This window comes from Nylanderia fulva, unplaced genomic scaffold (assembly GCF_048542155.1).
Source record: "Nylanderia fulva isolate GAGA-0341 unplaced genomic scaffold, ASM4854215v1 Scaffold98, whole genome shotgun sequence".
Taxonomy (NCBI): Eukaryota; Metazoa; Arthropoda; class Insecta; order Hymenoptera; family Formicidae; genus Nylanderia; species Nylanderia fulva.
In genome coordinates, this window is record NW_028191112.1 from 317,338 (window position 1) to 389,426 (window position 72,089).

Genomic DNA, 72,089 nt, shown 5'->3' on the forward strand with positions numbered 1-72,089 from the left:
GTTTTATAATTGCTATTTGACAACTGTTACTAATTGCGTAGTGTTAACATATTTTATTGCCGCCCATTTTTTTAACATCTATTCTATTATTTATATGTCACAATTCTTTGTCCCACATTAGTTAAAAATAGGGATTTTACCGCTTTTATTTGCGTATTTTTAATTGTTCTTTATTTTATATATATTAATTTTATGATTTTATATTGTGATCATTATCCACGTTATTATTGTATTGAAGAAGTCTGTAGTACAGTCGAAACGTTTACGGTTTTTTAATGTTTCTAAGTTTAAAATAAATAAATAATATCTGAAGATTTATTGCTTGTTTAGTTGGCCTAAATATGGCGGCTTGGAAACTCCGGTCGACGATGCTGAACCAGAGTTCAGGGTCCGACGGCGTGAATTCCGGCATCCGCATGCTCACGCGGCTCACCTCAAGGGCGGGTAAAAAATATCCTGGCGGCTGTTCAAATCTCGCCGATTGCATCCCGAGCAGATTCAACGGCATTCCGTAGAATCGCCGCTGCTCAAGCACTCGTGCTTCCGGCTCCGTCAGCGGAGCGCTCAGTTCCTCGTCCCGTGTCACCATCATTGCACACCACTGCACTCGATAATCCGCGCGATCACGTCGGGGTCACCACTTTAGTTGCCGCGGTGTGATTGTGACATCACACTTTGTGACAAAACGGACATTCGCACATCGCTATGACATCCAGAGCATATCACTGTGATATCACTGTGATATCACTGGTTTTTTGCTATGGGGGATATAACCTTTATTAGAAGCAAAACGTTTTGTGCTTTTACTTAAGGCTTCTTCAGCCGCAATATACAAACGCTATAAATATAATATGAAAATTAACTTTAACAATTTTAAGAATTTAAAATTTTATGTGGGTGTTGTTTACATAATCAAACTAAACTCACCAATTGTTTGTCCAAGTTTGAATAAATAAATTTTACAGGGTGTCAAATAATAAAAATTATTCTATATGTATACGTATCAAATTTATTCGGTGTATAATAAACACGTTTACTTGACAATAACTATTGAGTTATGAACAGAAAATAACATCAATCTTAAAGCGCCGGTATTATATGTATATCTAAGCAAACAATGACGAAAGGACAATGACAATCATGTTGTATAATTTTATTGATTAAAAATAGAATCTAATAACGGAAAGTAAGAAGAATCTAAATATTCGCTATCTTCTGTTGCATTTAGACCATTGTGTTGTTGTTTTATGTAGATAGTCTCCGAGATCAACCTTTTATAATAATTTCTGTCGTGATCTAAAATCTTGAGATTATCTCAGTCAAAATTATGATTAGTGTTAAGGAAAATGGATGATGCTCAGAGAAATCACTTGGTAGGCCTTCTTGTATCAAAAGAATATTGACTCGTTTAATCTTTAGTTTCGTGCGCCAGCGAGCTGACCCGGTACAAGACTGACTGTATAGGGGATTCTCAACGGTAGAGGCGAGAAGCATAACAAAAACATAGACGGGCACACTCGCAGCAGCGACAACTTTCATACAATGGAATATATAACTTGTATAGACTCGCTGTCGATCGCGATGAACGACCAGAGAGGAAAATACAATTGGCAGACTACGAAAGATCAATCCTCAACACTCGCGCCACTTGAGTATTCTGCCAATTCATCCCCGATCCCTAGACTTATGCGAAGAGAGCTAAACCTATCCTTTGGCAAAGCTTTTGTAAAAATATCCGCCAGTTGAAAGTTCGAAGGAATGAAGGACACAGTCAATTCATTACTTTCTACCTTTTCTCTAATGAAGTGATAACGGATGTCAATGTGCTTTGTACGCTTGTGGAATTCGGGATTTTTCACAAGGCGTATTGCACTCTGATTGTCAATGTGTATCGTAGTAGCCTGAGAACACCGACATCCGATATCACTGAGCAATTTTCTAAGCCAGACTACTTCCTTCGTCGCAGAAGCAGCCGCAACATATTCAGCCTCCGTTGTGCTGAGTGTCACAAGTCCTTGTCTCTGTGAGGACCAGGTTACAGGTCCACCTGCTAACGTAAAGACGTAGCCAGTGGTCGATCTGCGGGTTCCAATGTCGCTCGCGAAATCCGCATCCGAGTATCCTGTAAGTTTGAAAACGCCCCCGCTGTTTTTATATCTTATACCTACATTTATAGTCCCTTTTAAATATCTGATTATTCGCTTTACAGCCTCCCAGTGACTGTTATCATAACTACTTAGATATCTGCTAACCACATTTACTGCAAACGCAATGTCAGGGCGGGATACGACAGCCAAAAACATGAGTGATCCGACAGCCTCTCTAAACGGTACCTTGAGCTTGCAATCTTCTCCATTCTTTATCGGTTGCAAGTGAGAGTGTGGATCTGCCGGAATGCTCACGGTCTTGGCATCGATCATGCCGAACTTATTTATCACGCTTTCTAAATAGGCTCGCTGGTGTAAAAATATCGATTTCTCCGCTCGATTTCTTTCAATCTGCATGCCTGCGAACATGCTCGCATCTCCTAATGTGATGTCATAAGCGCCTCGCAAGGCTTGAACAACGCAATTTAAACTATCTGCCGACTTGGCCGCGACAATGCCATCGTCGACGAACAACGCCAAGTATATGTCGTGGCCTTCAACTCTGCCACGGAACACGCATTTGTCCGCTTCGCTTTCACTGAAGTTAAATTGTCTTAAGAAAGAGGAGAACTTCTTGTTCCAACACCTGGAGGCCTGTTTGAGGCCATATAACGATTTTTGCAATTTGCACACACTTTCCTTTGACGCATCTCCGACGTTGAGACCCTCCGGTATCCTCATGAAGATGTCTTCCTTTAGCTCTCCATAAAGAAACGCCGTCTTGACGTCGAACTGAATCATCTTGAGATCCTTGTATGCAATCAAGGCCAGAAGTACGCGAAGAGAGTCGTATCTCACAACGGGAGAAAATGTCTCGTTGTAGTCCAGACCGGGCTTCTGGAGGAAACCCCTCGCACACAATCGTGCTTTAAAACGACTGATGTCTCCGGAAGCCATCCGTTGGATTTTGAATACCCATTTGGAATCAATGGGTGTCCTGTCTTTTCTTGCGGGAACAAGCGTCCACGTTTCGTTCCGCTCATGGGCCTGCAATTCCTCTCTGATTGCCTCGCGCCACTTCTCAGCATTGTCTCCCGAGATAGCTTCCTGAAAAGAGGATGGTACTCTCCACTCCGCGATATTCACCTGATACCTTGACGGTGGTCTGATGGAATCACGGTTTCGCAAATGATGCGACTGTGTCTGATTCTGCTGAGTAGGTGGAGATTGCGGTCGCTCTTCGTCCGGTACGTTCTCCTGATGAGAATCCTCGGCAGCTTCTGTTTCTTGCTCACTCTTTGATTCGTCTCGTCCTGTCTCGTCGTCCTTCATACTTGAAATGCCTGGGCAGGGGACTTCTGTGTCTGGAACTTGTACTCTAGAACAAATCTCTTTTTCATTAAAAGTCACATCTCTTGCCTCTGAGACACGTTTCGTTCCAGGATCATAAAGTCTGTATCCAGCAGAGTCACTTTTGTATCCAACTAGCAGCATCTTTTTCGCTTTTGTATCCAGCTTGTCGCGCAATTGCTTTGGCACATGCACAAATGCCTCCGATCCGAAGATCCTGATGTGCGACAAGTCTGGTTTCCTGCCTGTCCAGACTTCGTATGGAGTAGACCCTTTTGTTTGACTGCATGGGACTCGATTTAGGATGTAGGTGGCTGTATGCACTGCTTCTGCCCATAAGAATGTCGGCAGCTGCCTCGCCTTCAGCATTGATCTTGCACTTTCAACGATCGTACGATTATCTCTTTCCGACTTGCCATTTTGCTGTGGCGTATACGGGATCGTACTCTCAAGGCGAATTCCTTTTGAGGCGAGATAACGTTTGAACCCAGCACTGCTGTACTCTCCGCCATTGTCCACTCGTAGAGCTTTCATTGAGTGTCCAAACTTGTTGGCGACTATTCTCTCAAAGTCCTTGAACTTATCAAACGCGTCAGATTTGTGCTTGATAAAACTCACGTGTCGATATCCGGAGGCGTCGTCCTTGAACAGCACAAAGTATCGGGCACCACCCAGCGACTGCACTGACATGGGGCCGCACACGTCGCTGTGGAACATCTCTCCTGGCTGGTACCGACCCTTCGGCGTTTCTTTGTTGAACGGTGACTTGTGTTGCTTGCCAAGCTGGCACGACTCACAGAAGAAGCTTTCGTCCTCTTCTTTATTCAACTGCACGCCTTTTACTAAGCTGTCTCTGGCCATTCTCGATATCGTCCTTCTGTTAACGTGACCCAAACGGCAGTGCCACGTTTTAAGATCACTGCACGATATGTTTGCTTCTTCGGCCTTCTTCACTTTGAAGAGCATCCGGAAAATCTCGTTCTCTTGTTTGACACCTTGCGCCACTGCATGCCCATTGAATAGAATCGTTACCTCGCTGTCCTTGAAACAAACCTCATAATTCTTTGTCGTACAGACTCCGACTGAGAAGAGATTTTTTCGGATTTTCGGAACATAGAGAACATTCTCGATCCTACCTTTCTTCCAAGTGTCATTGACGTGCTTCTCTATCAGCACGGTTCCGGTTCCGCGGATTTCACAGGTGGCATTGTCCCCTAGGGAAATCGTCTCACCGGTATTGACCTCGAAGTCTACAAGCCAGTCCCGCCTGAAGGTGATATGCCTAGACGCACCGCTGTCGGTCAGCCAGACGTCTTTGATATCGGCCTTTGAGATTCGCTTACCGACTGCAGAGTGGCTCTCTCTCCCTCGGTCGGTACCTTTTCGATCGGAAGGCCGCGATTGTCTTTCACCACGCAGAGCGGCTGTTGCTTTTCCATGGCCGGAGCTCTCGACCACAAATGCACAGTTGCCTGTTTCGGAGCTGTCCTGTTCTTCTCGTTTCTTCTTTCGGCAATTTCGCGCAAAATGTCCTTTCTTCTTACAATAAAAGCATTCCACGTTTTTCTTCTTGTTCTCGGGTCTCTGATATCCTGGGCTCTCCTTTTTCTTCTTGTTGCTAACGGCCGCCAGAGCACTTGTATCATCTTCGACTGCAAGTCGCTTTTCCTCTTTTATTAAACGCTCTTGGAGCGCCTGAATTGTTTGCATTTCAGGGCTCACACTGTCCCATGCGGTGATAAGAGCACTGTACTTCGATGGAAGACTCCCGAGAACTTTTGCCATGATGGCGACATCCGACACTGCCTCACCGACATCCCTCAGCTGCCTGGCCATGTTTTGGATTTTTGCTATGTGCGAGACCACTGAGTCATTTGAATTCATCCTGAATTCGTGAAACTTCTGTAAGAGAAGGAGTTTGTTCGACGCCGATGTGCGTTCGTGAATCGCGATCAGCTTATCCCACATTTCTTGCGCGGTAGCGGATGTGATGAGGCACTCTAACTGCGAGTACTCCATCGTGGAAGAGATCAAAAACATCGCTCTCGCATTGTCCCTCTTCCACTGTTTTATTTCAGCCGTTATAGCCGCGGCATTTGCTGCACCCTGTGCAGCATCATTAGGCTTTACTCGAATACCAGTGACCACATCGTCGATCGCGTGCGCCGCGAACACAGCAAGCATCTGAAATTTCCACATTTGGAAATTTTCACCGTTGAACTTCGTTATCTGCCTCAAGGGAATATCGTCCGACATCCTTGGTATCACTATTTTGTTAACTTGTACACAAAGAATGTTCGTGCCACGTGGTCACGATCGTTGAAAACGTTCACGTAATGGCGCCGATGCCACGTGGCGGAGATTCACTGTTCACGTGCTGTCCGCGTAACTCGTGAGAATCTAGTCGCAAATCGCGATTCTCTCTTCAAGTGATATCTGTGATGAGCTATATCGTAGCTGGGCCCATAACCTGTTAAGGAAAATGGATGATGCTCAGAGAAATCACTTGGTAGGCCTTCTTGTATCAAAAGAATATTGACTCGTTTAATCTTTAGTTTCGTGCGCCAGCGAGCTGACCCGGTACAAGACTGACTGTATAGGGGATTCTCAACGGTAGAGGCGAGAAGCATAACAAAAACATAGACGGGCACACTCGCAGCAGCGACAACTTTCATACAATGGAATATATAACTTGTATAGACTCGCTGTCGATCGCGATGAACGACCAGAGAGGAAAATACAATTGGCAGACTACGAAAGATCAATCCTCAACAATTAGTTTCCGTGATATGTTGAGACACTACCGTGTGTTTTGTCTTATGTTGTTTAATATTCATCCTGTGTTCTCTTATCCTAGTATGTAACTGTCGCTTACTCTGTCCAACATATGATGCTGAGCACTCTTTGCATTTCGATCTTATATATAACATTGTTATTATATTTTTTTGGAATGGTATCTTTATGAACCTTAATAATATTATCAAGTCTATTTAAGCATTTATATCTCGGTATTCCGAAAGGATTTGCAAATATGTTCAATTACATTTTTAATGTAAGGAATTGCTACAAATTTCGCATCTAGTTTTTTATTAAATTGGTTATCAACAGTATTACTCTAACATAATTTCGTAAACATTAATTTTTTTATCCTGACCTCAACATGCTTAAAGATAAAAGACAGAGGATATTCATTTTCCAACAAAGTGTCTATTACATAGTTCAAGTTTTTATTATGATATTGAGAATGTGACAATAATATGGCTCTATTTATCAAACTATAAATTGTGCCTATTTTATGACACAAAGGATGATTAGAAAAATACGATAAATATCTATCCGAATGTGTTTTTTTATGGAACCAATCTGTGGCAACTCTATTATTTTTATTAATCATAATCTTTAAATTATAAAAAAGGATAATAAATAAAATAAAGGTCACTAAAACGAGCAATAACAATTACGGTGTCAAATTGTTAAAATATTAAAACATTTATTAAAACTAAAAACTTAAATCAAATTAATATTAATAATAATCTACATAAACGTTTCGACTGCACGGCAGTCTTTCTCAGTATGATACATTGTTGTTAGATAACATAATACAATTTTACATTCAGTCTCGAATTCAGTTAAAACCTGTTCTATTTTCTATCGATGACTAAAACCGATTAACGCAGATTTGTATTTATTTGAATTCTCGCTTACAATATTAACATCCCTATTAAAGTTTTACAATAGTCAGTTTAGATTTTACAATTATATTAGAAAGCAGATGTAGTCACAGATTATTCTTACGTTGTCCATCATTTTATTTTTAATTTTTTTTAAAATTTGATCAGAAGTCAATAAAAGTTACCTGTTATTAAATTATTAACCATAAGTAACTATCATAACCATATAAAATATATCATAAAAAAACACAAACTTACGTATTTATTTTAGCTTTAGAAATATAATTTGTCTTGTAACAAAACACTATTATTCTTTTTATACACATGTTCTTGATGTGTTATTCTGTTCACCTCAAGTGATACTAATATAATAATAAATCAGCACAAATGATAAACCATATTATGTCACCGATAATTTTTCTAGAACATCAAAATAACAACTTTCCAATGACTCAATGTCTTTTTTTAAATTAATACTATTTATATGTTCCTTGATATGTAACATTTCCGATATTAATCTTTTTTGATAGTTACTTTCATAATCTAAAATTTTTGAATTTTTTCAATCAAAAAAATGTGAAAAGTTTAAAATATGTTCCGAAATCACTGATAGCCTTGTTATGTCCGACTTAATATCATTCCTATGCTTTTTGAGGCGGGTGCAAAGTTTTCTTTTTGTTTGTCCAATGTATGTAGCTTTACAATCTCCACAATTTATTCTATATATTACATTCGAGTTATTAAATTGTTCATTTTTATCTTTTTGAGGTTTAATGAAACTGTTCAACCTTTTTATGCACCTGTATCCTATTTTTATGTTAGATTTTTTAATTGAAGACGCAATTAGTTCCGATATTTCTTCAATATATAGAATAGCGATAAATTAATTTTTTTTATCTTCCTTTATGAGGTTGTTAATATGCGTCTTAAATGTATTTACATTTAATTTATTTATTATTAAAAATTTTATTCTACGGTTTATTTCATTAAAAATGAGGTCAAGAGAATAACCATTGTCAATTAGCATATTAATAACAAACTCTATATTTTTTCTATGGAAAATCGAATGGGATAATAATATTGCCCTGTCCACTAAATTATACTAAATAACACTTTTTTATGGCATATGGGATGATTCAAGAAAAAAGATAAAGTTCTTCCTGAAAAAGTTTTTTATGAAACCAATCAATCTGTATTATATTATTAATAACTATGACAGATATGTCCAAGAAATTTATTCTATAATTATTCTCTCATCGACGGAATTCTAAGCATTCATAATTCTGTAACCAAGATATATAAGACTATACAAATTGATAAATCTTTTTCCTGTACAAATTAAAATATTAATATTAACAAAGGAGAAAGCGTTCTAATTTCAGGTAAAAAGCAATCCATAGAGCCAATAAATAAATGTATAGTTTAAAAATTAATTGACAAGCTCGATAGTTAAAAGTATAAGATTTAATTTTTATTAGGCCTTTATTCGAGCAACGAAGTTAGAATAAAATAAAATAAAAAAAAACAAAATATAAAATGTAACATTTATTAGATGCGGAACGTTTCGTACTTTTACTTAAGACTTCTTCAGCCGCAATATACAGACGCAATCGTTTGTCCAAGTTAGAATAAATAAATTTTACAAATTGTTAAAAGATAAAAACTATTCTGTATGTATACGTGTCAAAATTATTCGATGTACAATAATCACGATTACTTAGTGTTGTAATCTGGCTATTTTAAGCGAAGTGCAAAGGTTTCGAGAATAATATTTGCAAGCAAATGGATCCGTTTGTTTTTATTATATAAAGAGAAATTACACTATAAGAAGAAAGGTTAGCGCCTGTAAAATAAACAAAATATGCTTTCTTATGATAATTTCATATAACAAGCAAAATAAACATTCTTAAACTTTCTTTCATAAAATATACTACATACCTTACTGAGCTTATCATATACTTATTCTACAGACTTTTCTGATCTAACATACATGTGCTCGCTCTTGCATCATCCATCTACAAAGACCCGCTCATTCTTTCTACACTCATCTTTCTTACATTCATCTTTCTTACACTCATCTTTCTTACACTCATTTTTCTTACACTCAGACACGAAACTACTCACTTTTCCACGGAACGTGGCTCCCTCTCTAATTTAAATCCAACACTTAGCAATAACTACTGAGTTATGTACAGATTGTCATTGTCTGTACATAACTCAGTAGTTATTGCTACGTAATCGTGATTATTATATGTGCGTGCGTGCGTGCGTGCGTGCGTATATATATTTATATCTTAGATATACAGTGTGAGTTTTTTATCTTAAGACATCGAAATATCTCAAGAAATACGTCCTAGATGAACAAATTGTCCGAACAAAAATTTTGTATTTTCGAAGAGGAAAACTGATCCCGTAAAAATTAACTCCCCCACCCCAATCCCCGCGGGTGGGGGAGGAGGGACTTTAAAAATTCAAATGGGACTCCCGATTTTTTATGGCATATTCAGATTCTACAAAAATACGCAAGTTTTATTCAAAACACTTGTTTGAAATTTGAAATTTGAAATGGGCAAAGACATTTACATTTCTAAAATGGAAGAGTTGTTAAACGACACAAATACGTATTATAGTCAAAAAAGACCCGACTAAAAAAATGATTAGCGATTTACACAATTTACTCTTTGGATGAAAAAAGAATCGTTACATTTCGGGCAACAAATACAAATCGTTGAATTGTACAGGCGGGATATTACCGAGAGCTTATGGGCTCCCTAAAATACATAAGCCTGAATGCCCACTCCGTATCATTGTATCGTCACGGAATACTCCGTTATATGATTTGGCGCGATTTTTACACGACATCATCCATAAGTCACTTCCGCAAATTGATAGCAATGTAGCGAATAGTTATGAATTGGTGGATAAATTGAGGGACATTCCAAATTTTGATGGCAAATGATGCATTTTGACATCAAAATGATGTCATAATAATTACTGTGGCTATCTGGGCGAACATAGATTGTCTAATCATGAGTTTGATTGGACTAATATTGAAATCTTGAATAAGGAACCTTATTTAAGTATGAGATTGATGTCGGAAATGATTTATATTAAAAAGCAAAAAAACAGTCTAAATTTACAGAGTGACACGAAACGATTAAATCAAGCTTATTTGCCGATACTAAAAAGCATATTTGTCACAAGAATGTAGTGGCAGATACCGGTGGTTGATATTTATTAGACCTTGTTTGTGTTTGACTAAGTATTGACTTTCGAGTTTGACTTTTAACGTATTCGTAAGTTGTCGTTTGAAGAGTGTACATCGTTGACATCTCTCGGAGTATTTGTTCTTTCGGTGGATGCCTCCTTCTTATTTGATCAAACAAACTAAGATAACACGGTTACTTAGATATTTTTGCAATCTGTTAGTTTAATGGTGTGTATGGATATGCATTTTTCTATCGTTTGGTACCGATGGGAGGCTCCCTTGACGAGAGATCGATCCGCAGTATGCAGTCTTTAAGCACACGAGTTTTTATTTTATCTTATTGTATTGGAAGTATGTATCTTAGATAGTTGTTATAATTTTATAACTTGTTGACATTATTGCATCTGTTATATCTTCAAATTTGTATGATTCTAGTCTCTGAAGATGGCCCGAAGTGGGACCGAAACGTCAGATAATAAAATTTATATTCAACTTTATGATTTATCCGTTACTTCAATTTAGTAACCTCTTTAATTTTATATTGCATGTATGACCTCTACGCATGGTACTTATTGGCCTTTTAATTGTTTTATATTTTTAATACCTAGAACATTTATTACTAAAACATAAAATTATTAAATTGATATATAATATTAATGTTGAAAAGAAACATTTTATTTTACTATAATCTGTCGAAGTAATGATTTCATGACAATCCAATTAATAAAAGAATACATTTTTCCTCCTTTTTTTCTATATTTCACCTACTAATCAAACTAGTTCGTATATTTCTCAGAATATATCTGTATATATCAACTAGATACATTTTCCTATATTAAAAATTTATCAATTAAATTGTGTGTTTATACTATTTCATTCTAATCAATATTCTGCTACCATTATTAATAAATTTTTTTTGAGCAACAATTGCGCTATACTTTTATTTTAATTTTTGTTCTCTTTAATCTGATATTGTTGTCTTATAGCAGCGTCATCCGGAAAAAGATTTGCTAGCATTTTATTTGGTTCGTAATGCGTCCCTTCAAATGTACAAAAATAACGACCTATTTCGTCATTATCGATCCACTTCGGGGTTGTTAAAGTTATGTCGTCTAAAATATAAAATATAAATAAAAAATAAATGTACGATAACAAATCAAGAGACACGGTAGTGTCTCGCGACCAGTTAAGGGCGTAGCGGAGACACCGTGTATCTTAACGCGAGTCGGACATTTGAGTCTTTATAATATTTCGCATCCTCAATAATGGCTGAAGCAATCGAGTTTATACTAGACTTAATCGATAGATTGAGTTCGAATTATATAATAAAAGTGTCTTTATGTCTGCTCTACGTGATTTGTAAGCAGAGATATATAAATGCAAAGTCGAAATATGAAAAATTTCTATTAAGAAACGTCCCCGTCATCATTATCATCATCATTATCATCATCATTATCATCATCGACCACGCATACATAGTAGTATCGTGCTACACGTATTCACACGTATACAACACATGCGCACACATATATCACACGTACACAACACATGCAAGATGCATGTAGTGGTAATTTTGTCCATCTCGCACGTTTTACAACAGATGGCGATAGTGGCGCTCCGCCATATCGGCAGCGTGCGGGGTTATGTTGGCTAACTCTCTCTCTCTCTCTCTCTCTCTCTCTCTGTCTCTCTCTCTCTCTCTCTCTCTCACACACACACACACGCACACACACACACACACTCTCTCATTCTCACTCCCTCACTCACTGTTCGTCTTGTGTACTTATTCAGTACATTCATGATTAAACATCTATATGCATTAATGTGAAATTTACTTACAATTAGTTTACTTGAAATATTCAATCTCTAAAGTGTTTATCTTATAAGATAGACAAAAAAATCTGAGTAAATAATAAGAAAAAAAAACAAGGATTATTATTGTCATAATTTTTTATCAATTAAGTACTCTCAACTATCCAATAATTAAATAAATACGTACAAATGTGCGCGCGTGTACACACATACACATATTGATATTAAAGAGATTGAAGGAGAGGAAGGAGAAGATAAAAATTTAAATATTCACATATATTTTCAAATATTATATATGAATTTATAGTTTACATATCTAATTAATAATGAATTTCTAATTATATTAAACATATCAAAATAAAGACATACATGTATTTATCAAATGAATAAAATTATTGAATACAGACTTAAAAAATTTATTAAACATAGACTTAAAAAATTAATTAATTAAACATATTCCAAATTTAGAAAAAATAAACTTTATTTATATATGCAACAGCTTTTTAAACTAAATTTTTAAATTCTATTTTATATTAGACAATTAACTCAATCAACATCTACGTCCACATTAGCTGCACTGCAGACTACCTCTACAGCCACATTATCTGCTCCGCGAATATAGCGTTATGCCAATTACGATACATTACATGTACTTACTTACTTACTTGCCTTTACTGTACCAACTCTTGTTCTTTCCACGTAATCATGTTTTTACAGTTATCGTTTGCTGTATATCTTCCAGCAAACTTTATTTTGTGTGAAGTGTATTTAATTAATTAAATCTCTGCGAAAGATTGAGAAGATGAAGGGATAATTCAAACTATGAAGACATGGTTACATGGAAAAGACAAGAGTTGATACAATAATAAAGACATACATGTATTTGTATCCTGCTGGCATAAGGTTATAGAAGTTGATTGAGATTGAAAAATAATAATGAAAATAATAAAAAAAATAAAGACACATGTATTTGTATCGTGCTGGCATAAAGTTATAAAAGTTGATTGAGATTGAAAAATAATAATAAAAATAATTAAAAAAAGGAAATATTCAATCATCATTTAAAAGCATATTTGAAATCTGTAGAATAAACAGTTTTTGCAAAAAATGTGGAGCATTAGAGCTCTAGTAAGTCTAAAAATAAATGTAAACATCAATTAATAATAACTGATGTTATATATATATTATATATATAAACCAATTTGTTGCAATATTCACTATAAAAGGTTGTAAGGGTAAGATGGCTAAAAGTGAATAATTTAAAAGATAGTTAACATAATTTTACATAAACTGAAATATTTCATAGAATAAAATATTTGTAATATTTCGAAGTTTATGTAAGATTATGTAAAAATTATACCTTTACAACTTTTTATAGTAAATATTGCGAGGAATCGATTTATATGAGAAAAATTAAGGTAATTCTATTTTGAAAATATAAGTGACCTTTAAATAACCTTGAAAATCGCCGTTTAGGAAAAAGTCTGTGTCAACTTTTTCTTTTTCGAAATCCTGCAACTTTTATCTAAATTTAATAGAAAATGTATAAAAAATGCTCGACATTAGTACACACACACACACACACACATATGGGTAAATTTATATAAATAGGGTGCTTTAGGAGGAATGATCAGGATTCTAGGATATGATTGTACACATCATTTTAAGCAAAGAAGTTTAGATAAACATGTTTAATAATTGTTCTATTCCGGTCATAAAAATATACAAAAATGAATGATATAATCTCTAAAAACTCACCTTTAAAAAAAGGTAAAAAAAGGCGACCAGTTAAGGGCACGCCATTAACAAAAATTATCCATTGCAAACCCATGTAGAATCCTATCCTATTGCAAACCCATGTAGAATCCTATAAAAAATTAATCATTGCAAACCCATGTAGAATCCTAGGCAAAATTAACCATTGCAAACTCATGTAGAATTGTATTAAAAATGATCCATTGCAAACTTATGTAGAATCCTACATTGCAAACCCATGTACAATAGAATTGTATGAAAAATTATCGATTATAAATTCATGTACAATCGTAACAAAAGTAATGAAATAAAAAAAAAATTGCGCCAAGTGAAAGTAGAAACTTGTACCAGTGGAAAATTAAAGTTGCAGACATATATAGAGTCGTATAATGAATCAGTAAAAATTTAAATTTGCAAATGTAGAATCGTACCATAAAAAAACTTATCTTTTAAAAAAAAAGATAAACAAGATGCCAAGTCCATGCGCCATGTAAAAAAGAAATAAAAAAATTTTAGTTAAAAAAACTGGGAGCGCTGCTAAATAATATTCTAACAATATTAAAATTAAATTGTTACTTTTAAACTCATTACAGTTAAAATATGTTTTGTGTTTAAATTAATTAATGTTACTTTAAGGTGCATTGTAATTTTGAAACTTAGCAGCGCGCCCAGTTTTTTTAACTAAAATTTTTTTATTTCTTTTTTACATGGCGCATGGACTTGGCATCTTGTTTATCTTTTTTTTTAAAAGATAAGTTTTTTTATGGTACGATTCTACATTTGCAAATTTAAATTTTTACTGATTCATTATACGACTCTATATATGTCTGCAACTTTAATTTTCCACTGGTACAAGTTTCTACTTTCACTTGGCGCAATTTTTTTTTTATTTCATTACTTTTGTTACGATTGTACATGAATTTATAATCGATAATTTTTCATACAATTCTATTGTACATGGGTTTGCAATGTAGGATTCTACATAAGTTTGCAATGGATCATTTTTAATACAATTCTACATGAGTTTGCAATGGTTAATTTTGCCTAGGATTCTACATGGGTTTGCAATGATTAATTTTTTATAGGATTCTACATGGGTTTGCAATAGGATAGGATTCTACATGGGTTTGCAATGGATAATTTTTGTTAATGGCGTGCCCTTAACTGGTCGCCTTTTTTTACCTTTTTTTAAAGGTGAGTTTTTAGAGATTATAATCATATAACATAGTAAAATAATAAAAAAAAAATAAAATAACTAAAATAAATAAAATAAGAAAACGCAATATAAAGGAAAAAAAAATTTTAGAAAATATATTTAAAAATAACTTATAAAATAAACAAAATTTAAAGAGAATATGCAAGAAAAAATAATAAAATATTATTAAGTACAAATAAACATCTCTAAACTAAATAAATATAATTTCAAATAAAAACTTGACTAATGATATTCATATACCTTCTTTCACGTAACAAATTTGATTACGTTCAATAAGAATCAGGTAATTTGTTTGTCCACTTGTATAAGTAGACTCGCGACAGTGATTAAACGCTAATACGCATATGTTGGTAGGTACTCGTATATCATCTTTAAAGATTACAACATGTTTATTTGCATTTCGGTGCCACCCGATTATCACACCGGTACGACACTCATTATGTTGTACGACCATTCCTACAGCATATTTTACGTCGTCTTGTCTTGTATTTGTGTGCTCTGGTTTATGAAAGCGAAGCTTGAACTAAAAAATGCAAAATCAGATTTATTAAATTATACTACAATATTAAATTATAATACAACATTAAATTATAGATAATTAAAATTCGTACATATTGTATGTGTGATCAAAGAAAAACCTCACAAAAAGGTTATTTTTTATTTATTTCATATAATATTTTACGTTTTATTTTATATAATATTTTCTTACTACGCTGCCTTCATAATAATTTGGATCCATCTGAAAAAGTGTACTAGGTAAGTCAGACTCACAGATATATTTTATGTGGCGCCATATCTGTAAAAAAGATTAAACATGAGCAAAGAATAAATGTGAAGAAATTTTGATTTCGAATAAAAACAAATTATAAAATTCTTTTTGTATATCCAGAGTATTTAAGAAGGAATGATCAGCATTCTAAGTCTTGATTGAACACATAATTTTTGATAAACTTTATATAAACAAGAAATTTATATAGACATATATTCTATTCTGAACAGTTATAAAAATACAACGTGTTCAGGTTTAAGAATGATAGGTTTATTAATTTAGTAGAGTCAAATAATATAATATAATTATATTAATTTTTTGTCGTTTTCTCTTACTATGGCTACGAATGTACATTTAAATACGTTTGATAAATGCTGTCTTAGTTTAAAATTTACCGTTTCTTAGTGTAATTAAGACATTTACTTATGCAGAAATTATTATTAATTAATTAAAATTATTGTTTATTATGTAATATTCTTTATTCAAATGTATATATATACAGGGTGTCCCATAATTCGTGAACCACCGCGAATGGGCAGATAGAGCATGTTAAACTGAATAGAAAAGTCCTGTATTATTTTGCGATATTTGCAATAATTATTGAGTTATTAACTAAAATATCTTAAAAGTCTAACATAATTACATTCTTCAGTTAATTTTAGGTAGAGTTTACTATAATAAAATTTTAATTTAAGGCTTAGTTATAAAGATACATAATGACAAATATTGGAAAGTTGTAAAAAATGATGACCTTTTTCGACATTTTCGCTGAGGAAAAATCGTTCCCAAATTGACCAAAGAATCTATTTGTAATCATTGGTCCGTTAGTTACCGGTATATATATTGTTAGCCGGTATATATATTGTTAGCTTAATTTAATGTACGAGTAATTATTTCATAGCATTTGGTTCTAATAAATGTTAATGAAATTGTTTATTCCTAAAACTGAACACGTTGTATATTTTTAACCATCCATAAAACATGTTTATGCAAATTTTCTTGCTTTTCATGATGTCCTAGAATGCTGACTATTTCTCCTTAAACATGCAGTTTCCTAGATAGCAAGTTGTCCACAAGTTGCTGTCAATTTGCTTGAAATTGCTTCAATTAAGTTGTTTTCAATATTGAGGAAAGCGCCTTCCGACTTTGCCTATTTAATTGTCGATTGTTATTGCTATCAACAATTGTGAGCAACTTGAGAGCAATAGTTGCTTTCTTAAGAACCGATTATATAAACGGTTATTGAAAATTACAGAGCAACTTGAAAACAGTTTCTGCCTAAAATCTTAATCCAATTAGTTGCCTTTATGTTAATCTAAACGAAATTACTATTATCTCGATGATAGCAACATAATGACAATTGAATGAAAACTTGTGCCAAACAATGATTTTCTTTCTTATGACAAGGAACGCTTGGCTATCTGGGATAAAGCGTATTTTATTAACTCTTGCCAAAACTGTATATTAAAACAAGTGATAAAATAAATACAAATTATGTAAATATTAGTATTTGACAACCTCTATAGATTTTATCTTATAAGGTTTCTTAAATTCTCTTGGAAACATCCATAGCATATTCTCAAGACAATCTGGAAATATCCCAAGTACTATTTTGAAACATCTCGCGTTTTCTAAACCCCTCGTAGCACTGTAAACAATATAAAATCATATCTGTGAGTGTGTGTATAAAAGTAAAAATTTCGAATTCAGATAAATCTACATTTAATATTATACTCACTATTTTGGTTTCCAAAATATACTGTAGCAGCCATAAAAAAATTTTATTACATCGCAACGTAAACCAAGTCTTCTAGCCACGCTATGATATATTATTAATATAATTATTTCTTCACCACATTTATGTTTCAAGACCTATAGCAGAATTTAGAATACAGAAATTAATTAGAGCGGGAGTATTTTTAATATATAAACTATGCTCATACATAACAAAGATCATAATTATAACATAGTATTATTATCCAAAAGAACTTACACTATCTATACTTATGGTTTCTTGGAATTCATACGAGAATTCAAAATCGCACCGAAAGTTTAATTCGCCAAATATATATTCTTCGAGTGTTTCCATAATCTGCGTCCCTTCCGCTTCGGACCAATGATTTTCGTCTATATTATTATTTTTCCAATAGGTAAAGATTTCAGCAGGCGTCGAAAATATCGAATGATTAGGATGTTTTTCTTTGAGATAACTTAGTACTTCTTGTGCGATATTATCCAGAGATTCTTTTACGCATGAGTAACGTACTTTTTTTTCAAGTTGAACAGACTGTGACATAATAGTTGCTGCCTTTTCCAAAAGCTGGTTAGATAGTTTTACAAATCTAAGCCACCGCTTTTTTAACGAACATTGCTTAATATAATAAAAGATTTTTTCGTAGCAATATCTTTCAGTTAAATCGCAACCAACTCTTCTAAAAAATTTACATATTAATTAATAAGTATATTAATTTATATAATTAATAGTACTATACATATATATATATATATATATATATATATATATGTATGTATATTTTGAGCATCTTACCGTGGAGATTGTTTAAGCAATTTTTTTATCTCGTCAATAAAGAAATAATATTTTATGTAATGTTCAGGCTTATATATTCTTTTAAATAATTCATATTTCAAACTTTTATCTAAATAAAATACGTCTTGTAATTGTACTAAATTATCGATATCATAGTAATCTTTTTTTTCATATTGTTTATGAATAATATCAGACACATAAGCTTGCAATTGTTTCACACAATTTATGCCTGTTTCTATAAAGTCTATGCTTCTTTTATCCTTTTGTGCCATCTCTACAGAGTCCACTTTTTCATTTTCCTTATAATGTTTGTCATAAAATTTCTTCGCGGTAGGCCACCTATAAATAAAATAAAAAATATTTTCATAAACTTTTAAAAATCATACTAAATAATTGTTGCATAAATAATAAATTTTCAGAAAATAAATTTTATTTTGCAATAACATATTAATATATTCTCGAAGAATATATTCAAAGAATTATTTAACAGAAAATTATTTTATTTTACTGCAGAAAAAAATAAAATTTAAAATCTGTTATTTTAAATAGTAATTAAAATGTATCTAATACATCATAATAATACAATGAACAATAATACTACATATAAATACAATGTTATCAAATAACATATTATACAGCTATAACAAGTTATTTAATTTTCACAATCTGTATATGTGGACAAAACACCTTTAGTTTAGAAAATTAATTAATAATATATTTAGTAAAAATGGATTAATTACATAATAGAATAAAAAAATTAACAAAATAAAAACGCAAAATAACTAACTTTTAATATATTTTTTTCATTATATTTAATTATCTTATTCTTTTTCGTTAGATATACTTTTTTATTAGGTTTCTATTTATACATTAAATTATTTATATTGTTTGTATTATAAAAATAGATTAAAAATGTTAATAAAATCCAAAGCGTAGACTCGACCAAGAGAGAGGATAATGTTTAAAATTGAGACATCTTTAAAAAGTCTTTATGACAATTTTAAGACACCATATAATCCTTTTTTAAAAAAAGCGTGTTATTGAATTGTTGTCGCTTTTCCGCGATATTAATTAACTGTGCCGATTTTTGTTGTATATACTCATAGCATCGAGCAGTTGTCATCACGAGGTTTAAGAATTTGACAATTGTTCAAATATAAAATTATATACAAAATAAAATTATTAACAATTTAAATTAATACATTAAATAAGATAATAGCGTGCGCGAAGGCCGCAAGTGTGTTATCTAGTACGATATTTAAAATATAGTACACGATAAAGACATCTTAAAAACATCTTATGTCCTGATTTTAAATGTTTCAATTTTGAAGTTGTCATGGAGAGTTATGTTTAAAAAAATTATTATTAGAAAATATGTTTTATCAAAGAATATAAACAAGTATAGAAGCACGGGTTTCGGTACCCCGAGCTATCTATAGCATCTATAGCATTTCAGTACAGTATACGTGATGTAAACTATAGCAAAGTACTCCAGCTCGTGCGACTCGCGGGGTACCAAAAAACGTGCTTCTATACTCGACTATATTTTCTGATTTTATTAAATTTAATTACATATATTAAAAGCTTCGATAATGATAATATAACAAAATATAGTAAAAGGCAATAAGTGCCAGCAAAGAAGTTAACAATAAGCCGCAAATAAAATATTTATTATATATTATAATTAAGTATCAAGATCATTACAACTTAAAATAATCGTTGTTTCAACATTGTTACCCCTTATTTTGGACTATCTTTAATATAAAGAATAGAAATATAAATAAATTAATTAAAAATATACAGTAATCATATTAAACGTAGCCGATGTCGAAAATTTAAAAAACGTGAAAACGTATATTTACTGCAAAATAACGAATTTGATCAATTTTCCTTAAATTCTGCACAACATTGAAACAACACTTTAACTCGAAATCGTAAAAACGTAAATTTACTAAACAACTAAATAACGAATTTTGTTGAATTTTTCTTAAATTCAGGACAAAACTGAGAAAATGTTATGTCTCGGAAGCTTGAAAACGTAAATTTGCTATAACCAACTAAATCACAATATGCCAACCTCATCCGTATTAAATTATGGCATGTGATCGTATAAAGAAATTATCATTGTTCATTATAATTTGATTTGACGAATTATTCTTATTTTTAGTTTGCTGAACATGATTTAATTATTTTTTTTTAATTTTCGACATCTGCTTAGTTTAATAAAGTTATCTTACATTTTCAATTTATTTATATATTTCTATTACTTTTATTGAAGACGGCCTAAAAAACGATCGTCTTGAAACAACGTACATCATTTTAAGTTTAATATCCGTTCGTTTTGTTACGTAATATTTTTAACGTCTTTTATTTATTTTATTTTAAAAAATAATATTTTTGACATAAGTAATAGATTGTGCGCTTAATAAAAAATATTTTTAAAAATTTACACGCTGAAAGAATTACCTCTGAGAAAATATTATTTCCCAATACTCATACTTTGTACAACATCTCTTCTTATTTAATCTAAAGTTAACGATGTCGTCAAAACTGATCACATCGCAGCCTAGAATGTTCTCTACCACATGATCTGGTAAGCACAATGTCCAATCAATATCCATTACAAAATAATAAAAAAAAGCACAAATAATATTATAAATTAAAGTAATTCCGCAAACACCGCTCTAATGCGATACTGTTCTTATACGTCTGCGGATAACAGAAAAGACAAAACACAAAGTACATGTATTTCATTAATGTACACACTGCAGACGTTTTCCACACTCTGTCTACTCTGCTTCTTTTAAGTCTAAATTCCCTACCTGAAAATCGAAAGTTTTGTGTTTCTTCCCACTACAAAATTGTCACGTGACGTATCATGCGTACAAAAGAAAGAAAAAACTAAGAAACACAAAGAATACATTCCATTTTAGATATGCACTTTTAAGGGGATGCCGGAGGTCTACTTTTACCGAACCGATTATATTTTGCCACAATCGAGAAGTTTTTATTGCGTTAATAGAATAACAAATGCTTTTCCACGATTAAAGTTAATACAATAATAAAAGAGGAAGCGGTCTGAATTTGTGATAAAAAGACAAAAAATTTTTAAATACGAGTTTTTTTTTGTTTTTCGCGTCACGTCATAACAATATTTGCTTGTTGTATGTATGCGTATATATGCGTAGAAAATGTTTATAAAGAAATATATATATATATACATACCTATCGATTTATTTAGCTATCTGTCGTCTATCTATCGAAATATCTATCGATTTACTTATCTATCTATCTATCTATATGTTTGTCTATTTATCTATCTATCTATCGATCTATCTGTCTCTCTGTGGTCCTGTTTCTGTCTCTTTGTTTCTTCTCTCTTTTCTACATTGCATTCTTTCATACATGCACACGTATATATAATTTTTTAAAAATAATCTGCATTACATAAATAAAAATAATTAAATTTATAATCTAAAAATATATAAAAATCTTTTATGAATATAATTGATTATAAAGTTTAAGTGGATAATTTTTTGTAATAATTAAATGGTTTATATGATTTATTCTTATCTAACTACTGCTCTGTTTTGATAATAATAGTATTATTATATTCAATCTCTAAAATACTTTTATATAAATCATTTATTTATTACAAAGGATTATTTACTTTATAATCAATTATAATTATTATAGATAGATGTAATACTGTGATACTGTCTGTTACCAAAGAAAAAATAAAGTATTTTTTATACATATAAAAAATATACTCATCACATACTCATCAATCCGAGACGCCTCAGCAGTGGTTTCCAAATAGTTATTATATCTACCTGCATCCGAGACGCATGAGCAGGAATCTCTTTCCCGCTACTTATATATATACTAGCTTTTCGGACCGCGCTAAGCGCGGTCCTCAAAGCCTTTCTCATTCCTCATAGCCTATATTATAAATCCGTTTTAACACAAAAAATTAATTCTTTTTTTGTATTACCGCGAACTACTTCCACATTCGTTGTCCGACTTTCACGAAATTTATATCAAAATAAATGTTTAAATTTTTTTTGGATGACTACTATGTTATCTATTTCTTTCTCCCAGATATTTTATTTTACACCGCGTTTTGCATATATTTAAATATTTATTATATATTTTTATTTTTATTTTCTTGTTTATTTTAATTTCCACACAATTTCATATTTTTTAAAAAACATTATTTTAGTTAATATATACTTTAAATATTTTTTTTATTACTTAATTATTATATCCTTTTTTACATTTTACTCAATTTTTTTTATTTCTAATGTACCCACCGCTAACCCGCTATTATTAGCTCTCATACAATGTCATAATTCTTCAATTTACAAAATTTCCCTGTATATTACATTTTTTGTAAAACATTTTTCACTTTCTTCAATTAAATGTCCTTGATTGCTACATTCATCAATTTATTTTACACTTTCTCTTTTTGTTGCTCTAGAAAATGCCACATAAAGTTGACCATGAGCAAATACAGGATGTGGCAAATAAATTCCAATTTTTTCTAAACTTTGTCCTTGTGATTTATTTATTGTCATAGCAAATGACACTCGAATAGGAAACTGTCTTCGTTTAAACTTAAATGGCAGTTCCAAATCATTTGTAATTAAATCTATCCTCGGAATCATAACAATTTGTCCTCGAGCAGGACCTGTTATAACTTCTACATAAATTATATTAATTATTTTTAAATTAGTTATAATAAATCTTATACCATTACAAAGTCCTTTTTTAGTATTTAAATTTCTTAATAAGATTACTGTAGCACCAACTTTTATTTTAAGCCGATGAACTGGCATTCCAGAAGGTGTCAGTGAGTTTAGAAACTCAGTTGGAAAATTTAATTGCTCCTGTGGATCATCACTTACAATACAGTCAATAAAGGCAAATTTTTTAAAAATTACTTCTTGGTGTGACCAAGTCAATAAATGCGTATGCACATGGGTGCGTGGATACGTGGGTGGGTGCGTGGGTGGATAAATAAAGTGATAAAAATTTGTTAAAATCATATAGTAGCCATCCCGGACAAAATTTGAGTACAAATTTCGAAAAAGTCTGTGAATAAATGTTTGAATGCGTGGGTAGATGCATGGGTGGGATAAAACTTAAAAGAACCACACAGCAGCTTTCTCAGAAAAATTTGCAACATTTTTGTACCAATTTCGTGAAAATTGGTCCATAAATGCGCATGCGTGTGGGTGAATGCGTGGGTGGAGGTGTAACACTTGAAAAAACCACATCGCCGCCATCTCCAAAAAATTTGCAACATTTTGGTACCAATTTTTACAAAAATCCGTTCATAAATATGCGATTGCGTGGGTGGATGCGTGGGTGGGGGCGTAAACTTAAAAAACCCACACAGCAGCTTTCTCAGAAAAATTTGCAACATTTTTATACCAATTTCGTGAAAATTGGTCCATAAATGCGCATGCGCGTGGGTGGGTGCGTGGGTGGAGGTGTAACACTTGAAAAAACCGCATCGTCGCCATCTCCAAAAAATTTGCAACAATTTGGTACCGATTTAAAAAAAATCGGTTCGTAAGTATGCGATTGCGCGGGTGGGTGCGTGGGTGGAGGCGTAAACTTAAAAAACCCACACAGCAGTTTCCTCAGAAAAATTTGCAACATTTTGGTACTAATTTCGTGAAAATTGGTCCATAAATGCGCATGCATGTGGGTAAATGCGTGGGTGGGTGAGTGGGTGGAAGTGTAACACTTAAAAAAACCGCATCGTCGCTATCTCCAAAAATTTTGCAACATTTTGATATCATGTGTTCAGAAATATTGCAAAAAAAATTTTTTTTGCAAAAACATACCCTCCTCTGAGGAAAAAAAATAAAAATAAAAAAATTAAGAAAAAAACCCCACAGCAGCCACCCCCGAAAAATTTGTAACATTTTGGTACCAATTTCGAGACAATCGGTCCACAAATGCGGAAGTAGTTCGGGTACAGACAGATAGACAGACGGACGGTGCTTATATATATAGATATATATATATATATATATATATATATATATATATATATATATATATGTATGTATGTAGATTAGGGTGTAAAAATTTTTTTTTGTCCATATTCTAGCTAACAAGTTATATGCGTGTGTGTGTGTGTATGTGTAGAAACCGGCCTATCTTTTATAATTGATTATAAAATAATTAATTCTTTGTAATAAATAAATGATTTATATAAAATTTTATTTTTAGAGATTGAAGAGTATTTTTGAGATTGAATAGATAGTAACACTATTATTATCAAAACAGAGAAGTAGTTAGATGAGACTAAATCATATAAATCATTTATTTATTACAAAAAATTATCGACTAAAACTTTATAATCAATTATATTCATAAAAGATTTTTATATATTTTTAGATTATAAATTTAATTATTTTTATTTTGGAAATGTAGATAATTTAAAAAAAAAATTTTATACGTGTGCATGTATGAAAGAATGCAATGTAGAAGAGAGAAAATAGACAGAGAGATAGAGACAGATAGATCGATAGATATTATAGATAAATAGATAGATAGACAGATAGATAGACATATAGATAGATAGATAGATAGGTAAATCGATAGATATTTCGATAGATAGACGACAGATTGCTAAATAAATCGATATATATATATCGGGACACCCTGTATATGTATATATACATATACAGGGTGTCCCAAAATGATCGGAACACTGAAAAATCTCGAACGATTTGCATGTGCGTTCTGGTTATTAAAAAAAGATATTTTATACCAGAAACGATATATTCGTCTGCTTGTTGCTTTTAAAAATATCTTCTCCCAGAACGATTTGCATGTGCGTTCTGGTTATTAAAGTTAGTATCCAATCGTTAGTACCTACGATGCAATGCCTGGAGTCAAATTCAAATACAGGTACGTGTAGTAATTTATGTTTTAAATAATATAATTGCATCAGAAACGAATTTTGAGAAATTAGGAAATTGATTTGAAATCGAAAATTCTATTGACAAATAAACAGGTCTAAATGCTACGATATTTCTTCGGCCCTCTAACATAATGTCATCAGAAATTGTTTTATAAAAACAAGAAATAAATTCGAATTTCTTGCAAAGATTTATTACAAATATCTTGTTATATTTTATCTTTCGTTTAATTACCACGATGGCTACACCCAGATAGCAAAACATATGCATTCTGTACTCACATATTGTACTCATATTTCTTACAAACCTGATGACAGAAATAGACACAGATGCAGGCTCATATGCTACTCAAAACACGGACATATTATATCTTTAAAATTTTGCAAAAAAATTTTATTATGAGTAATGTCATTATGAGAATAATGCTCAAATTAATATTGCATATTATGCAAATTAATATTGCAAATTATTGCAAATTAATATTGCATGTTATATGAAGTTTAAAACATGACATTATATATGTTTGTATTTATTGCAATGCTATGAGTTTACGAAAATAAATTAATATTTTGCTATTAAAATTAGATTAAAATTATTTATAATATTCAATAAATATCATTGACTAAAAATTACATTTATTACACATTATTATATATAAAATTATATATAAATTTGATATTACAAAATATAGTCCGGACACAAGACCTGATGTCTGAGGGGGTGTGGCTAGACAGAATTTTGCGATTGGAGATTGGTCTATTTTTTATCGGGGCATTAGTCTTTGGCGTTTGATAGGCTCTGCCTATACTTGCCGGCACTCTGATTGGGTCATTTTTATTTTGGAAGGGTAGAGGGAGAGTAGGTGGGTTTTGGAAAAAACCGACAAAATGGCGAATCGTGGTATACCGAGGCCACGTGGAGGGCGACTATGCACCTCGCTCTTCAAACTCTCTTACGCGATAGAGAGGAAGGGCCGCCGGAGTGACAGCGATGAAAAAGATTAGCAAAAAATACAAACTCGCACTAATTTCAGGCTGATAGCTTACTAAGCGTTGCACTATCGGCTAATGTTGGTATTATCATCGGTAACAAAGGAAACTAAAAGAACAAGATATACAAAAATTACAAACGCCTCTAACGTCTGACCACGATGCCGTATACGCGATATCAAGTATTATCGACACCTCGGTAACAGACCTAAGACGGAATAAGACCTAACAATAAAAAACAAAAAGAAGCGCGTGTACAATTTCGGCTGAACGTCACCTCGACACCATGGGTAATAAAAATAACTCTAATAGAAAACACGCTTGCTCGAGTTCGCATTCAAAGTTTTTTATTGCTGGAAAAATTAAATAAAATTATTTTTGAAAAAGTCCTTGTAGTTGACGGGTATTCCATCAATGGATGACGGAGTTTCGTCGAAGTCGAAGGAGAAATCCTGGTTCCAGAGGAGGTAGATCGTAGCTATCAAAGTAGGTGCCTGTTCCATGTTCGTCGAGAAAGAAGACGACCCAGTGTTCACCAGATCTATTATGATTGTCTGTATTAGCGACGATAGCCAGTCGACCTCGTCCACACCCTCGGAACTCTGTCGGCGGAATAAACTCCCGCATGCTTGACATCGATATGACGTAATGCCCGTAGAATTTCGCAAGAGTTCACTTTTTTGACGCGAAGATGAACGCGCGGATCCTGGTATTATTTGAATAACTTCAGTTTTTACTTCTCCCGCTGTAACGTTTCTGCACGACGATTTGCGCTCCGTAAATCTTTCTTCTTCTTCTTCTTCATTCTTAATTGACTGCTATCCGCTCGAGTTTTTATATTATGAATTAGAACAGGGTTATCATTTACGCTTCTAACAAAGTAATTTTTATCGTAGCTGGTTTTTTCGCTTTCGTGACCGCTGTCGTCGTTGTCGTCGTCACTGTTCAATTGAAAATTTTCGAGAGAACTACAACTAGTGGGTTGGCTAACACTGAGAATATCACTGCTGCCACTATTATTTTGTTCCAGCGCTTCAATTTGTAAGTATATTTATGTAATGCGCAATGAAAAATTTTTCGAAATCCATGATGCGTGCAATATTGTCCGCACTCTCCCTCCGCCGTTAGATTTTTGAATGCTGGAGAAATATCTTCTAAATTATATATCTCTCTGAAAAGTAGATTCCGCAAGTAATATGCTTTTTCGCTGCCTCCGACGTATATGTGCCTCGAGTATCTTATAATTTCTCGTAAACGCAACGTAAAATATTTTGAATTAGCTTCGCCGTCGAACCATTCGATATCGTGGTAATTTCGCATGAGCTATGTATTTTGCCGCCTTACTTTTTCGGGTAATTCTCCAAACGGATACAGAGCCATCATAATTCAATGGTCGACGATCGCTGCGTCAATCGCGACAACCGCGATTTTCTTAGGTAGAAACTTCTCGTTCGCATCGCGGAAGTCTTGTATGTCGATGACTATATCTATGTTGTGATGAAAAATTTCTACGCTTTTTGTAGGCGAGGTTTAAGCTTTTCACGAACCTTCAATGTGCGTGTCTTGAAGGAAATTGACTATTTCTTTTCGTAACATCGTAAGATTTTCTTCTCGTAAAACATGTCGACGAATGGAAGTGGAAAAGAAGGGCGGGGTAAGAAAAAACAGAAAAGTTTTAATCGGGTACGCTGCGACGTGAGAGTTGTAAATGCGGTGATAAAAATTTTAACCAGAAAAATCGATGATGACTTGATGCGACGAGTCGATTTCAATTACATTATCAAATTCGGCATAAACAATACAATTAATTGTTTCGGTAAGTGGCTTTTCGAATCGTACTTCTAATCGTAACCTGCCATGTCTCACAAGATTCCAATGCCCGGCGCAATTGGTGGACAAATCGGGTGTGAGATCAAAAGCGAAAAGCGTGTATCCCTTGGAATAATCGTCTGTACTTATAGAATTTCTTATCTAATTTACGATTTAGATCTTTCGGGTTATCTTTACTTCGCTTGTCAGGTCGCGTGCTTACGCGAGCTCTCTATCCGCGATATTTTAGATATTACCTTGCGTTCTCCGAAAGAAAATAATCGTGGAGACTGCAAGACGTAACACATGTATGTGTATGAATATATTTACTGAGCATTCACATGTGTATATATATATATACATATGTATAAGAATTGCATGCCAATATATATTAAAAAAAAACAAATATATAAATTTATATATATATATATATATATATATATATATATATAATATTATTGTGTTCAAACTATGTGAAAAAAATAGACACAATTATGTATGTATGTTTTACTGTCATTGACACGCTTAGATAAAAACGCGTGTGCGAGATGATTCAACAGTAAAAATATATTATGTTGTTTAAAAAAAATAATATGTTAAACACAATAAAATTGTTTTTTTTTTTTGACATGCATGTAAATTTTTAATATAAATGGAAACTGCCGATAATAGCGAAATTAAAATTGTCGGTAATTATCGACAATTTTAATTCCGCTTAGACGCTAACCCGTCGGAGTTCGGCTGGCACTCCAGCATCCCCTTAATATAAAATAGTTTATGTGGCCCGTGATGTAAAACGATATGCTACAATTAATGAAATAAGGTACAATCTATAATTTATATTACATTAATTAAACTGTTTAGGATGCAGTGTATTTACTGTATATTCATATTTATAAAATTTTTATATACAATAATTATAAGTATTTAATTATAAATAATCTATATACAGAAATACATATATTGTATATACAAATATTTCTTTCATTTTTCTTATTATAATTAAACTTATTATAATTAAATTTTTTTTTATTTTTTCTTACAAATGTTATAGTAGATTAAAAGATAAATTTTATTTTGATAAAAAAATTTTTTAAATAATAAGGCATAAAATAAAGTATCTCTCGTCTTTTTTATCATTAGTAATATTTGTGAACAGATTATTCATTTAGCTGTAATATATATAATAGTATTTAAATGTATAAGGTATAAAATATAAAAATTTTTACATCAAAATGTTATATACGTTGTTATATTGTTTATGTAGTAAAATAACATTTTAATTATAATTAAATTTGTGTATCTTTATTTTTATCAATAATAAAATTTTTTTTATTAAGAGAAGATTAACATAGCCATTTAATCTCGCAATTTAAATTAAACGACATGTTTGTTAATTTTTCAATTTTCTTAACGCGAAAGTCCGTAAAATTCTAATCATTTCTAATAAAAAAATATCATTAATTATTACGGATCTATTAATTTATCAGGTTCTACTCCTTTATATTCTCCATAACATTTTCAAATTTTTCATTAAAAATATCTTTTTCCTTCATCTATTTAATTGTCTAATAAGTTGCGAGAGATCCATGTCCAAAGATTGTGATGTCGTTCACCTGAACTTCGCAAAAAGGGTGCTCTTGTAGTCAATAGAGGGATTGAGAAGAGGGGATGGTATGTGGCGGCCGAACGAGATTTTCAATACCTGCAATATGCGGTTGACTATCAATCCATTCCCTCTACAAGTTGCATTCTTCTTCCTTCCTTTATGGCAATGAAACGCACAGTTTTATGTTCGTGGTTTCAGGCTGCCAGATTATTTTCTAAGTTAGTATTGAGCTTCATTTGTTTGTTTTGAGCTTATGTAAGTGTAATGTGTGTAAGAGTGTCGGTGCAAATAAGTGTATCGGCCAAAATGGTCATAAAAAGAAAAAAAAATAAACACGTCCGAACACGTCAACGAACGCCAACAAACTTTTTTCTACAAGTTGCACATTGGTTGCTGCATTCAAAATACCAAACCTGTCTTGACCCATCTCTTGATAAAAAAGCAACGCTTCCAAAGTCTTACACACGCAGTTGTGCGGCGGTAACGTGAAAGTAAAATACCTAGAAGAACAAATTTTACTAAAATAATATAATTGCAAACAAATTTTAAGAAATTAGAAGATTGATTTAAAATCGAAAATTCTTACCGACAAATAAACAGGTCTAAATGCTACGATATTTCTTCGATCCTTTAACATAACGTCATCAGAATTTGTTTCATAAAATCAGGAAATAAATTTGTCCGAATTTTTTCCAAAGATTTGTTATGAACATCTTGTAAAATTTCATCTTTCATTTAATTACCACGATGACTACAATAATTAATTTACCTAACGAAATGATTGTTACCATTCTGGAGAATCTCAGCATTAAGGACATCGAGAACTTTAGTTCCACATGCAAACAATTTAGACATACAGATTGGGGCAATACACTTTGGAGAAAAAAATTCAATCAAAGGTAACATTTATATTATTCTTTTTGCTAATTCCTTTACAGGACGCTTTGATTTGAAATTATATGGAGATTTTATATTTCTAATTTATTAAATTGAAGCATTAATAATATAACGTTTTCTTAAAATTGAAAATAAAAAGATTACGTAAACGTCTAATTTACAAAATGTAAAATTTACAACTCTGTAATATAAATAGACAAATTCTTAAAGAACCGTTCTATATGTAAAATTTGGTAATTATGTATTTTAGGAGAGCCACTTTTGAATTTTGTTTATTTTTAATGAATTTACAGTTGATTAAAGTTTATTTTTTAAAGAACTAGTTCATTATATTTATATATGTTTGCAATTTTAATTCCACTGGTACAAGTTTCTACTTTCACTGGACGCAATTTTTATTTTTTATATCATTACTTTTGTAGTAAGATTTTACAATGGATAATTTTTCATGCAATGCTATATGGGTTTGCAATGATTAATTTTTCATAGGATTCTACATGGGTTTGCAATGGGTAATTTTTTGTTACTGGCATGCCGTTAATTGGGTGCCTTTTTTTACCTTTTTTTTAAAAAGATAAGTTTTTAGTTAAAATTATCTCGAAACATAATAAAAATTCAATAAATTAAAATTATGTCGCGACATAAAAAAAAATTCTTGAATTAATATGTCTCAACATAATTTTAATACATCGAATTTTAATTATGTCGAGACATAATTTTAATTCATCGAATTTTTATTATGTCTCGACATAATTTTAATTCATCAAATTTTTATTATGTCTTGACTTAATTTTAATTTATCGAATTTTTATTAGGTATGTCTCAACATAATTTTAATTCATTGAATTTTTAATATGTCTCAATATAATAAAAATTCTTTATTCTAGACTTTATATTAGCGATATCTAGATTTCAGATTATATGCAAATTGCATATTTGTTACTTTTTGCACATTCTACGACAGCATTGATAATGTGAAAAAATTATAATAGTTTTAATTAATTAATGTTTATTAATTTAAAAAATTATAATTTATTCACATTATTAATGTTCTTGTAGAATATGCAAAAATAACAAATATGCAAAAAAAAAATAATACAAGTAAATAGGCTCGTGTGTTTGCAATGCAAATAATACAAAATGAAACGACCAAAGGACAAGCGTAAAATACGGGTGTTAAGTATATAATTTCTTTGAAGCGAATTGATATAGATTGTCAAATAAATTTAATACATAGTATACATACGTTTCGACTTACTAAGTATTCCTCAGTGTGAATTAAACATTAAAATAAAAACATAATTAAATTAAAATTCGCAATAACATAAGCGCACATTCAATGATTTAATATTAATATTACAGTGAATTCGTGTTGAGTGTCATCGAAATCGTAAAGTGAACAATATAATTATGCTTGAGATGTACTATACTAGAAGTTTTCAACAGTATCAAAAAGCAATTTCGTCGTGTGATGGCGAGAAGCTGAACTTTTTTTGTTGTTAACTATACAAAATTAGGAAATTTCTGAATTAAATTCTATTACCGTTAGTTATTAGGTATAAATGTAAAATTGGTCTAACTTACAATCCTCCTAAAATCGTGGTGGTAACTCTCAAGTTCACGAAACAAATGTCAGTATATTAGCAAAGATCGTTAACTTGTTTAATGTTTACTCTTGGCAAGTTCATCTAGGATGTCAAAATATGTGTTGTCAAGCAATTCGGTGTCTGTGTTTAAGTTTATTCCATTTTTTTGTTCTCTAATATGAATCATCTCTGATATTAATCTTTTGTGTAAATTATTTTCAATGTCAAGGATTTTTACATTATTCCAATTGAACATATGATTTGAGTTAATTATATGTTCTGTAACCACCGAATGCTTAGATAAATCTGACTTAATATTGTTAGCATGTTTTTTAATTCTAGTCTGTAATTTTCGTTTAGTTTGACCTACATATGACGCATCACAATTGTTACAGCTTAATTTTGTATATAACATTATTATTATCTTAGTGTTCGTTTCTATCTTTCTGTGTTTTAATGAATTTATCTAATTTACCAAGGCAGCAGTATTCTACTTTGAAATCTGATTTTTTTATTACAGTTGCTGCTAATTCCGAAATGTTTTTGATATATGAGATAATAAAATAATTATATTCTTTGTCTTGTTTTTTGTTTTTTCTGTTTGAGTTACTAATCGTTAGAGTTTTTATTCTTCTGTTAATTATGTTAAAAATGAGATAAAGGGGGTAACCATTAATCAACAACATTTTGATACATTTCTCTAAATTCTTTTTGTGGAATGTGGGATAAGATAGTAAATTTTTTAAAACAATGCAAAGATCAGAATATTATACCTAATCACTTACAACATTTTATGAATAAAAAACTTGTTTTATGTCATTTCAAATCAGTTAACAAACTAGAAAGTGTGATAAATTTAAAAATAACATCCTTAATATTGAGATTTTATATAGACAGTTAGGATTCCTACATAGAAAACTTCCAAAAATCTTACATTTTATATTAAAAACATTAAGCCTATTCAGTTTAAACAAATTATTAGGAACCAGAATACACAGCTAGTTGTTAATACCAATAATATTGTTAACGATGAATCTGTTAACGATATAGTCATTAACCCTGGAAATTTTCAATCTATTATTCCTCAATTATTATACCACACCAACGATAAGTGGTTTATTAATTTGACAGACTTTACCATTCCTAATGCAGTTTCGAATCTCTTGCAACATGGGGGTCAATTCATCATTCCAACTAACAATAGTAAAATAACAATGGTACACGAATTTATTAAGGACATTGAGGGTAACTCAAGGAGGTATAATATAAAGAATCTTAGAACTGTTCGTAGCTTAGTGATTCCACAATTTTTCCATTATTTACATAATCGGGATCACAAAGATATTATACAAGATCAAATATATAAGTTATATAAAGCCACTAATGAATTTTGTAGGAATAATCCTATAACGTATTGTTTACAAGAGCAGATAAAGGGAACGCGACGGTTGCAATAGATAAAGATTTCTACATGAAGCAGTTAGAAATTTTATTAAATGACAAGAACACGTACAGCTTGTCACAAAAAACCCATCGGAAAAAATGGAGAGAGAACTGAATAATAATTTAAAAAAATGGCTAACTAACAATAAGGATTATATTTCTAAAAAAGATTATAATTTCTTAAGATTGAGTGACACACAGCTAAAAAATTTACTATCTCATCTCACATTCCACAAAAAGAATTTAGAGAAATGTATCGAAATGTTGTTGATTAATGGTTACCCCCTTCATCTCATTTTTAACATAATTAACAGAAGAATAAAAACTCTAACGATTAGTAACTCAAACAGAAAAAACAAGATAAAGAATATTTTATTATCCCATATATCAAGGACATTTCGGAATTAGCAGCAACTGTAATAAAAAAAATCGGATTTCAAAGTAGGATACCGCTGCCTTGGTAAATTAGATAAATTCATTAAAACACAGAAAGATAGAAACAAACACCAACCCAATAAACACTGTTCTGTAACTTTTACAGACATTTACAAAACGATTATTCGCAGTTCTGGTAATAGTTATGTCAACTATTAAGTAACATTTAGATGGAAATGTCAGCAACATTATGCCTGTATATTGTAACGGCGTGGCCGTTACTAACGCCTCGCGGGCCGATCACCTGCTCGCCACTTGAGGCTATGGCGCCTAAGGCGCCCCTAAACGCAGAAACATAAGCGATACACGGGTCACCCTACCCCAGGGGGCGCCCCACTACAACCCCCAGAGGCGCCCCACTACGACGCCGGCGTTACCCCCACCACAACCTCGATGTAGAGTGGGGGAACCGCCGGCAGGGTATATAAGCCGGCTCGACGGATGAGCCGGCACCAGTCCTGTTCCGGACCTCCTAGCCAGGCAACGGGCTTCTCGGTTTCTGGCCTCCTACCTTTAGTATCGGGCAACGGGTTTCTCGTTGTTACGCCGGGTTTCCCGGTTTCCGGTCTCTTCCTGCTATACACCGGGTGACGGGTTTCTCGTCATTACGCCGGGTTTCCCGGTTTCCGGTTCTTCCTGCTACACGCCGGGCAACGGGTTTCTCGTTGTTACGCCGGGTTTCCCGGTTTCCGGTCTCTTCCTGCTATACACCGGGTGACGGGTTTCCGGTCTCTTCCTGCTACACGCCGGGCAACGGGTTTCTCGTTGTTACGCCGGGTTTCCCGGTTTCCGGTCTCTTCCTGCTATACACCGGGTGACGGGTTTCTCGTCATTACGCCGGGTTTCCCGGTTTCCGGTTTCTTCCTGCTATAGGCTATACTCCTCCGTACACCGTATCTCTAAGTTATACCGGGTAATTTGTAAATCTTTTCCGGACACCGCTACAGGCTATACGCCTCCGTATTTTGTTTATACCGGGTAGTCAATAAGTTTCTCTATTTAGGCTTTATGCCAACAAACATTTTGTATATACCGGGTAGTCAATAAGTTTCTCTATTTAGGCTTTATGCCAACAAACTTTTTGTTTACTTGTTTCTTTTTGAATAAATCAAAGCATTGTTAATAAGGAATAAGCGAGTCTGAATCTCCCCCTTCCTCCCGAATCCTGGAACCGGCGAGCCGATCCGCGGCGTCGGGAAAGGTGAACCGTTACAATATAATATGTAATGATACATAAAATTTAAACGTAATAGATACATAAAATTAGATATAAAATTACGTAATTATTATAGAACCTATTAAATATTATTTGTAACAAGAGCTACATAAGTTCTATACTAGAATTATATTTGTGTGAAAAGATTTATAACATAAATTATTAAATATTATACAGAAGTAAATTCGATTCATCGTACGTTTCGATTGTCTTTTCCAACCTTCTTCAGCGCATCAATTAATAATTAAAATATTAGTAGAAATTAACAATAAATTATTCATCACTGTCATTATAATAAAAATATACGGAGTCAAGTTACATGCTAACATCCGAGATCAACGCATTTTTAAAGCAAGAGCATTTTTTAGTATATATTCTATTCCTCACAACGTCATATATAATTGTCGCGAAACAGATCTCTCGCTAATTGTTCTGTTAGGAGGTCGGTTGCGAATCTCAATAACAGCTATTGTTAATATGTCTATAAAATTATAAGTATACGAAAAAATTAACATTAAAGATAAGTAAATTAATAAAAATGGACTTACAGTTAAATCGAGTAAGATGTTATATTGTGACATGGAGGCTTACAAATGTTAATAGCTCAAGGTAACAATAACGTATGATTTTTAACTCTCGGAGAGACGACCGCACAACTGAGAAAATAGTTAGTTGTTTATGTTAATTGTTAACTTGCAGATCTTTGGTAGTCTATGTATAATGTCGTCATAGGTTACCGGCAAGCCATCGATATCTGTTTTTAAATTGAGACTGTTATTTTGCCTTTTTATAAATATCATCTCTGAAATTAATCTTTTATTATATTGTAATTCTTTATCAAGTATTTTTACATTGTCCCAACAAAATTCATGATTATGTTTTAATTTATGGTCAGTAATTACCGATTTTTTTACATTTCTGTGTATATTAGATCGATGTTCAGATATTCTAGTAGATAATTTCCTACTAGTCTGACCAACATACGATGCATTGCACTCTTTACAATCTATTTTATATATCACATTGGTGTTTGAACACTTAGGAATAGGATCTTTGTGTACTTCGATATATTTATTCAATTTGTTAAGACTGTAAAAAGAGAGTTTAACATTCATATCTTTAGTGATGTTTTTATATTGTTTAGTAAGTGTCGGTAAAAATGGGATGCAAAAATACGCGACTTTTACATTTTGGTCATTCTTGTTTGTAAGAATATTTCGTTTTTCTATTAAATGTTTTAGTCTTTGGTTCATTGTGTCAAAAATCAATTTCAGAGGATAATTATTTTCAAGCAATATTTTGATTACTAACTCTAAATTATCTTTATGGAATTCTGGATTTGATAATAAAAAAACTCGATCAACTAGCCCCATTATCGTACCTCGTTTTTGACTCATAGGATGTTGAGACAGGAAGTTCAGATATCTACCAGAAAACGTTTTTTTATGGTACCAATCGTATATAATGTTATTGTTTTTTAATATCAATGTTAGGTCGAGAAAATTAATTTTATTATTGTTTTGAATTTTAAGAGTAAACTGGATTCTTTCGTGAAAAGAATTAAATAGATTTAATATGTGATCTATGGAATCCGATGGAGCAGTCATTATTATAATCTCTAAAAACTCACCTTTAAAAGAAGGTAAAAAAAGGCGACCAGTTAAGGGCACGCCATTAACAAAAATTATCCATTGCAAACCCATGTAGAATCCTATCCTATTGCAAACCCATGTAGAATCCTATGAAAAATTAATCATTGCAAACCCATGTAGAATCCTAGGCAAAATTAACCATTGCAAACCCATGTAGAATCGTACCCATTGCAAACCTATGTAGAATCCTATGAAAAATTAAACATTGCAAACTCATGTAGAATCCTATGAAAAATTAACCATTGCAAACCCATGTAGAATTGTATTAAAAATTATCCATTGTAAACTTATGTAGAATCCTACATTGCAAACCCATGTACAATAGAATTGTATGAAAAATTATCGATTATAAACCCATGTACAATCGTAACAAAAGTATTGAAATAAAAAAAAAATTGCGCCAAGTGAAAGTAGAAACTTGTACCAGTGGAAAATTAAAGTTGCAGACATATATAGAGTCGTATAATGAATTAGTAAAAATTTAAATTTGCAAATGTAGAATCGTATCATAAAAAAACTTATCTTTTAAAAAAAAAGATAAACAAGATGCCAAGTCCATGCGCCATGTGAAAAAAAAATAAAAAAATTTTAGTTAAAAAAACTGGGCGCGCTGCTAAGTTTCAAAATTACAATGCACCTTAAAGTAACATTAATTAATTTAAACTCAAAACATATTTTAACTGTAATGAGTTTAAAAGTAACAATTTAATTTTAATATTGTTAGAATATTATTTAGCAGCGCTCCCAGTTTTTTTAACTAAAATTTTTTTATTTCTTTTTCACATGGCGCATGGACTTGGCATCTTGTTTATCTTTTTTTTTAAAAGATAAGTTTTTTTATGGTACGATTCTACATTTGCAAATTTAAATTTTTACTAATTCATTATACGACTCTATATATGTCTGCAACTTTAATTTTCCACTGGTACAAGTTTCTACTTTCACTTGGCGCAATTTTTTTTTTATTTCATTACTTTTGTTACGATTGTACATGGGTTTATAATCGATAATTTTTCATACAATTCTATTGTACATGGATTTGCAATGTAGGATTCTACATAAGTTTGCAATGGATAATTTTTAATACAATTCTACATGGGTTTGCAATGGTTAATTTTTCATAGGATTCTACATGAGTTTGCAATGGTTAATTTTTCATAGGATTCTACATGGGTTTGCAATGGATAATTTTTGTTAATGGCGTGCCCTTAACTGGTCGCCTTTTTTTACCTTTTTTTAAAGGTGAGTTTTTAGAGATTATATCATTCATTTTTGTATATTTTTATGACCGGAATAGAACAATTATTAAACATGTTTATCTAAACTTCTTTGCTTAAAATGATGTGTACAATCATATCCTAGAATCCTGATCATTCCTCCTAAAGCACCCTATTTATATAAATTTACCCATATGTGTGTGTGTGTGTGTGTGTGTGTGTGTGTACTAATGTCGAGCATTTTTTATACTTTTTCTATTAAATTTAGATAAAAGTTGCAGGATTTCGAAAAAGAAAAAGTTGACACAGACTTTTTCCTAAACGGCGATTTTCAAGGTTATTTAAAGGTCACTTATATTTTCAAAATAGAATTACCTTAATTTTTCTCATATAAATCGATTCCTCGCAATATTTACTATAAAAAGTTGTAAAGGTATAATTTTTACATAATCTTACATAAACTTCGAAATATTACAAATATTTTATTTTATGAAATATTTCAGTTTATGTAAAATTATGTTAACTATCTTTTAAATTATTCACTTTTAGCCATCTTACCCTTACAACCTTTTATAGTGAATATTGCAACAAATTGGTTTATATATATAATATATATATATAACATCAGTTATTATTAATTGATGTTTACATTTATTTTTAGATTTACTAGAGCTCAAATGCTCCACATTTTTTGCAAAAACTGTTTATTCTACAGATTTCAAATATGCTTTTAAATGATGATTGAATATTTCCTTTTTTTAATTATTTTTATTATTATTTTTCAATCTCAATCAACTTTTATAACTTTATGCCAGCACGATACAAATACATGTGTCTATTTTTTTTATTATTTTCATTATTATTTTTCAATCTCAATCAACTTCTATAACCTTATGCCAGCAGGATACAAATACATGTATGTCTTTATTATTGTATCAACTCTTGTCTTTTCCATGTAACCATGTCTTCATAGTTTGAATTATCCCTTCATCTTCTCAATCTTTCGCAGAGATTTAATTAATTAAATACACTTCACACGAAATAAAGTTTGCTGGAAGATATACAGCAAACGATAACTGTAAAAACATGATTACGTGGAAAGAACAAGAGTTGGTACAGTAAAGGCAAGTAAGTAAGTACATGTAATGTATCGTATTGGCATAACGCTATATCCGCGGAGCAGATAATGTGGCTGTAGAGGTAGTCTGCAGTGCAGCTAATGTGGACGTAGATGTTGATTGAGATAATTGTCTAATATAAAATAGAATTTAAAAATTTAGTTTAAAAAGCTGTTGCATATATAAATAAAGTTTATTTTTTCTAAATTTGTAATATGTTTAATTAATTAATTTTTTAAGTCTATGTTTAATAAATTTTTTAAGTCTGTATTCAATAACTTCATTCATTTGATAAATACATGTATGTCTTTATTTTGATATGTTTAATATAATTAAAAATTCATTATTAATTAGATATGTAAATTATAAATTCATATATAATATTTGAAAATATATGTAAATATTTAAATTTTTATCTTCTCCTTCCTCTCCTTCAATCTCTTTAATATCAATAGGTGTATGTGTGTACACGCGCGCACATTTATACGTATTTATTTAATTATTGGATAGTTGAGAGTACTTAATTGATAAAAAATTATGACAATAATAATCCTTTTGTTTTTTTTCTTATTATTTACTCAGATTTTTTTGTCTATCTTATAAGATAAACACTTTAGAGATTGAATATTTTAAGTAAACTAATTGTAAGTAAATTTCACATTAATGCATATAGATGTTTAATCATGAATGTACTAAATAAGTACACAAGACGAACAGTGAGTGTGTGTGTGAGAAAGAGAAAGAGAGAGAGAGAGAGAGAGAGAGAGAGAGAGAGAGAGAGAGAGAGAGAGAGAGAGAGAGAGAGTTAGCCAACATAACCCCGCACGCTGCCGATATGGCGGAGCGCCACTATCGCCATCTGTTGTAAAACGTGCGAGATGGACAAAATTACCACTACATGCATCTTGCATGTGTTGTGTACGTGTGATATATGTGTGCGCATGTGTTGTATACGTGTGAATACGTGTAGCACGATAAACTACTATGTATGCGTGGTCGATGATGATGATAATAATAATGATGACGGGGACGTTTCTTAATAGAAATTTTTCATATTTCGACTTTGCATTTATATATATCTCTGCTTACAAATCACGTAGAGCAGAAATAAAGACACTTTTATTATATAATTCGAACTCAATCTATCGATTAAGTCTAGTATAAACTCGATTGCTTCGGCCATTATTGAGGATTCGAAATATTATAAAGACTCAAATGTCCGACTCGCGTTAAGATACACGGTGTCTCCGCTACGCCCTTAACTGGTCGCGAGACACTACCGTGTCTCTTGATATCGTCAACGTATCTAAAATATATGGGTGGACAAAACTTTAGTTGTTGAAGAGCTTTATTTTCTAAATCCTGTAAAACAATATCAGCTATGATAGGAGATATAGAGGAGAACCCATTGGTGTGCCGAAGGATTGTCGATAAAAAACATTGTTAAACGTAAAATACGTAGAATTTAACACGAAGCTTACTCCAATTAAAAATTCCGACTTAGGAAGATTGCAATTATTTTCAATATATTGCCATCTATTGAAAACACTATCGAGAGCTAAATCAATAGGTACATTAGTAAAAAGTGAGATAACATCAAGAGATAATAATTTGTAGTCATCTTGTATGTAAACATCTGAAATTTCGTTAACCAAATCGAAACTATTTTCTATGTGGCTGTTACATACAGGGAAACTATTATTCATAATTTGGTGTAAGTAAAGTGCTAATTGATATAAAGGAGTATTTAAAGAGGATACAATTAGTTTAAATGGACAATTTTCTTTGTGGATTTTTGGTAAACCATATGCTCTCGGTAATGTTCCCTCACTAAATGACAATGAACAATATGTCTGCAACGAAATGTAATTGTTATTTTTCTATCTAATGAGTAAGTCATGTATTTATCTCCTTCAATCCTTTCGATGTATTTATCTCTATCTAAAGCCACAGTTATGTTACCCTTGTCTGCTCTTGTTAGTATTAAATTATCATTTTCTTTAAGGAAGTTATTTGTAATAGTATTTAAAAATATTAATTTTTTGTTAGTTTCACTATTAGGATACGAATAGATTTAAGGATGTTATTAGACCTTGCAATGATGGTCTTGCGATCAGCAATTGGAAGTTTTTTTAGATTATTCTCAATATTTTTGATAAAATGTACAGTTAGATCAATATTACTGGTATTAGGTAAACTAAAGTTCTCTCCTAATTGTAATAGACATCTGATGTCATCCGGTATGTGTATGGAGGACAAATTTATAAACCATTTATCATTCTTAGTCAGAATGTTAAGTTTAATATTGAGAAAGGAAGTAGGTTTAATAACAATATCAATATTTCCAATTCTATTACTGTTCCTCGGTGTATTTGTTTCTCGGTTTTCAGCGGATTGTTTATTTTTTGAGAAAGAATAAAGACGTGGTTCTATATCGTTTTTAGTAGATAACGATTGGTGATAAAAATAATGAACCGGTTTGATATTGAGATTATTTAAATGTTTCTGTAAAAGATATCCGAACTTCCTCTCAAGTCTGTCTCGCTCTTTAATATAAAAAGAGAAAAGTGGGCCAGATTATTTATTAAAGAACGATGTGTAAAGAGAAATAGGTAAATTCTTGTACATGTCAAAACACAAATCAAATATTCTACCATAAGTTCTGTTAACTATGTTATAACTATCATCAATCTCCAAGCGTATCAGTCTCTTAAAAAATGTTCTTTTTGAGAGTTCATAATTACGTGTTGATTTGCGGCTCGTAAAATTATTCACATAGTTATTCAATAAACAACTAACAACGGCGGAGTGACATCATATTTCAGACAGTTACGCAAAAAATTAATTCTTAATTTGTTAATAATAATTATTTTGCGAAATTTGATCCAAGATTTGAATAATTTAACATTTTCTATCCCAAAACGAAATTTAACGAATTCAAAAAATGAGTTAACAAAACGCATCTTTCAGCCTATAAAATATACTGTATGTAATGATTATAATAAAGTTTTTACAGAATGTATACATTGACGTCAACAAAATAATGTTAATGTTACGTATTTAACATAACGTTACAATAATTATGTCATTAAAATTACGCAGCATTTATAAAACTTTTAATGTATATACAATTATATTAACCAAAATACATAAATGTTACATATTTAACATAACATTACAATTATGTCATAAAAATTACGTAGCATTTACAAAACTTTTAGAGTAAACACATTTACATTAACCAAAATACATAAATGTTACATATTTAACATAACGTTACAATTATGTCATTAAAATTACGTAGTATTTACGAAACTTTTAGAGTATACACATTTACATTAACCAAAATACATAAATGTTATGTATTTAATATAACGTTACAATTATGTCATTAAAATAACGTAGTATTTACGAAACTTTTAGAGTATACACATTTACATTAACTAAAATACATAAATGTTACATAACAAAGTAACGCCAAAATTGCATAACAATTTTATGTAATAATTATAGATTCATTACGTTATTGACATAAACGATATATACGTCATAGTTTCGTTTCGCCGATCTATAACATATACATATAGAATATTATGTAATTGTTTCGTAAATGATCCCTTCGTGTTTACTGGGAAGATAATAATAATGTTATATACAAAATTAGCTGTAACAATTGTGATGCGGCATATGTAGGTCAAACTAAACGAAAATTACAGACTAGAATTATAGAACATGCCAAAAATATTAAGTCAGATTCATCTAAGCATTCAGTGGTTACAGGACATATAATTAACTCAAATCATATGTTCAATTGAAATAATGTGAAAATCCTTGACATTGAAAATAATTTACACAAAAGATTAATATCAGAGATGATTCATATTAGAAAACAAAAAAATGGAATAAACTTAAACACAGACACCGAATTGCTTGACAACACATATTTTGACATCCTAGATGAACTTGCCAAGAGTAAACATTAAACAAGTTAACGATCTTTGCTAATATACTGACATTTGTTTCGTGAACTTGAGAGTTACCACCACGATTTTAGGAGGATTGTAAGTTAGACCAATTTTACATTTATACTTAATAACTAACGGTAATAGAATTTAATTCAGGAATTTCCTAATTTTGTATAGTTAACAACAAAAAAAGTTCAGCTTCTCGCCATCACACGACAAAATTGCTTTTTGATACTGTTGAAAACTTCTAGTATAGTACATCTCAAGCATAATTATATTGTTCACTTTACGATTTCGATGACACTCAACACGAATTCATTGTAATATTAACATTAAATCATTGAATGTGCGCTTATGTTATTGCGAATTTTAATTTAATTATGTTTTTATTTTATTGTTTAACTCACACTGAAGAAGACTTAGTAAATTGAAGCGTATGTATACTATGTATTAAATTGATTTGACAATTTATATCAATTCGCTTCTAACAATTATGCAATTTGCATATAATACGAAATTTAGTGATATTCAACTTATTTTCTAAATTCACAAATCTATCATTTTCGTTATTGTTTAGAATTATTATTCCATGTTATTATATTTCACGAATTTGCACGATGTTTGGACATGTATCTGTTGGGATGTGCTGGTCGAGACAAGAGACACGGTTTTCTTTTATATATATATATATATACGCATCATTGTCTCACTTTGTTTTGGTCTTATCACGTGAACGAAGAAACGGTCAATCACATGAACATGAACGGTCAAAATATCAATCGCGGAGTTCCGGGATGTATCGGGCTTTTTCGGATCGACAACGAAGGCTTACCTGTGCGGCCTGAAATAAATTCGCACAGGTCACTTGCTAATTTTCATGTCTCGAGGAGCGCATCGCAATACATAGTCGCGCATAATCTTAATAAATCAATATTATACGAGGATCAAGTCATTACAGTTTATTTCAATCAAACTCTCTCATACCATCGCGCCCGTACTGCTGCATTAAATAAAAACTAGAAGCTTGTGCTTCGGCTCGCGTCGCCCGTGGAGATTCAAAATTATACCCGGGACTTTACACGCGAGAGAATTCACGAAACATTTTGGTCCTTCGAGCCGGATTCTTTGCGACAAACTGAAATTTGTCAGATCCGCAACAATATTTAACGGTACGAGCCGTTTTGGAGTTGCATCGAGAGGGTCAAAGAGCAATGATTATCGTCCATCGAGAGGACATCCCTGAAGCATACAATCAGTGGCCGCTGAAATAAATGAGATAAAGAGCTGCCAACCCGGAGGAGCCCGTGTGACGATCCATGATGCAGAGAAACTGGCGGACGAACAACCAAAGGCGGTCAATGAGGCATTAGCTGAGCGATCAAATTGACGGTCAAGGTAGGAAAATTACTCACTTGCCAATCGGGGTGTTCATTTCCGTTTCGCATTTCGGGTAAACTGTTATTGTGGCGATATATTGTGCGCGATAGCGATATATTGCGTGGATTATGGCTCATTCGGATCAGTTCTTAGCACTAAAGAGAAAGCGTACGTCGATAAAGGCTGCGTGTACCCGAATAAAAACATACGCGGATTCGGTGACTCAATTGACGCCGGAAACGGTAGCAAATTTAGAGGAAAGAAAAGATAAATTAGCTAGCTATTGGAAGGAGTATAATGACTGGCAATCTGAGATAGAGGCGATCTGCGACGGTGAGGGAGGAGATCGCGAGGCGTTTGAAGAAATGTTTTTCGGATTGATGGCAGCGTTGCGCTGCAAAATTGCGGGATATAATCGCGTACCTTCCAATAGCCGCTCCGCAGTGTCTACCCCGGTATCCGTCGGCGAGTCGGGCACCTCTGCATGCGGAGTGCGATTACCGAAATTAGATCTACCAAAATTCGCGGGAAAATACGAGGATTGGTTTCCTTTTTATGAAATGTTTAACTCCATAATAAATGATAATCCGTCCTTGAGCGGCTTCTAAAAATTTCAATATTTGAGAGCATCTATGACAGGCGAGGCAGCAATTATAATTCAATTGCTGGAATTGACTGATTCAAATTATCAAGTAGCTTGGGAATTATTAAAACAGAGATATGATAACAAACGCGCTATAGTGCATACGCATCTACGCGCCCTGTTCGAGCTGCCGAATATCGCGAAAGAAAATGCTGTTGAGCTGCGTAGGGTGGCGGACAATGCCGCGAAACACATACAAGCATTGAAGGCACTGCATTGCCCCACGGAGCATTGGGACACGCTGCTTATATACTTAGTTTCGTCTAAATTCGATCCGATTACTGATAGAGAGTGGCGGGCGTCGTTGACCGGAACAGAGTTACCCGCGTTCAAGCAGCTCTCGGAATTTTTGGAGCACAGATGCAATTTGCTAGAATCGTTGAATCGCGGAAATTTACAAACTCAGCCCGCCGGAAAGCGTTTGGCAGCTCACGTCGCGACTGCCTCTTTGTCGTGTGAATATTGCCAGGGAAAACATCTCATTTATTATTGTCGTGAGTTTATTAAACTGCCGGTCGCTCGACGAATCGCGGAAATACGGAAGCGCAAGCTATGCGCAAATTGTCTTCGCGGGGGCAATCATTATGCCGCAAAATGTAAAATGGGCGCGTGTAAAACATACGAAGCCAAACATAATTCGATGCTTCATCTTCAGGCGGATTCGGGCGACATTACTGAAAAGGGAAAGGCCGAAGGTGAGCCGTCTCCGGAGACGATAAAAGAAAAAATAGTTATGACTCAGGTGTCTTCCGCGTGGAACGCGCATGTATTGCTTTCAACGGCAATTGTGTATATAATAGATGCTACTGGAACGAGACAATCATGTCGGGTTTTGCTGGACAGCGGCTCGCAAGCGAATTTTATAACGCGAGATTGCATCGAGAGATTAAACTTAAAGCCATCGACGGGTAGTGTTAGAATCACCGGAATAAATGGCATGACAAGCGACGCCAACGAGATCGTGAAAGTAAAATTACATTCGCGTTTGAGCGGCTTCTGCGCGAGTTTGGAGTGCGTTTTGACGAACCGCATAACCGATCGGATACCTGCGGCACCTATTAATCGAGAAAGGATACATATACCTAATGGGATTAAATTAGCTGATCCGGAATTTCATAAATGCTCCGATATCGATATATTGATAGGCGCCGATATATTTTGGCAGCTGCTTTGTGTGGGGAGATTGAAATGTTCTCGATCGCATCCCACGCTACAAAAAACGCTTTTCGGATGGATTGTCGCCGGCCGTGTGGAGGTCACCGCTCGTGACGCCCGCGGGCGCGAGGTGAGAGCGTTTCACATTTCGGTGGCGGATGCCGCCTTGCAAAATCAATTAGCCAAATTCTGGCAGATCGAGGAAGATTTTCGGCCGTCGGATTTGTACATTAGCGCGGAGCGTTTTTGCGAGAGACACTTTCTCGATAATACTAAGAGAAATGAAGAGGGTCGGATAATAGTCACGCTTCCGATTATTAAACAGAAATTAGAGAATCTCGAGGAAACGCGAGACATAGCAATGCGGCGTTTTTGCGGGCTGGAAAGACGGCTGAATCGCGATCCGGGATTAAAATCGCAATACGCGGCATTTATGCGCGAGTACTTGGCTCTTGGGCATATGAAATTAGTAAGGGAGGAAAATGACAAAGACAAGGGATTGCCGACGTACTATTTGCCGCATCATTGTATATTAAAGACGTCAAATGAAACGACTAAAATCAGGGTGGTTTTCGATGCTTCATGCAAGAGTTCGACAGGGGTTTCTTTGAACGACGCTCTTATGATCGGGCCGACGGTGCAGCAGGATTTATTTTCCATTGTATCGAGGTTTCGAATTTTTCGATTCGTATTCTCCGCAGACATCGCCAAGATGTACCGGCAGATATTGGTCGATCCGCAGCAGACGCGACTGCAGCGTGTTCTGTGGCGAGATGAGGCCACCGAGAGCGTGCAAACATACGAATAACGTTGACATACGGTACAACGGCCGCGTCATATTTAGCTACTAGAGCGCTGCAATTTTTGGCCGAGATGTACACGGAGGAATTTCCCGCGGGAATCCCGGCGAGTGAAACGCGATTTTTACGTTGATGACCTGCTAACGAGAGCGGACACAATCGAGGAAGCATTAGCGTTGAAAAACCAGATCGTAAAGATTCTGAACCTGCGGCGGATTTCAACTGAGCAAGTGGCATTCAAACGAATCAGTATTGATAAATGATATGTATGATAAACATAACGCCGAGGTTCAAATTAATAGAGACGCGACGTCACGCATCCTCGGAATTCTTTGGAATCCGTCGATGGATGCCTTTCGGTTCGCGATTGAATTGCCGACTGACTCACACAAGATAACGAAGCGCGTAATATTGTCGGAGATATCAAGATTATTTGATCCGTTGGGATTAATCGGTCCGGTTATTATCATACCAAAAATGCTGTTACAGGAGATTTGGCAATTAAAAATACAGTGGGATGAATCGATTCCGCTGGATATGCATGCAAGGTGGTCCGCGTTTAAGAGACAATTAAGAGAATTAAATGATTTAAGCGTTCCGAGGTTTATAGGGGGAAATCAAGAGGGGGCTTGCGTTCAGATACACGGGTTTTGTGACGCCAGCCAGCGGGCGTATGGCGCGTGTTTGTATATTCGAAGACAAGTAGATGAGAACGAAGTGCAGATTGATCTGTTGTGCTCTAAAACAAGAGTAGCCCCACTCAGAGTGATTTCGATTCCGCGACTCGAGCTTTGCGCGGCATTATTGCTGGCACAATTGTTGGACAAAGTGCGTTCATCTATTGACATAAAGGACGTGCGGTATACTTTGTGGTCGGATTCCACGATCGCGCTGAGATGGATTTCGTCGTGCTCGAGAAAATGGTCGGTTTTTGTGTCAAATCGCGTTGGAGAAATACAGCGGTTAACTTCCGGTTTGGATTGGCGGCACGTGCCGACAACCGAAAATCCTGCGGATTTGCTATCTCGGGGCGTCCACCCGCATGACATCGGGAATGCCGCGCTATGGTGGCGAGGTCCCGTGTTCTTAAAGAGCAGCGAGGAGTCGTGGCCAAGCGTTGGCGAATATGTCCCGGAGTCCGAGATGCCGGAGAGGCGGCGGATAGTTGCTGCTGTCGCTGGCGTGGTGGCACCGAACCCTTTTTCGGAGCTTATAGTTAGATGTTCGAGTCTAGATAAATTGTGCCGAATTGTTGTATATTGCAGGCGATTTATTGGACCGCGTCTGCGATCCGAGGGAGACGTGGGCGTTCACGTCTCGCACGTGGAAATCTCGGCCGCATTGGAAAACATTTGCAAGTTGGTGCAAGGGAAAGTTTTTTCACACGAGTTCGGGCAATTAAAGAAGGGAAACGCTCTCACTTCCGCTAGCTCATTAAAATCATTATCGCCGTTCTTGGATAAACAGGGTCTGATTCGCGTCGGTGGGAGGCTCGAAAAATCACAATTAGGGTACGATGCCCGCCACCCAATTTTGCTCCCAAAGAATCATCGGCTCACTCAGCTCGTAATAAAGAAAGAACATACACGCAATTTGCACGCTGGATTACAGGGCACTATGGCTGCGGTGCGACAAAAATTTTGGCTTCTCTCGGTTTGCTCGACCACACGAAAGGTTATTAGACAGTGCCTCGTTTGTTTTAGATGCAGGCCGGCGATATCGGAAGCGAAAATGGCGGTGTTACCTGCGCCCCGTGTGACACCTTCGCGGCCGTTCTCTAATTGCGGCATCGATTACGCGGGGCCTCTCATTATAAAAGAAGGCAAGCGGCGAAATGCTCGAAATAGTAAGGCTTATGTTTGTATATTTGTGTGCTTCGCTACGAAAGCAGTACACATTGAAGTAGTCAGTGACTTGACGACGGACGCTTTTCTAGCGGCCTTAAAGCGTTTCATTTCTCAGCGGGGGTGCCCGACTTCTATATTTTCCGATAATGGAACTAATTTTAAGGGGGCCTCGCGCCAATTGGCACAGTTGTACGCGTTTCGTGGCGCGTCATCAACCAAAGAAAAAATAGAACAGTTTTGTCGCGACTCCAGAATATCATGGCGTTTTATTCCACCTGGAGCGCCGCACTTTGGCGGGCTCTGGGAGTCCGCGGTAAAATCTGCGAAATATCACCTACAGCGTGTTGCGGGCGACTCACACCTGACTTTCGAGGAGTTGCAGACAACGTTGTGCAAAATAGAGGCTGTATTAAATTCGCGTCCGTTGACGCCGCTGAGCTCTGATCCTAATGATTTAGCCTATCTTACGCCGGGGCATTTTCTGGTTGGCGAGGTATTGAGTGATTTTCCATGCCATGACCTTACTGATATTAAGGAAGGTCGATTGATGCGATGGCAGAGAGTCGAGCAGCTCCGCCAGCATTTTTGGAGTCGTTGGAGCCGCGAATACTTAAATCAATTGCAGCAGCGGCAGAAATGGACTAGCAACAAGGGAGAGCAGATGGGCGTTGGCAAGATGGTGCTAGTCATGCAACCGGGCCTTCCGCCTCTGCAGTGGGCGCTTGGCCGCGTGAAGGAAATTCATCCTGGAACTGATGGCATCGCCCGTACAGCCACAATAATCACGGCCAAAGGATCATTTGTCAGGCCTCTTTCAAAATTATCAATTTTGCCTCTAGAAGATTAGCATTTGTAAAAAATATATATATTGTTTTTTGTTGCTTGACAATCAATTGTACTACATTCATAACATGAACGTGCTATATGAATGCAAAAAAAAAAACAAAAAAAACAGGACGTTTCTTTTGCAATTAGTTATAAAGTTTGAACCGCGCTGAATAATCAAATAGCGTTAATGACAAAATTATTTAAATCGCTTTAGATATTTGAATTGAGGACGACTCTTATCATTTATACTACACTTTACTCATTATATATTATTTATTTTCTTTGCGTTACAAAACATATTATTTAATATACATATTTATTGTACTGTTATTTGACGACGTATCAATCATATTGTATGCCTGCCGCATGTATGTGAACCCGAGTTTATTTATTATTATTGTAAGACGACGTCTTCCAAGGCGGCCGGTGTTTAGAATTATTATTCCATGTTATTATATTTCACGAATTTGCACGATGTTTGGACATGTATCTGTTGGGATGTGCTGGTCGAGACAAGAGAGACACGGTTTTCTTTATATATATATATATATATATATATATATATATATATATATACGCATCATTGTCTCACTTTGTTTTGGTCTTATCACGTGAACGAAGAAACGGTCAATCACATGAACATGAACGGTCAAAATATCAATCGCGGGATTCCGGGATGTATCGGGCTTTTTCGGATCGACAACGAAGGCTTACCTGTGCGGCCTGAAATAAATTCGCACAGGTCACTTGCTAATTTTCATGTCTCGAGGAGCGCATCGCAATACATAGTCGCGCATAATCTTAATAAATCAATATTATACGAGGATCAAGTCATTACAGTTTATTTCAATCAAACTCTCTCATACCATCGCGCCCGTACTGCTGCATTAAATAAAAACTAGAAGCCTGTGCTTCGGCTCGCGTCGCCCGTGGAGATTCAAAATTATACCCGGGACTTTACACGCGAGAGAATTCACGAAACAGTTATTACTCTTGAAAGAAAAATTGATTTGACATGATGACTGAATTCCAGAATTGTACATTCCATCTCTTTCTACAAGTTTTGTTAAATAAGTATCAAGCGTTTTATAAACTTTTTTTGGAATATAACTGTCTTCAGTATTAATATTATTGCTAATCGTACATAGCGATTTTGTGTTTAAATCATTCATTATTTCTATATTTATTATTTAAATTAAGAGTTTATTATTTAAATTTTCAATCGTCTCCTTCAAAATCTTGTTGTCAGTATTACAGTTATCGATTTCCTTTGTTGTTATATTTAACATAGATAATACATCTGTAATGTTAGTAAATATATTGATTTCAAATTCGGTATTATATCTTATAATGGAAATATGTACATAATCTAAAAATCTAAATTACCCGAATTTCTATATATACATAATTTTAATTTACCGAATTTCTATTTCCTTTTCTAAGAAACTGAGAAACTGTGTAATCGAAACCACTCAATCACAAAATTAATAAACACTAATTTATCAGATTTTAACTATTAGATACACCAAATCCTTTAATATACATTATATACTGTCACTACACTATAACCTCTCGATACGTGTACAACTGTCAAAATATGCAATGACAGTCGCTCACAAAGTAAACGCTGTGACAGAACCAATCAGCATCGCGGAAAAGTGGTAACAATGCATTTGAGACTTTCGAGAATCGACTTAGCATGCCTTTTTTAGAAATGGATATTTAAGGGCTTTTCTAATTTTTTTTTACCAGTGTATATATTATTGTTAATTCCAGTATTATGTCCATGTAACTCCTAAAGAATCACAGAAAATATTTATTGTGTTTTTATTTTAAATTTTAGGTGGCCTGTTTTAAAGAATATTTATAACAGCATAAATAGTGAAGATCATAGTCGACTAATTTTTAAGGAACAATTAAAAGCAAATATAAAACATTGGAAAGAAATGTGGGAATTGATATTTCAAATATACATAGATGAAAACAACAACAATGTTAAGGAAGACTTGATTTCAAAATTACTTTTAGCAAACGTGTCTTCAAGAAAATATTATCTTATTCTAGATGAATCTAAAAGAATGTTTTCACAACCTGCATGGTATAACTTAATAAAATCTTTACTACTTTAATGAACTAATATTTATGCATATACGTAATATAATATTGTAATGATGCCACCTCCCATCGTTCCCAATTGACCATCGGAAGGTTGCACCCGGCAACCACCGGTCGGGCAATGCAGCAAGCGCAAAAGCGCCCTATAATCTTTTATCATAATAGACGTAAAAACGGCTTAGTATACTGTTATACAGCTCGGAGCCGAACGCACCCAACGGCTAACGAAGTCGGCTGAACGCCGCCGTCACGTTGAAATTCGCCGCAGATCTATCTCTGGCGGCATGAAAAGCGAGATTAGATTCTAGGCGAGAGATCCATTTTCTGATTCTGAATAAGCCAGATCTCCGGACCGGTACTCAGAGTACGAGGTAGAAAGGTACTCTGCCTCTGCTGAGAAATCGCATCACTGACAAGATACCGTCAATTCGGAAATCAATCCTGTCACCGGCAAAAGATAGAAGCGCGCTCCGTCTCTCCCAAGATAATGTCGGGGCCAGTTCCCAGCCTCGCTCTCGCTCTCACACTCATTCTCGCCGCGAGATCACCCCCGCGTGAGAATACGCGTATTGGAAACGCGCCGTGCCTCGCGACCACGTGCGCCTCGCTCCCGCTTCGCGCCCGCGATCTGCCTTCAGAAATTTCTTTTCCGCAAGAATCCGCGATTTCCGTCGTGATTACTGCCGAATTAACTTAATGAACTTTTTATACTGATATTTATACATATACGTAACATATAATATTATAAATCTATATTTATAATATATAGCTATATATTTAAACAATTTAAATATTTAACAATATGTAAATTTTTCAGGAAACCTGGCCAAAATTTAACACAAAAATATTACAGTCTATACTTTATTCCAATACTAAAATATAATCGTATCAAGAGCAAATGTAAGCAATTTAAAAATGAACCCAAGTACCAACAATTTTTAGAACGAATAATTAATATTGCGGTGCAATTGCTCAGACCTGAAAAATATATTTCTTATCTATACCTAAAAACTTTATTAGATAAGATTGCACAAAATATATTGCAAGCTTTTGGGGAACGAAATGCAATGCACGCAATATTCACGAGAGCTAATGAGAATTATAATTCGTGGGAAAACAATAATATAAATTACAGTTATTGGAATAAGAAAGAAATACGGCAAATTTTTGTTACAATCGAAAGAATTATATTTTCAGATTCATATTTTCATAAATTAAATCAGTTATGGTTCGATTCATTCTTAATAAATGATGTAAATAATGTAAGTATTACTTCTTATATTATGTAAGTTATTACATATAATAAATTATAACGCACTATGCTAAATTTTATTGTAGTATATGCTATAATTACATATGTAGGTATGTATTTTAAAATATAATTAAATTTTTCATTCTTATTTTTGTTATAGATTAAAGCAGGCAGTCAAAGTATATTTTTGCTAACAATATGTCACAGTATAATACGCAGATTTGGGATATACTCAATTGTAATTACAGAGACAGAGCTTCGAATATATTTGAAACCGAAATAGTAAGTATAAATTTAATTTGAGAGAAAGGGAGAGAGGGGACAGAAAGGGTGGGAAAGAGAAGGGGGAGAGAAAGAGAGATAACCATCTCAATTTTTCTAATTTTATTCTTTTCACATACACATGCACAAATTCTATAATTATAATTTGCATATAATAAACATGATTATAATTTGAATATAAATTAAATAATTTATATATTTGTCTTCCAAATTTCTTTATCCTATACACTTAATTTATTTATAAAGCATAAATGTCTTAATTATTATCCGCATTATTGCTTCTTTTTAAGTAATTATCATTGATTATGTGTACATGTATTGTCTGTGTATACCTTTTTATTTTTTTAATGTTTTACTGTTTAAGTAATACAACAAATAAAGATGGGTATATGTGTTGTAAACTAAATTACGACAAATTCTCTTTGGACTATGTTACAAGGACGAATGATTGCAGTATTGATGAAACAAATTTTTCTCTGGTTAGTCAACATTTATACATGTATATGACTTTATTGATGTTAATAAGTAATAAATTGTATGTGCTCTGTCAAAAATATAGTTTTTCTCATATTCTATTATCTCAAATTTTATAAAATTATTTTTTAAATAATACATCTTTTCGACGGCAATCGGAGCCTGTGCGGATGACATGCACAAAATTCATTTCTTAAAATGTCTTTAATAGTACGTCTTATAATAAATTTGTGTTTCAATACTGACTTATAATGATATAAATTATTAATATAACGAGAAAGAAATATAAGATGAGACGGTGTAACATCCTGATTTAAACAATCTTTTAGAAATTTAATTCGCAAGTTTAATCTAATCAGGCTCTTGTTTAATTTAATCCAATTCTTCAAATGTTTGACCGCGCCCCAATTAAAACTGTGTCCAACAATTGTGTTCTTCCGGTACAATAATAAGTTGCATAACAATAGAACAAATATATGCAATGACAAGATTCCAACGCAGAAAAAAGTTTCGTACTTTAATATTCCGTATATTAATAATGTATCAAAGAGAATCGAGGACATTACACGTGATTTGGATGTCATTCCATCCTATACAGCAATTAACAGTCTCCGTAAATTCATCAAAGTACACAAGGATAAGTTACCAAGGGAACTCCATAATAATGTAGTTTATAAAATTGATTGTATGGATTGTGATGCGTCGTATGTAGGGCAGACGGGTAGATTGTTGAAAACTAGGATGAAAGAACATCGCAGCAACATAAAAAGAAACGCGTCACAATTATCAGTCATATCGGAACATAGATTATTGAACCATGAATTTAATTGGGAGGATGTAAAAGTCTTGGACGAGGAGCCTTTTTTAGGTAAACGTTTGATATCCGAAATGATCCACATAAAGCGTCAGAAGAATAGTTTAAATTTACATAGCGACACCGACAAATTAAACGAGAATTTTGATCTGTTAATTGAAAAATTTACCAAAATCTAGCTTTGTGATTATACATAACCGGATTTTTTCGTTAGACCTTTGACATGAGTGCCGATAAGTATTAGTTGTTTTTATTTTTATTTTCATATTTTATTTTTATATTTGTTTTTTTTTTTTTTTGCGTATATATGTATCGACTGTGTCGAGGTAGAATACCGCACAGTCGTTAGAGTGATGTGTCACGTGTAGCATCGTCTTCTCTCTGTTTTTGCTGTCGGGGTGAGTGTTCTTCCCGGTTTTTAATTTATAATTCTTGGGGATCTTACATGTTTAATTTATACTATGTTGATTAGTGTTGGTAAGGGAGTCACTGCTCTGCTTCCTTCCTGACGATGGTCACCGTTAGGGAGACACTCCGACGGCCGGACGGTTCGAATAGGGAGGAGAATGATATTTAATTTATTTGCGGATTGTATGTATACGAGTTTTATAATTTTCTGATTGTACCGATTATCTTTTATTTTTTTTTGTTTCTTTGTATTTTGCAGCTACTGAAGAAGACCCGAAGTGGGTCGAAACGTTTAGAATTTAATAAATGAGTTTGACTTGAGATCTCATTTTAATTTATTAATTTTGTGCATGTCATCCGCACAGGCTCCGATTGCCGTCGAGATTTTATTTTTATTGTAACACAATAATTTGAGCCGAGATTAACAGTTTTTTTATAATATATCTTTTATTCAATTTTTAAAGATATATTTAATATGTATTTTTGTTCTAGATAATAGAGAAATTAATAGATTGTTTGAGAGACAAGTCAAATGTCGACGATGTATTAATATTGAAGCGTATGATAAATGGAGAGAAGATAGCTATCGCAAGCACAATGGTAACTTACACTACTATATCTATTGCATATACTGTTATATTGATCATATATAATCAGAAAATTTAATCGCTAAACAAAAATAAATTTACAAATTACTTAAAAAGACAAATATTAATAATTGAATTATAATATTGTGTTGTTCTTACAGCGGTTTTATGATAGTCTAATAAAAACAATTCCAGAAGAAAGGTCGGTAAAAATAAAATTTGTGATTGGAACAATAGTAACGTATAAGTGTACATGTAATGCAAATCACATTGGAATTATAATTGGTTGGAATCCTTATTATAATCCATCATCATTAAACATTAACCTGACACTTGATTCAACGTTATGTAGAAATTTGCAATGTGCAGATACTACGTGTCAGATACATAATCCATACTACGTAATTTTATGTTATGATGACAAGAACTATTGTCATAGGATGTACCGTTATATAAAACAAGGTATATATTATATATCAGTTTTAAGACTATACAGTATTAAATATATAAAGCATGGTATCGTTGTAAAATATTGAAAATGGATTTTACACAAAAGGTGTGGGAGGATTATTATATTATTATATTATTATATTATTACAAAATACTCTGCATAAAATATAGGCAATAAAAAAAGTTAATTAAAAGTTTAACAAAATTATCAAAAAATTCTTATAAATTACATATTCTACAATCTTTTATATTAGGACAGTATAAAATATTAAATTTTTTTTCAGAGAATGTATCAAAATATAACTCACCACATTGGATCTTCGACGACGACAATGAGATAGGAAAATATTTTTGTAGTTATGAAGGTAATTATTTTATGCCTAATAAAATGCTAGCGAAAGCTTATCCATCTGATATTGCTATAATTAATGAAATAAGGCACAATCAATAATTCATATATTACATTAAAAAATTTAGAATATATTCGCACATTTTAAACATTTTTATGTAGAAATTAATTATATTTAATTATAAATAATACATTTATATAGGATTATAATAGTTTTATATAGTACTGTGACGTTGCCCATACAGCATGGAATATTTTTTGAATGTTCTATGAATGTGCAAGGAATGTGCGATGTCCCGCTTTGAATGTTCCTAGAAACTTCTATAATTATTCTTGAATAATCCTACAAATGTTTTATAAATATTTCCGAATATTTCATATTTTTTTAAATATTAGGAATATTCATATATCATTTATAGGAAAGTAGATGAGTTAGCGAAAGAGAGGAGGAGTAGTATGGGATGTATAGATGAATTTATGAAAAGAAAAAGAGAGGAAGGAGGAGAGGAGGATAAGGATGAAGAAGAAAGAGGACTAAGGAGAAGTAAAAAGACAGAAAGACTGAATAGAGAAGTAGGGGGGATAGAAAAGGAAGAGTTAAGGAGGATGATGGAAGAGATAGGAGAGAAGATTACAGAGAAGGTAGGTGAGGAAATAAGGAAATTGAAGATAGAATTTTGGAAAAAGGAGGGGGAATGGAGAGAAAAAAGATGAGAGATGAAAAAAGATAGAAAGCTTGGAGAAAAGAGTGATAGATTTGGAAGCAAGAACAGAGGAAAGAGAAAGGAAGGAAGAAAGAGAAAGAGAGGGGGGTGAAGAAGGGAGTAAGGAGACAAATGAGACGATAATGGGGAAAATGAAAGACATAGGAAAGAAATTAGAATGGAAAGAGAGAGAAGAAAGAAGAAATAACATAGTAATAAGAAGAATGGAAGAAGGGAAGGAAGATATAAGGGAAAGAGTGGAGAAAATAATGAAAGAAATAGGAGCAAAAACGGAGATCGAATGGATAAGAAAGCTGAAAGAAAAGGAGGGAAAGGAGGGAGAAATGGTGGTAGTGAAGCTAGGCAGTAGAGAACAAAAAAGACAAGTAATGGAGAGAAAGAAGCTGTTAAGAGGAAAGAGGGTGAGGATAGAGGAGGACCTAACATGGGAAGAAAGAAAGATGAAATGGAGACTAATGGAGATTGCGGAGGAAGAGAAGAGGAAAGGAAACAAGGTATGGACAAGTTACGAAAGGATTAAAATCAATGAAGTCTGGTGGAGATTGGAAGAGGAAGAAGGGGTACTTAAGAACTGGAAAGGAAAAATTAGAAAAGGAATAGAGAAAATGGAGGAGGAAAAAGGGGGTAGGAAGACAAAAAAAAGGAATGGAGGAAAAAAAGGGCTAGAAGAGGGGAGGGAAAAAGAAAGAAGGAAAGGAAAGAGGGATAGTAAGAAGAGAAAGAAGGAAGGAGGAGGGGAGATAGAGACAGGAATGAGAAAGAAAGAGGAGAGAAAGGAAAAAAGAGAAGAAATAAGGAAGGAATGAAAAATAGGTTTCTGGAATGTGGCAGGGCTGAAAAGCAAGGAAGGAAAATTCTGGAAGGAAATAAAAGGTTGGGAGGTGGTGGTAATGATGGAAACATGGATAGAGGAAAGAGGGTGAAAGGCGATTAAAAAGAAGTTACCGAAAGGATATAAATGGGAGATGCAAGCAGCAAAGAAGAGAAAGAAGAAGGGAAGACCGATGGGGGGAATGATCATGGGAGTAAAGGAGAAGAGGGGAAAGATCGAGGTAACAAGAATGGGAGAAAAGGGGGAGGGAATAATGATGGCGGATATAGAAGTAGGAAGAGAGAAGTGGAGGGTAATAGGTATATACATAAACGGGGACATGGAGAGGAAAATGGAGGAAATGAAGGAATGGATGGAAGAGAAAGAAGAAAATAAATGGACGATCGTAGAAGAAGATTTCAACGCAAGAACAGGGAGAAGGGGGGGAGTGATAGGAGGAGAGGAGGAAGAGGAAAGAAGATCGAAGGACAAGAAAGTCAATGAGGAGAAAAAGAAGCTGATAAAAAAGCTAGAAGAGGTGGGTTGGGGAATTTTTAATAGAGGGATAAGAGGGGATAGGAAGGGGGAGTATACGTACACAGGAGGAAGAGGGGAATCGGTGATCGATTACGTGGTGGGAGAGAATAGAGTAAAGGAAAAGATAAGGAGGATGGAGGTGAGAGATAACATAGAATCGGATCATCACCCATTGATCGTGACGTTAGAAAGAAGAGAAGGGGTTGAAAAAAAAAGGAAGGAGAGAAAAGGAATAAGAAAAAGAGGGAGATGGACGGAGAGGGGAGGAGAAAGAGTAAGAGAGGAAATAGAATGGGGAGAAGGGTGGAAAGAGGGAATAGAAGAGGAGCTAGAGGAAAAAATAGGAAGGATAGAAGAGGAATTGAGAGAAGGAGAAAAAGAGAGTGGGGAAGGGAAAAAAAAGGGTGGTGGGATGGGGGAGGAATGTGAAGAGAAGAGGAAAGAGGTGAGGAAAAAGTTAAGGGAATGGAGGAAAAGAGGAGGAGGAGGAGAAGGATACAGAAAAGTAAGGGCGGAATATAAGCTAATGTGTAAAGGAAAAAGGGAGGAGGAGAGGATGAGATGGTACAAGGAGGCGATAGAGGCAAGAACGGAAGGAGAGGTATGGAAAATTATAAACAGGGAAAGGAAAAAAAGAGAAGGGAGAATGAGGAGATAAAGGCGAGGGAGTGGAAGAAATACTTCATGGACTTATTGGGAGGGGTGGAGGGGAAAGTTGTAAGAAGAGGAAAAGAAAAAAGGGGGAGGGATGAAGAACAGAAGATAAGCAGGGGGGAAGTAAAGAGGATAATGGGAAAAATGAAGAAAGGAAAAGCAGCGGGGGAGGATGGGATACCGAGTGAAGTATGGAAATATGGAGGAGAGAAGGTAGAGGAATGGGTATGGGAAATGTGCAACAGAGTTTGGAGAGGGGAAGGATGGGCCGGAGAGATGGAAAGAAGGGATAATAGTGCCACTGATAAAAAAGGGGAAGGGGAATAAGGTGGAAGACTACAGAGCGGTAACATTGATGCTAACGTTATACAAGATATACGTGGGGATTTTAACAGAAAGATTAAAGGAGGAAATAGAAAAGGAGAATATGATACCGGAAAGTCAAACAGGTTTTAGGAAGGGAATGGGGGTAATAGATAGTATCTATTGTACTCAACTACCTGGTGAATAAAAAAGTGAATAGGAAGGGAGGTAAGGTAGTAGCGGCCTTCATGGATCTGAAGGCGGCATTTGACTCACAAGGAAAGGGTCGGAAGTGTCCCCCTCCGATTTTAATGAGCTTTGAATATGTTGTAGTCTAGATCAAAATAGAAGACACGTTTTTTTTTATAAGTGCTAATTTGGCCGTTAAGGGGGTGAAACACCTTCTTGAAAAAAATCGATTTTTTCATTTCTCAGCAAATTCCGTCGAAGCGATAAGAGATATAAAGAAAAGTTTTATGGTTTTTAATGTACTTCAAAATCATGTAATCAGATTTGTCGAAAATGTCATATTTTTCGAAATCTCCCCCCCCCCTCCCTTTCAATGTTTGAAAATTTTTAAATTTGTCTCATAACAAAACTTATAGCTCATTTAACGACAAATTCAATCATATATAATAAAGTTGTATTCCGAAGTCGCATTTTTCAGAAATAAATTAAAAATATCCCTATACACTACTATACGCCCGCTTTATCCGCCTCATGACGCTCGTTATTTACAGCGACAGTTATTTTTCTTTGCAAACTCACAGAAGCAACCATAAATTAGCAATAAATAATTTATGAGAATATATTTTTATAAATTATAGAAATTATATTTAGAAATATAATTTATATAATTATATAATATATATAATTATAATATATATATTATGTGACAATAAATATACATATAATTTATATGGAAAAGAAATGTTTTTAATGCATGAAAAATAAAACTAGTCGGACAAGGAAAATTATTGATCAGATGCCGAGGTTAATAGATTCAATTCTATGAATAAACAGATGTCGCATTCGCGAAATGAGTTGGTGCAATACTCGTATATTATTTTATTAACAACTGCATGCAGTGGAACACATATTACTATTAAAGCGTCTATCGAATATACGCGAGCGCGATAGTAAATATATTTATATATATAATAAAATAATTAAAAGGATTATAACTTATAAAGCGAGCGAAAAAATGCGTCGGGATAAGAAGGTCAGTTGCCCGAAGTGCTGATACAGCCAGTATCACACGGCCAAGTCATCAAATAGAGAAAGAAATCACTCTCGAAATAGCGCTGAATTGCAATAAAATGCGAGGAAGAAAGTCTTTGGACTTCCTTCGCTTGCATTTTGATCACGCCACTTTAGAAATAACTGATGATTTTATTCCACCGCGTCATGCAACCGCGCGATCTAAAAATCACCGCCTAGAAGCGGCGGACAGTCACAAATCAGTTATCAAATAATTAACAAGTGCTCGAATTAATTAACAAGACTAGCCGTTATCCTGAAAAAACAATTGTGTCCCACGCACACAACAATACAGTATGTATGTACTTTTTCGATTTTTAAAACTTTTATAGTTTTTTGCTTTTACATACACTTTATTCAAAATTGCGGTTTATCTGTTTTGTTTTAATGTATTTAAATTATAATTAATATTTTATTACTTTATTTAAGTTATTATAAATTATGTGATAAAACAGTGTTCTATTTTTCATGAAACTCGGAAAACATAACAAATTATTAATACGCATTAAATAATAAAATATTTTTGTTGCTAATAAGTATTTTTTTGCTAATATTTATAAAACAAATATACATAATGTTAATAATTTTTTTAGATAATGTTTAATCCAAGAAATGTAGCAGTACTGCTATACACTGCACTGTATATGACTGGGGAATTCCCAGAAAGTTCTGTTACAACAGATGAAAATGAAACAAAAGACATGATAGAAAATACACTTCGATCAATGTATGAAGAAGCGTTTGAAGTTTATGAAGAATCATCATTAGATTTTCAAAACGAATTTGATATACCTGAAGTAGAACCTGTAATTGATGAAGAAAGAGAAGGTGACACATATTTTGTAAAAGAAATTGAATGTGTTGCGGATTCTGTACCAATAGAATATAAAAGAAATGCAGTAGAGTTTTGGAGAAGTGGAACAAAAAAGTCAAGAACTCTTGCAACTATAAGAAATAGATTTCGGAAAGTCACGTCATTACGTCAATTAAGAAGATGGGAGCAGCAAGTAAATCAAGGTGGCAGCAGATTTGATAAACTGAAAGAAATTTCAACATATACGTTAAATAAATTCCCCATGAAGGTATTGAAAAGGGAATAATTATTCATGACATTGATATTGCTCGATGGGCTATTCGCGCACAGAAGGAAGTAAATCTACTTGGGTTTACAGCATCATTATCATGGGTAAAAAGGTTTAAGCTTGCACATAATATCGTATCTAGAAAAATTACAAAATTTATAACAAAAAAACATTTAGCGTCAGACAAAGATTTAGAAGCACGAAGCAAGTCATTTATCGAAAATGTTAAATCTTTTATTATACAATATGGAATTGAAAATGTATATAATTCGGACCAAAGTGGATTTCAATTAGAATTTCATTCCGGTCGTTTACTATCACCTATTGGTATTAAAAAACTAGAGCGCATAGTACAATCCATATCAGCAACTACACATAGTTATACTATACAACCTATTGTTTCAGCTGATGGTAGATTATTATCGCCTCTGTTTATTGTTTTAAAAGAACCTACTGAAACATTTGGTCCAATAGTAAAAGAAACAATGTTTAAAGATAATAATATCTTTGTCATGGCATCAAAATCTGGAAAATTAACATCGCATCATTTTGAGATCTGGATAAAAGAAGTGTTTTTTCCAAATGTTGGACCAAAATCAGTGTTATTATTAGATTCTTGGACTGGTCATTGTCCTGATATAATTCAAAGAAACAAACCAGATTTTATAGACAATATTAATTTGTTAACTATACCAGCTGGAGCAACGGGAAAAATACAACCTTTAGATGTATTCGGTTTTCGTTTATGGAAAAATTTTGTTAGACATTTTTCAGATACCATCATGCTTTTAGATCTTGACGTCAAGCTTCATTCAAGAAACAATATTTTAAAATTACAATCATTAACACATAATCAATTTTCATTACCAAGGTTTAAAAATTTATTCAAATATGCATGGTATAAAAGTGGTTATTTAGAAAAGAAACCAGAAGAATTTGATACACCAATAGATTTTTGTTTCAAAACTAATTTAAAACCAATATGTGATATTTGCGGTGAAATTGCTGTAATTTCTTGCGCATGGTGTAAAAAATCCCTTTGTATAAATCATTTCTTTCATGATCATCATCTTTGTAACCGATATCAACCATGAATATTTTTTATTCTTGTATGCAATAATTATGTACGGTATTTTATGTAATATTTCCATATACCATACATATATATAATGACTTAATAATGTAAGACAATGTGTATTACATTTACTTTATACTTTAAGAAATTAAATATTATAAAACAGAATATTTTGATTAGTAAAATACTCTATTTTTTTCAAGTATGTAATGTATGTTGTATATGAGCAAGGATGTTATCTGCAAAAATGTATAAATTAAAATATAGTAACATATAAATATGTTTTATTTATAAAACTTTTAACAAAAAAATGTATATTTGCATAAAAACGTTCTTTATCATTTAAAATTTGTTTACTTTATTATAAAAAACGACTATTTTTCTTAAAATTCAAGTTTATTCATAGAATTGGATCTATTAACCTTGACATCTGATCAATAATTTTCCTTGTCCGACTAGTTTTATTTTTCATACATTAAAAACATTTCTTTTCCATATAAATTATATGTATATTTATTGTCACATAATATATATATTATAATTATATATATTATATAATTATAAATTATATTTATAAATATAATTTCTATAATTTATAAAAATATATTCTCATAAATTATTTATTGCTAATTTATGGTTGCCTCTGTGAGTTTGCGAAGAAAAATAACTGTCGCTGTGAATAACGAGCGTCATGAGGCGGATAAAGCGGGCGTATAGTAGTGTATAGGGATATTTTTAATTTATTTCTAAAAAATGCGACTTCGGAATACAACTTTATTATATATGATTGAATTTGTCGTTAAATGAGCTATAAGTTTTGTTATGAGACAAATTTAAAAATTTTCAAACATTGAAAGGGAGGGGGGGGGGGAGATTTCGAAAAATATGACATTTTCGACAAATCTGATTACATAATTTTGAAGTACATTAAAAACCATAAAACTTTTCTTTATATCTCTTATCGCTTCGACGGTATTTGCTGAGAAATGAAAAAATCGATTTTTTTCAAGAAGGTGTTTCACCCCCTTAACGGCCAAATTAGCACTTATAAAAAAATACGTGTCTTCTATTTTGATCTAGACTACAACATATTCAAAGCTCATTAAAATCGGAGGGGGACACTTCCGACCCTTTCCTTATCAGACGCGCCGGTGGAATCTTACTTCTGATTTTGTAAGGGATAATTACGGGAGAAAGGGAAAGGGAAACTTAATTACAAGGTAAACGTAAAACATAAGTATATCTTCTTTATTTGGGCCGAGGGTACACCGGGACGCAATCTTTACTCGACTAGGCTGAGCTGAGTACTGCTTGACGAGCGTCGAGCTCGTCATTCGTATACTCAAAAATCAAAGGGTCGCCGATCTCCGTCGGTCGCTGGTCGGTCCTTTCTTTCGATAAACAAATAAATCGACCACCCGCTTCATAGCGTTCCGCAAATGATAAGCGGATATGTATACTCCGCCGCAATCGCGTGTAAAAGAAACCGAGACGAATATCGTCCGCCGATAAGCCTGCGATATCTATCCTTGTATATATATAGATCTCACTTACTTGAGCGGTCGCAATTCCGCTACATAACAAATAAACAGTAAATAAACACGATCAGGATTATTTGTTCATGATGTACGCAGCCATCGCCTGTCCACACATAGAGAAGAATTGATAAAAGAAAAGGAAATAATGCAGTCTCTAAAGTAAGTTTTAAAAATAATTACAATAAAAATAGTCATTTATGTGCACGAATAAAGGTATTAAATTTCATTTTAGAATCATTATGGATCAACTACGTCGAATGGAAGAACGACAAATTTCTATAAAAAATAAAACCGAGTAAATATATTAATGATTTTATTAAAGAATAGCAAGCAAAACTGAATACTTATAAATACATTAATTACATAATTTTATTTTTTTTACAGTGAAAATGCAAAAACTATAAAAAGATTATTGAAACAATCTACAATGAAGAGACCAACAAAGCCACAGGAGGTCTCATTTAAAACCGTGGACGATTTCTTTGCCTTCGAAGAAGTTGATGAAGAGATTTATAATGATTTGGTACGGATATATTTTTTAATATAATATTTTCTAACACAAATATATATAGTAATTTTTTTACTTTATTAAAAATTTTGTATTAGGTGGGATACTTCATTTATCTGGGACGAGCCAATTTAATAGATTGCGCCGCGGAATATTTTCTAGCGTATTTCCAGAAGACAAGGAGGTTTCATCACACCTCACTCTAAATGAAAAAAGTGGACAACGAGGGATGCTGTAAATTGCGGGACAGTCGCTTTGCTCAGGCATGTCAAGGTTTGTAAAAATACTGTCAGTGTGTGATGTGCATGTGTCCTATATTGATTACGTTTACACGTCAAACTTAATTGAATTTAGTAATGTTAGAATAATATTCAGAGATTCTCGGATCCAAATATTGAAGGTTGCGCCCCTGGGCAGTCATCCGCCTTGCTCCCGCGACGGCTCGACGAAAACAATTTTTCTTCCCAGTACGAACGAAGACGTTGAGCGAAGCACACCTCGGCTACTGTGAATTATACCGAATAAATATATATGCTCATACAAGATAATTGGACTAAATTTATTCGCTAGAAATCACCACCAAGTAACTTCCGTTTTGAGGTAGGCTAATCACTGTCATTCTTCTAAAAAAATAAAACAGCTGTCATTGACCAACCTTATATGTCGTCTACAATAGGACTTTAAGAGAGAAATTTAAGATTTAAAAAATTGACTAATCATATTCATTATTCTTTTCTAAAGTCAATTGCAATTGGTTAATTTCTTAAATTTTAAATCTTAAAATCCTATTGTAAATGACGCATTAGAACAACTAGAATGTTATTAAATTTGATTAAAGATGACGTAAATGTAATCATTATGGGTCGTAAAAATAAAAATGGTCATGACCTTATACTTCAATTTTTTAAAGTAAATTCTGAAAGATATATGATTGTAATAATCATATGTATAACTTTAAGAATTTGCTCCAAAAAATTGAAGTATTTATCAAGTTAATTTTTATTGATACGCGGGAGGGGGGGGGGTCAACATTTTTTACAAAATTATAAAAAAAAAGGAAATTTTAAAGAATATTTAACATTTATATGTATACATGTAAAAAATTTTTATAAATTTATAATATGCAAAATAATTCAATATTACTGCTAGAATATTTATGAATAATTTTAAAGTGTTCCATTTAACACACACTATAAAAAATTTATGTAAAATTACATGTAATTTTAAAACCCACTATAATAGTTGTAAATTTCTATTTATTTATAAATGTATAATATACAAGTAAAATTAATTTTTTAATTTGAAATAAAGTAGATTGTACTTAAATTTACTTTATTTCAAATTAAGAAATTAATTTTAATTGTATACTATACATTTATAAATGAATGGAAATTTACAACTCTTATAGTGGGTTTCAAAATTACCCACTATAATAGGTGTAATTTTACACAAATTTTTTATATATTAATAAATATTTCTGAAATGTTTATGATTTATCAGTTTTTATATTTTACCTTATTTTTTATTGTATTTTATAATATTTCTATTTTGTCCTATCTTTGAATGCATTTTATAATATTTAGATAGATATAAATTAACATTAATATATTATTCTATCTTTATTTTTTACTAGATATCAATAAAAATAGAATGAGACGTCGATTTACGTTAATATAATGATACATTATTCAATGGAAATTAAAGATAAAATAACGTTTTGCATTTTTTTGTATCGCTATAAATGATAAATGAAATACATTCAAAGACAGAGCAGAACGTTGCTTATTGTGAAAATATTTCCGATACAGATATTCTGATTTTACGCAATTTTTATGGAAATTCTGACAATTTTTATTTTTTACCAGGAATGAGGATTACAACATTGCTGAAGAAACCCAGGAAAATGACGTGGACGATGATAAGATCCAAGAGGATACAGAACGCGTAGACGAAGATAATATGAAAGTACTGAAGTACTTAGAAGAGCAGGGAAACTTGAGTAATGTATGATCAATTTAATATTTTTTTAGGTACTTTAGAGAAGCAGCATCAAATTTTGGACGTGCTTCACAGAGAATGGCGGGGAGGGGCCGTTTTCACCCCTAATTCATTTGTTTTCTTTTTCAGGTGTAAAATATGGAGGGGCAAATTTTTTTGATTGTGCCTCACAGGAAAGGACGGGGATAGGGGCCCTTTCCCTCTCAGCAAACACAAAATAACAATAAGTTTGAGCTGAAATAAGATCGAGTAGTACTTTCTTGTTATTGGGGGGGGGGGTTTAGCGGGTCACCTAGGGCTGCGGGGGGATTATTATGCCCTCGCACCATTGCACTGAACCCCGCACTATCTCTGGACCGATTCAGAGGTGTCTGGTAGCAGATTTCCACCTCTTCATCAGGAAAAAAAATATAACATACATATGCATCACAGTTATACATATAACTATACAGATATACATGTATCATTAAGTAAATAATAATAAATAACACTAATGTTATTTATATATGTATATATTATTGTTGCTTTGTGTTTGCTGGGTGATTTTTAAAAAATAATTTATAATTTTATTAAAAGTTAATTTATATAATTTAATTTATAATTTAATTACAAAATAATTTATTTAAAATGTGTCATTTTTAAATTTTAATTATATTTATAACTAACTTAAATTATATATATTATTAATACATATATGCGTGAGTTAATTATAATTGACATACATGTATATTAGTTATATTAACAAAATATACATAATATTTATACATATAGTAATATACATATATATATATATATATATATATATATGTATATATATACATATATATATATATATTGTACATATTATATATTATTATATACATGTATACATTTATATTATTCAATTCAATTCAATTCTTTATTCGTCCCCTAAGGGATTGAAGGCGCTTTTGAAGGAGCGTTCCCCAACCTTACAAATCTCTTACAATCATCCTTATAACTACTCTTATCTCTATTCTTACATCTAATTTACAAATAACTTAATTCTACCTTAACCTACTTATCTACTACTTTAGAGAGAGAAAGAGCCGTCCCTACCTATCGCTTCGCTTCGGCTTCCGGTTCTCCATATATTCTCCACCACCTCATTCATACCTCCACTCATTCTCCTCTTCATACTTCCTTCCTCCTTTTCCCCTCCCTCCCCCTTTTTCTTCCGTTCTCCCCTCTTCCCTCTTTTTCTCTATTTCTCTCATCCATCCTTCCCCTTCTCCTCCTTCCTGCAATATTCCCTTCATTCTTTCCCACCAGTTTCCCTTCTCCCCTTCTCCCCCACATTCTCCTATTACATGCTCCCATGTTTTATCTTCTATCCCGCATAACCTACATCTTCTTTTCCCCTCTTCTTCCCAGTATCTCGCCCCTCTCATCTCATTGTTCATTCTGAACCTTACTATCCTTCTCCATCTACTTTCCCCCCATCCCTTTCTCAGGTATTCCGGTAAACCCTCCTCCTTCCATTCCCCATACCATCTATTATATCTCGACTCTCTTATCCTCTCCCATCTTTCCTCCTTTTGCCTTTCCCCGTCTTTCTGTTCCCATCCCTCATATACTTCCTCTCCCCTTCTCCTTTTTTCCTCCATCTCTTTCCCTTCTATTCCTCTTTCTTCCCAGAATTTCTCCCTCTCTTCCTCCCACATCGTTCTTTCCTTTCCTCCTCTTATCCTCTCTTTCATATCCTCAAAACATTTCCTCGCTAAACTTCCTCCCCTTCCTTCCTCCAACTTCCTCTCATACCCTACCGCCCTCCTTCCTGCCCTTATCCTAAATTTGTCTTTTCCTATCTCCTCTCTTACCATATACCCCGGCGTGCACCAGTCTACTCCTAACGTCCACCTAATCCATCGCTCCTGCATTGCCTCCACCTCTTCTCTCCTTCCATCCCCATATTTCCGCCCCATATTCCAACACCGTCCCCACCAACCTTTTCCATTAGCCATACTCTTTTCATCCAATCTCCTGCAAACCTTCTCTTTCCCATTCCCCACACCTGTCTTATCACCGCTCCTGCTTTCCTAACTCTGTTCTTTACCTGCGCCTCCTGCCCCCCGTTCCTCTGTAGCTTATACCCTAAATATGTGAATTCTTTCACTTCCTCTAACCTTTTTCCTTTCCATCTCCACTCCACTCTCTTCATTCTTCTTCCTCCCTTTTTAAACCTCATTACCTATGTCTTATCCACATTCACCTCTAACCTTTTCTTGTCCATATAACTTTCCATTTTCCCCAACATATGTATCATCCCTTCTTCATCCTCCGCCAACAGTATCATGTCATCTGCGTACGCCAAACAATGCACCTTTTCCCCTCCCAGTTTCACCCCCCCCCCAACCTCCTTTTCTTAGCACTTTATCTATATCCGCTATTAGCAAACTGAATAAGTGCGGACTCATTGGGCAACCTTGCCTCACCCCCCTTGCCGTCCAAAAATTTTCTCCCTCCTCCTTCCCCACTCTTACCTTACTCCTCGTTTCCCTGTACACCTCTTCTATCCTACTCCTTAATCCTTCCCTTACTCCCCTTCTCTTCATTGCCTCCATTAACACCTCCCTATCTACTGAATCAAACGCCGCCTTCAGGTCCATAAATGCCGCAACTACCTTTCCTCCCTTCTTATTTACCCTCTTATTCACCAGATAGTTCAGCACATAGATACTATCCATCACCCCCATTCCCTTCCTAAAACCTGTCTGACTCTCCGGTATCATATTCTTCCCCTCCATTTCTTCCTTTAACCTTTCAGTTAAAATCCCCACGTATATCTTGTATAGCGTTGGCATCAATGTCACTCCTCTATAGTTTTCCACTTTATTCCCCGTTTCCTTTTTCAACAGTGGCACTATTATCCCTTCTTTCCACCTCTCCGGCCATCCTTCTCCTCTCCATACTCTGTTGCACATTTCCCATACCCACTCTTCTACCCTCTCCCCTCCATATTTCCATACCTCACTCGGTATCCCATCCTCCCCCGCTGCTTTTTCTTTCTTCAGTTTTCCCAGCATCCTCTTCACTTCCTCCCTGCTTATCTCCTGCTCCTCATCCCTCTCCCTTTTTCTTTTCCTCCTCTTACCACTTTTACCTCTATCCCTCCCAATAAGTCCATGAAGTATTCCTTCCATTCCTCCGCCTTTATCTCCTCATTCACCCCTTCTCTCTTTTTCCTTTCCTTGTTTATAATCTTCCATACCTCTCCTTCCGTTCTTGCCTCTATCGCCTCCTTGTACCATCTTAGCCTCTCCGCCTCCCTTTTTCCTTTACACATTAGCCTATATTCCGCCCTTACTTTTCTATATCCTTCTCCTCCTCCTCCTTTTTTCCTCCATTCCCTTAACTTTTTCCTCACTTCTTTCCTCTTCTCCTCACATTCCTCGTCCCACCACCCTTTCTTTTTCCCTTCTCCACTCTCTTTTTCTCCTTCTCTCAATTCCTCTTCTATTCTTCCTATTTTTTCCTCTAGCTCCTCTTCAATCCCCTCCTTCTACCCCTCTCCCCACTCTATTTCCTCTCTTATTCTTTCTCCTCCCCTCTTTGTCCATCTCCCTCTTTTTCTTATTCTTTTTCCCTCCCCCCTTTTTCCCTTTTCAGCTCCTCCTCTTCTTTCTAGCGTTACAATCAATGGGTGATGGTCCGATTCTATGTTGTCTTCCACCTCCATTCTCTTTATCCTTTCCTTTACTCTATCCTCTCCCACCACGTAATCTATCACCGATTCCCCTCTTCCTCCTGTATATGTGTACTCCCCCTTCCTATCCTCTCTTATCCCTTCGTTAAAAATTCCCCATCTCACCTCTTCCAACTCTTTTATCAACTTCTTGCCTTCCTCATTAACTTTCTTGTCCTTCTTTCTTCTTCCTCCTCCCCTCCTATCACTCCCCCCCCTTCTACCTGTCCTTGCGTTGAAATCTCCTCCCAAAATCGTCCATTTATTTTCTTCTTTCTCTTCCATCCATTCCTTCATTTCCTCCAATTTCCTTTCCATGTCCCCGTTGATGTATACGCCTATTACCCTCCACTTCTCTCTTCCTATTTCTAAATCCGCCATCATTATTCCCTCCGCCTTTTCTCCCATTCCTGATATTTTTATCTTCCCCCTCTCCTCCCTTACCTCCATGATCATTCCCCCCATCGGTCTTCCTTTCTTCTTTCTCTTCTTTGCTGCTTGCTTCTCCCATCTATATCCTTTCGGTAACCTCTTTTTAATCGCCTCCCACCCTCTTTTCTCTATCCATATTTCCATCATCACCACCACCTCCCAATCTTCTATTTCCTTCCAGAACTTTTCTTCCTTATTCTTCAGCCCTGCCACATTTTAAAAACCTATTTTCCATTTCTCTCTTACTTCTCCTCCTTTTTCCTTTCTCTCCTGTTCCTTTCTCCTTTCTGCCTCCGTCTCCCTTTCTCCTTCCTCCTTTCTCTTCTTACTATTGTTCTCCCCTCCTCCTTTCCTCCTTTCTTCTTTTCTCCCTTCTTCTATCTCTTTTTTTCCTCCATTCCTGTCTTCATACCCCCTTCTTCCCCCCTCATTTTCTCTATACCTTCTCTAATTTCTCCTTTCCAGTTTTTAAGCACACCTTCCTCCTCTTCCCATCTCCACCATACATCATTGATTTTTATCCTTCCATAGCTCGTCCATACATTGTTTCCTTTCCTCCTTTCTATCTCCGTGATCATTTATATTATTATAACATATATATATATATATATATAATACGCATATATATAACTTTTCTTAAAATTATATGTATTTTATATAAAATGTAAATAAATAAATGTTTTTAATTATAAAATTAATATAAACTATTTTTTAATTATAAAATATAATAACAAAAACAAAAGGGGAAGAAGGGGAGGAAGCGTGTACGAAATGCTTTCTTGTGCTGAT

General features: G+C 33.5%; 5 protein-coding genes and 2 long non-coding RNA genes across 7 annotated transcripts; 6 read left to right on the top strand and 1 right to left on the bottom strand.

Annotated features, from left to right (window-relative positions):
* Nucleotides 1–15,331: 15,331 nt before the first annotated feature.
* LOC146719449 (uncharacterized) lies at nt 15,332–44,725 on the bottom strand. The gene is made up of 7 exons (XM_085490145.1): nt 44,706–44,725; nt 18,539–18,755; nt 17,862–18,188; nt 17,607–17,740; nt 17,387–17,516; nt 15,809–15,895; nt 15,332–15,622 (listed from the first exon to the last, which is right to left on the bottom strand). The coding sequence occupies exons 1-7, from the start codon at nt 44,723–44,725 to the stop codon at nt 15,332–15,334; spliced, it is 1,206 nt and encodes a 401-aa protein (XP_085346271.1).
* Nucleotides 44,726–45,302: 577 nt separating this feature from the next.
* On the top strand, nt 45,303–47,276 carry LOC114933969 (uncharacterized). The gene has a single exon (XM_029306554.2). The coding sequence runs from the start codon at nt 45,303–45,305 to the stop codon at nt 47,274–47,276; it is 1,974 nt and encodes a 657-aa protein (XP_029162387.2).
* A 469-nt stretch (nt 47,277–47,745) lies between these two features.
* On the top strand, nt 47,746–49,962 carry LOC114936252 (uncharacterized). The gene has a single exon (XM_029309397.2). The coding sequence runs from the start codon at nt 47,746–47,748 to the stop codon at nt 49,960–49,962; it is 2,217 nt and encodes a 738-aa protein (XP_029165230.2).
* Nucleotides 49,963–53,256: 3,294 nt separating this feature from the next.
* Nucleotides 53,257–54,048, top strand: LOC146719450 (uncharacterized). Its single transcript, XR_014926520.1, has 3 exons — nt 53,257–53,320; nt 53,471–53,592; nt 53,957–54,048. It is a non-coding gene; the product is annotated as an uncharacterized LOC146719450 (long non-coding RNA).
* A 7,545-nt stretch (nt 54,049–61,593) lies between these two features.
* Nucleotides 61,594–63,289, top strand: LOC146719451 (uncharacterized). The gene is given in 2 exon segments (XM_085490132.1): nt 61,594–62,037; nt 62,040–63,289. Coding segments are annotated over 2 exon segments (1,530 nt in total). The 5' UTR covers nt 61,594–61,608; the 3' UTR covers nt 63,141–63,289.
* Nucleotides 63,290–64,742: 1,453 nt separating this feature from the next.
* LOC146719452 (uncharacterized) lies at nt 64,743–65,302 on the top strand. The gene is made up of 4 exons (XM_085490140.1): nt 64,743–64,818; nt 64,892–64,954; nt 65,044–65,181; nt 65,266–65,302. Exons 1-4 carry the CDS (start codon nt 64,805–64,807, stop codon nt 65,300–65,302), a joined length of 252 nt encoding a protein of 83 aa, XP_085346266.1. The 5' UTR covers nt 64,743–64,804.
* Nucleotides 65,303–65,546: 244 nt separating this feature from the next.
* LOC146719453 (uncharacterized) lies at nt 65,547–67,447 on the top strand. Its single transcript, XR_014926519.1, has 3 exons — nt 65,547–65,767; nt 67,033–67,171; nt 67,295–67,447. It is a non-coding gene; the product is annotated as an uncharacterized LOC146719453 (long non-coding RNA).
* Nucleotides 67,448–72,089: the final 4,642 nt, after the last annotated feature.

Bases quoted from the DNA above. Each gene is read 5' to 3' on its own strand.
- LOC146719449 (XM_085490145.1), bottom strand. From the start codon at position 44,725: ATGAACACCCCGATTGGCAA. The intron at 18,756-44,705 runs GTGAGTAATTTT...TTTTATTTATAG, and splicing joins ATGAACACCCCGATTGGCAA to GTGGCCTACCGCGAAGAAAT. The intron at 15,623-15,808 runs GTAAGAAAATAT...TGCATTTTTTAG, and splicing joins ATTATTATGAAGGCAGCGTA to TTCAAGCTTCGCTTTCATAA.
- LOC114933969 (XM_029306554.2), top strand. From the start codon at position 45,303: ATGACAGGCGAGGCAGCAATTATAATTCAATTGCTGGAATTGACTGAT.
- LOC114936252 (XM_029309397.2), top strand. From the start codon at position 47,746: ATGCTGTTACAGGAGATTTGGCAATTAAAAATACAGTGGGATGAATCG.
- LOC146719452 (XM_085490140.1), top strand. The intron at 64,955-65,043 runs GTAAATATATTA...TTTTTTTTACAG, and splicing joins TCTATAAAAAATAAAACCGA to TGAAAATGCAAAAACTATAA. The intron at 65,182-65,265 runs GGTACGGATATA...ATTTTGTATTAG, and splicing joins GAAGAGATTTATAATGATTT to GTGGGATACTTCATTTATCT.